We start from the raw sequence: 72,089 nt of genomic DNA, 5'->3' as shown, positions 1-72,089 counted from the left end.
CTCAATACCATAACCAAAAAAAAAAAAAAGGAATGTTTATGTATATCTTATTTATTTAATATTTTCTAGTTAATTTTAATCTTAGACCTTCGAGTCTATGGAACTAATGAGATGTTTTCAGATATACTGTTAGCTCCTGTCCCCAGGATGATTAAAACATTATTTGGACATTCTGGGAATGGTGACACCCACACAATATCAATTATTCAGAGGCTGAGGAAGGAGGGTTTTAACTTGGAGGCCAGTCTGGACAATTTAACAAGAACCTGACACCAAATTTTAAAAAGAGAGTGTAGCTCACTGGTAGAGCACTCCTGGGTTAAATTCCCAGTACAAAAATATTATTCCAAGGTATAACTCTAAATACTAGTCACCTACTTATTTCTTTCACTTAGCAAAATACCTTAAAATTGAGATTATTCAAGACCCCTGCTAATGAGCAAATTAGTTTCCAAGTCATTTGAAATTATAAAGAGTGGAAGGCAGTTTGGCACATGCCTATAATCCTGTGACTTGGAAGGTTGATGCAGGGCAATCACAAGTTCACAGACTAATGGGTATTTTGGAAGAACTGCCTTATATAAGACAATGTCTTTAATTAAAAAAATAAATTAAAAAAGCTAAGGATATACCTACTGGTACAGCACCCCTAAGTTCACTTCCCAGTAGAGCAAAATCAATTAATTAAATTATATATATAAAGAAGAACATATTATATTGATGAAGAGAAAAAAAAAGTATTAAGGGGCTTACAATTTAGTTAGTGATACCACACTAAAACATAAGAAGGAATGGAGGGGGACAACTGGTAAGCTAAAAGTTTCAAGGGTTCAAAATCAGAAGATATTAATAAGGAATACAATAGCCAGACAGGATAAACTTCTGATACAAAGGTATTAACAAATTACAAAGTAGTGACATTTGCAATTTTCAAAGGTTTGAATAACACTGTAAATTGGTAGCAAAGAACTTGGTAGAGATATCTGAGTCCCAAGTAAAGTTGGAAGAGTTAATATTTCAGTGTAATCAGGTTAACCAGTGAAATTATTAACATGAAAATGTATAGACAGATACAGAAACACAGAGAAGGTGGAAAGAGACTCAACAAATTCTCTTCTGAATTATTCATACAGTGTTGAACCACAGTAAATTTCAGAGAATACCAAATATTTTAAACATTTTTTATGTACTGTAAATATAAAGAATATAAAAATACTGGTAAAATGCCCAAGAGATTTTAAAAATGTGTTCAGAGTATCAACCTGAAAATAACTGAGGAGTGTACACTAATCTTGTCCAAATCATTTCCTTGTTCTATAAAACTCAGCTGGCATTAGATTACATGAACTATTTTTTATTCTGAATTCTTGTTGTTATATTATGGTGGCAACAGCAACAAAATGAAAGCTAGTCAAAAACATCACACTATATTACTGACACTTGAACCCCATCATAAAACTTTGAAACCATCTTCATCCATAAATTTTCCTGTGACTATAAACACAAATTACAGCACTTTAATATATGTGTAAAGGAAGTGAAGAAAAAAATTACAAAGAAGAAAACCCTAAAATTACCTAGTTTCTGTTTTCATTGGACAGAACTACTCACTGAAGGACATACTGACAGAATTCATGGCTGTAGCATCCTGGCTGATTTTAAACACATCATAAAATAAAAGCTATGAAAAGGGATTATTTTAGTATGCTGTTTATAAAACAAGAACAAAAACCTTATGGTAAAATAAGCCAAAGGAACTGTGTAATACTTCCTAAGGCTAATAAAAAAGAGCCATTAATCTTATCACTCTATTTACAAGAAAAAAAATACCCAAAAATTTGGTCCAGGACTAGGACTCCCTTTGTACATTTAAAACTGTGAGAGGGTACAGAGCAGGGAAATGACCATGATCAGCTAAATGGGAACAACAAAGGCAGGAGTGGATTCTAAGATCAAAGGAGTCTACCAATACTTCACTTCCAAGAAGTTGTTTCTGGATGGCAGAGGGTGCAAAAGCTATGAACATGTACTTCAGGAAAAGCCTAGAACAGCAATTTGCTGCCATGTTTATACCATGAATAGGTACAAAGAAAAAGCTATTCTAGTTTCTGTACCAATGTCAACTGATGGATAATGTTCAGCAGATTTCACCAGAGACACTGCAAGAGAGAAGAGTTCTACTTCTGTCTAGGCCACTGCTTGGCAGGTGTCTACAGCACCAGGGTCCTGCTCTGCACCACAGCCCACAGTTTTCTCTGCACCCTCCCTCCTGAGTCTAAAAGTCTGTAGAACAAGGTGCTGCTGAAATACCTCCTATAAACATGTGTCTCTGGTGCCAGTGAGTGTAATGTTCTAACAAATTTTATCAACACACTTTCTCTGCTGTCCAGTGAGTCATAGACAAGCCCTCTCTGATGAGGCTTGCATCTCAAACCCTGTGTGGGCTCTTTGCGTGGTTACTCAATCATAGCCCTACAAGCATAGGTTGCTCTGGCATCATTTATGATGATTTTTTATAGCTCTCTTTACTTCTTTCTAGGCAACAGCCTGTGATACTAATTCTTTACCTTAAACATTCTCTGTTCTCATTACTGTGTGACTTCCTTTTCCTCACTGGACCCAGGGTAGCAGAATCCTGAACACCACCAGAAAGACAGTGGTTGACAATAAAATGATCTGAAAATATAACATGATCCTTTCTAAGCCAAAGCTTCTATGTTCCCCTGAATTTGACTTTAAGTGCTACATTACACAAATACTCCCTTTATTTTGGAGAGAAAAATGGAGTTTATCTTAGTTTCTTGGAAAAATTTTAAGCAATTATCAGCAAGTATCCTCTGTTAGAAATTTATCCATTCTGATCTCAAAGAAGTCACATGCCAACAGTGATTAAGACTACTGAGGGCAACAACTAATAAATCTGTTCTGACTTGCCTTTCTTCATATATTTTCTTTTTCCCTTCTGCTATGGCAATTTCTCACAACTCAATTTCTACTGAATTAATGTTAAATACAGTTTTTTTTTACTCTTTTGTTGTGCTGGGGATTGAATCCAGGGCCTTTTACATGGGAGACATGCACTGTACCAACTGAGCTATATCTGCAGCCACTATTCCTGTTTTAATAAGGCTACTAATATGTACTTTATTAGTAAAATGTACCAGTGATATGAGAATAGTTGAACTTCAAATAATTAAGCTAGCAACTCTTTTCTTCCTGGGGTTAACATACCTCAGTGGGCCACCGACCTTCACCTTCAGACCATTTCTGGTTGTGTCTCCATTTAACACTTTTAGCATATCATTAAGTCCTTGTGTATGTGTATTGCTACTGTTTGTAACCCCTAAAGAGTGGGTGCATTCCAAATGTGTCCCCTCTTCCTCCCTAAGGTCTGGTAGAGGGTTTGCTACAATATTTTACACACATTGTTTGCTTCAATATTAATACCCATTTTTAAATGGTAATTTAAATTATTTCATCTTCTAGAATTAGAGATCTAGTTAGACTCTGGTATAGATGGCCCATGGATAATGTATTTCTAGAGTTCTTCATCCATTTTTGGAGCAAGTCTGGTCCTAGCCAGAGAGGTAACACTTGCTTTAACTCTTCATACTGGGTGACTTCAATTTTATTATTAAGCATAAAATACTCCAAGTGTGGTATAGTGATTTGGCACTCTGTTGAGAGTACAGTGTAAGGAGAAGTCTTGTTATATCAGAAAGACTGTGTTATTTAAATGCATAAGGCATTCAGCCAATGTTTAATAAACTTACTGTGTTCAATGTACAAACTACTGTCATCATCCTTGGAGTTCACACCTTCTGCAGGCATGACATTAGTATTGCCATGTTTTCTTTACCATAATACACCTAGTACTTTCCTGAAAACTTTTGTTGTTGTTGTTATTATTATTATTATTATTATTATTATTATTATTACTGAGCTGGGGATTGAACCCAGGGCCTTGTGCTTACAAGGCAAGCACTCTACAAACTAAGCTATATCCCCAACTTATTTTCTTTTTTTAATATTTAATAATTTCCTACCACCTGTGCTATGTAATAGGTTTCAATCATGGTTTGCCTGACATAAGGGCAGGAGGATCCCCTGAGGTGAAAATGTCAGAGCCAGTATCTTTCCTGGTGTTGGGCTGTTGTTGGGAGAACAGGTGGAGCAAAACAGCTTGGAGCTTCACAAATTCTTCAGCCACATAACCTGTTCCTTGTGTTTCCTGATCTTAGAACACACAGGGCATTTGAAGTGAGGGGGTTAGGACTGGAAGGAGCCTGAACCTGCTCCTACAGGCTTCTTATCCTAATCCATGACCATGTCACCTTTTTGCTTAAGCAGCCAAGATTGGCTTCTCTCATATCCAGGTGACACTCTGACATCACAGTTGGCAGGAAGGAAGTGACTGGAACCCATGTTTCTCAATCCTCAGTCTGAGAAGGAGGCAGTTACTGTAGTTGACATCTCCATGTCTCACTGTGCAGGTCACATTCCCTGTGCCTCATGAGGTTGCCTGGACCTCTGCTGCCCAATTCCTGCATCACCTGAAGCTTCATACTGACACCTGCTCAAATTTTCAACCAGCTTTCACAAGTGGAAATGTCATGAGGGGAAACATTACAGAAGCTGTTACAGAATTGATACATTTCCAGTCTCTTTCTTTAAATATGTAAACAGATTTCTATAAGCCATTAACCACCAGGATGTATGAACCTAACCTAAACAGCAGCACTATTTCTTCAAAATGACTCCACTGTACTATTGATATCTAGTGACCATGTGCTCATCATTTCACCCAGTTTAATGGAAATGTGACCACAGCAATCCTTTGGGTCAAGAACTAATGACCAGAGAATCTCAAAGCTGAGTGTATAGAAACAGAAGATTTTAAGGGGCTCAGTATGCACAATATACTTCTTGTTTCTGAAGAGCTAATATTCTTTTTGTTGTAGAACCAGATCCTCACAGGGTTAGTGCTTCTGAGCCTTCACAATGCCCAGCAGGACAAGGAATCAACTTCACAGGACTGAGTACCAAAGTAGCTTGATTCCTGCTAGTTTCACCTCCTTTGGAAAAATTTTAATTTTGTTCTAATTAGTTGTACATGATAGTCTCCTTTTAGTGCAGCTGAGTCTGCATACATGATGACATCATGTTCAAGTTCACTCAGATTTGTTATTTTTCTATAAGTCAGTTGCTTGGTCCAATGGTGTATTATATAAGAACTTTCTAGCACATATTAAAGCTTTCCAAAAATTTTCACATATTCCTGGCAGACACAAGAATGAATGCAAAGGCACACACAAGAATCCCTCACAGCCTTCCCTCAGGGCCACTGTGGCCACGTGAAAGCCAGGTGTCATTCTGGTCCCATGGTGTGGACATAATAATAGAGATTAACAGTGGTCTTCCTTCTTTGTGAGTTGAATGGTCACAAGTGCCAGTGGTCACATGAACTGGGTAGGATGAAGTTTTTACTATTGAAATCCAAGCAGGATTTCAGATCATTAGTTTATGAGCCTAAATAGAATAGTAGAAGATGACTATCTACAATCTGTGCATTTGTTCATGCTGATTATTGATAGTCCCTGCTCCATAATGACATTAAAATGGGAAATTCATTTGGAAAGTACTTATTTTAAATTCTTTCTCATTTTTCAATGTCTGGGCATAGCCCCTCCAAAAGGACATTGTCCCTTTATTTCCCACTGTGCTTTTTGCAAGACCTGATAATCTGACAAAACCATTTACATCTCAGTCCAAAAAGCCAGAAGCCTCAGAAGGAGAGAGACCATAACACATTCCCAATTTATTGTGTACATGTCAAAGACTGCAGAGAGGGCAGCAAGTACACATACAGGTGAAAAGGGCAAAAGACTTGGGGTTGATGTCCATGCATGGTGAGATCATAAAGGCATCCTCTTAGGGAGGAACAGCATGTGGGAACACAAAAGATGAGTGTCCTCTGTTTCTCCTACAGTCCACCTAACCCAGTCACCTACACTCAAAGAGGGACTTCCTCACTCAGTCCCCTGAACATCACACCAACTTTCCTGAACATGCTTTACTAACACTCTACCACTCCAAGCTTCTCTCCATCCACCCAAGCTGACACCACACAGTGTCCATAACACCATAATGACACAATGACACACAGACAACAAGTTCTGTCTTGAATTAGACCAGGAGGAGTCTTGTCCTCTCTCTGCTTCTGGGACTGAGGAGGAGCAAGGGGACCCCTGATCAAAGGACAATTCCTCTCCCCTTGTAGAAAATCCTCCCAGTGACCTCAGAGTCCTGCTGCTCCTGAAAAGTGCTCTCAGCAGGTGGAAGCAGCAGAAGGAGCAGCTAAAGCGGCCTAGACTCAGACTTCTGCTTCTCTTGAAGGTTTGTGTCATGGCTTGAATCACTGTGGGATGGTAACTCCAATTTTATTGACAGTAATAATTGACAACTTTTTCAGCATCCAGGCTTTTATGGTGGGGCTGAAGTCCATGTCAAATTCACTGCCAATGAATCTCAGTGGGATCACATTTTGCAAACTGTTTGCAGCCTAAATGAGAGGCTAAGGAGATTTCCCTTGTTTCTTCTGATACTGCTGTAAAAAATATATAATGCTCTGAGTGGCCCTACAGGATATGGTGACTCTGTCACCTCAAGATGCTGACAGTATAAAGGGGACTGGGTCATCTGGATATCACATCTCACACCTAACATCAGAAGTAACAATTACATATAGTAAACTCCCAGAACCTTGGGAACAATCTCCTACCTCAATCCCCACTATACTTTTATCAAAATGGCCATACTACCAAAAGTGCTATACAAATTCAATTCAATTCCAATTAAAATTCCAATGATGGACCTCATAGAAACAGAGCAAGCAATCATGATATTCATTTGGAAGAATAAGATACCCAGAATAGCTAAAGCAATCCTTAGCAGGAAGAGTGAAGCAGGGGGTCTCACAATACCAGAATTTCAACTATATTACGAAGCAATATTAACCAAAACAGCATGGTATTGGCACCAAAACAGATAGGTATATCAATGGTACAGAATAGAGGACACAAAGACAACCCACCTAAATACAGTTTTCTCATACTAGACAAAGTGCTAAAAAACCTACAATGGAGAACTGATAGTCTCTTCAACAAATGGTGCTGGAAAAACTGCAAATCCATATGCACAAAATAAAACTAAAACCCTATCTCTCACCCTGCACAAAACTCAACTTAAATGGATCAAGGACCTTGGAATCAGACCAGAGACCCTGCACCTTATAGAAGAAAAAATAGGTCCAAATCTTCATCATGTTGGCTTAGGACCAGACTTTCTAAATATGACTCCCAAAGCACAAGAAATAAAAGCAGAAATCATTAATTGGGATAGATTCAAACTAAAAGCTCAGCAAAGGAAACTATCAGCAATGCGAAGAAAGAGCCTACAGAGTGGGAGAAAGTCTTTGTCACATGCACATCAGATAGAGCACTAATCTCCAGAATCTATAAATAACACAAAAACTTTACACCACAAATTCAAATAATCCAATCAATAAATGGGCTAAAGAATTGAGCCGACACTTCACAGAAGATCTACAAGCAATCAACTGATATATGAAAAAATGTTCAACATCTCTTAATGAGAGAAATGCAAATCAAAACTACCCTAAAATTCCATCTCATCCCAATTAGAATGGCAATTATCAAGAATACAAACAACAATATTTGTTGGTGAGGATGTGGGGGCAAAGGCACACTCATACATTGCTGATGGGGTTGCAATTTAGTGCAATCACTCTGGATAGCAGTGTGGAAATTCCTTAGAAATCTTGGAATGGAAAAACCCTTTGACCCAGCTATCCCAATCCTTGGCCTATACCCAAAAACTTAAAATCAGCATACTACACTGATGCAGCCACATCAATATTCATAACTGATCAATTCACAACAGCTAGATCATGGAACAAAACTAGATGCCTTTCAATTGATGAATGGATAAGGAAACTGTGGTATATATACACAAAGGAATATTACTCAGTCATAAAAAAGAATAAAATTATAACATTTGCAGGTAAATGATTGGAGTTGGAGAATATCATACTAAGTGAGATAAGCCAATCACAAAAAACCAAAGAACAAATGATCTCTGTGATAAATGAATGATGATATATAATGGGGGATTAGAAGGAGGCAAGAATGGAGGAAAGATGGATTGTATACTGGAAAAACATGCAGGTTTTGTAGTCTGGAATCCCAAAGTCTTGACCATGGATCTTTTCTCCCCCATTCATGAAGCTCTTCCTCTTCCTTCATCACTTGAAGAGATTATATAAGAAACTCAAGTGATCCCTCTCCTAAGAAATTGTCCAACTGCTTAGAGGACAAAGAATTTACAATCATCAGGAATTCAAAACACATACTTGTCTCAGGGCAATTGACATCTAGGCTGTGTGACCCATATGAATTGACAAAGATGTGGTTTTGGCAAACAGAGAATGGACCTACTGTCCTTGAAGGGCACAGGCATAAGGTAGGGGCAGGCTAGTCGTCCTCATCAAGATTTTCCAACCCTGCTCCATGCTTCCCACTTCAAACCTTCCCAGAGCCCCTGGGAGACCCTCAGCAGCTCCCAAGGAGTATCAGGTCCAGGGCCACACTCAGCAGTTGGGGTTCAGCCAAGTCCCACAGAGTGCATCAGGAGAAGCCCCAATGGGGTTGAATCTCCAGTAATCATTGGATCCTGTGCCTCTTTCCAAAGCCTCTCCAGGGTGCTAAGGAAGGGAGTGTCAGGGGCCTATCCTGGGCCCCTGAGTGCCCCTGCTTAGACCTCCATCTTCCCTTTAGAGTCCAAAGTCTTCAAGTTCATGCGTGACTAGTGTGTTACCTGCCCATGAGGGATCTTCTTAGTTTTTTTTTAAGTTGAAAGCAAGTTTCTTAGATTATGTTTTAATTAAAAAATAGACCAACTTGGAGGTGGACCAGGAGGATGGGAACTATGTGACATCACAGGTGAGGCTGTGCCAGGAGCTTGGCCCCTGGCTCAGGTCTGGAGTCTGCCATGGCAGCAGATGTTCAACACATCGCAGTTGTGACTCATCCTGGCCTCTAAAACAGAGACTGAAGACAAGAAAAGAGAAAGAGGAAGGGAAGGTGTCCAAGGCTCACCAGCACAGGAACCTTCTCCAGACATCAGATACTGTGCAGGTCAAGTTGAGGAAGAGAACATTTTATTTTCTGTCCTGAGGTTGTCCCACACCTACACATCTCAAGAGGAGCAGAGACCTATATATTGTAGATTTATAACAATTATTATAGATTTATAGCACAATGAATTATTTTTATGTATGATTGTCTATAGTCTTGAAAGATCCAAGTGAATAAAACTTTAGGATATATGTTAAGGTGTTCTATAGCATTCCCAGTGAGAAGTTTTACTCCTGGGATCAGGACCTGTTAACTAACTGGTTCTATAGTCACAACATGAGAAAGTCATATGCTCTTAACTTCCTGAATCATACATTCATGTTATCTTTGTCATAATGATAAAGATGAATCACATCTTGAAGGAGATTCCTATAGCCTGCAGGAGGTCCACCCAAGTAGGTTTTTAGTGATGCTGTGGTTGGAGGACTAGTGGAATCCATGATCATGCACTTACTGTTCCTTGTCCTGCACCTCACAGTAGATCCTAGTGTGAAAATTCCTGCCTCAGTCAACCCTACTCTCTCTAGCACCTGGACACTGATGCTCCTCAGAGTGCTATGGGCAGGAAAGACAAACACCCACAGCACAGGCATAATCCAGTAGGAATGCACCACAGCCATCCAGGGTACAACAATATAAAACTGCAATTTCCACAGGTGGCTGGTGATATTTGGTTCTGCTGCTGAATAATCAGATATACAGAAATGGCAATAGTTTCAGCAGCACCAGAGGTGGTATTGGTGAAATGTGAATCCTGTCATGATCCCCATCCCTGCTTCCAACACTATCAAGGACCTATTATGCAAATATGGTGGTAGTAAGAGAAATACAAAGACCAGGCAATCTGCCCAGAGATGGAAGAATCTTCTAGCATGCTTGGTCACTTAGGTCTTATTGTGGCTTAGATGTGAGGTGTCCCCTAAAAGCAAATGTGTGAGACAATGTAATAAGGTTCAGAGAAGAAATGATTGGGCTTTTGAGAGTCTTAATCTAATCAGTGAATTAATTTCTGATGGGATTGATTGAAGTGGTAGGGTTTGACTGGTGGATATTGGAATTGGGCCGTGACATTGGGGTATATATTTTGTATCTGGAGAGTGAAGACTTCCTCCTGATGCAAGCTCCATCACTACTGCCAGAATGTACAAATCAGATTCACTTTGAGGTTCTTTTGTAAAAAATATGCTTTTATATATTGCTTGAAAACATTTTAAAAGACAATATACTACTGTTGTGGGGTAGGAGATGTCTCTGGACAAGGGTCCCAGGGGTTTACATAGGAGAGGGGGAACTTGCCTCAGGACTAGCCGGTGTGTTGGTATTCATGATGGAAAATAATTTCAGCCTGAGCTAGACAAAGGCATGAATGGAGGATTATTGAGGAAGGAGAGGCACATTCAAGAGAGAATGAGGGCTGTCTTTAAAGTGAGCAACCCTGCATTGACTGGGGCACCAGTATTTATAACAGGGCTCTATCAGGGGCCTGCCTGGAGATGGAGCTAAGGTGGTTTTCCCTGTGCTTGCCTGGCATTTCCCTGATTTCATAAAGGCATGGACAAAGCATGTACCCCAAGATTTACAACTGTTTTGTGCATCTCAATGGCTTGTGGACACTTCCCTTCGGATTCAAAATTTCTCTGATTCAGTGTTTCCTACCATCTACACACAGTCTAAAATTTTAAACCTCAAGGAAAATTAAGAAATTTTCATTTCAGTTTTGAATATCCAGTGGTATTTTGAAAAGGTCTATATTTCAAATCTTCCAACTCATGCATTTTTTTAAAAAGCCCAACATTTGATATTTCAAGAACTCCTTTTTTTTGTATCAGGTACAGGTAACTGACAAAGAGTTTTAGCACTAAAATTTTATATACAATATTAATTCAGAAAATCCGATTCATTAGAAAAACACCAAGACTTTCTCTAGTTGGTCCTGGCCAGCTCCTCCTGAGGAAATTTATGGTGGGAAGCTCCCTTTACTGTCTAGGAAGTAAGAATGGTAAATAGGGGAAAAAGACAGTGGAATCACTCTGTGGGTATGTAAGAAAAATAAAACTATAAATGTGCCATTTAAAAAGTAGCTGGCATTAAGGGCAACAGCAACAACTGTTGGAACTTCAGTTGATCAAGTCAGTAAAAAAAGAATAACTAGTTTGTGTTCACAAAGTTGAAGTATAATGGGATAATTAAAGAGAAAAGTGAAATGGATAGATAAGAAAACAGGATTGAAGGCCAAAATGAAAAATTAAACATTTTCTGACAAAATAATCTAGATTCATTAAAAATAAGCAATAAGAAAAATATAATTTAATGTAAAAATTCTCTATAAATTCTCTATATAAAATAAAATTTATCTATTTAGTAAATATATGTGAACACAAACTTATTGGTGTCAGACTTCTAGGCAAATATATATATGAAGTGAATAAACAAATGATTTTTAAATGCTCAAGTAGTAAGAACAAACAAAAGTCCAAATGGTCTGAGTGTTTTCAAAGAAATAAAAATCAAAATTGCTTCAACATTGAAGTCTGCAAACCAAACTCCCAGAACAAAGTGTAGGAATGTCTAAATAATGATGAAAATTGATTTTGCGCATGCATGTGAAGTTAGGAAATGACCAAGTCAGAACACATGCAGTCCAGAAGGCACAGTGCAATGCAAAGTTCTTGAACATACTTAAAATAGAGAATGTACCCCAGTTCATTGATTCCAGTTGATTTGTAGTTGAAAGAGAACAGAGTACTTAACAAGAGCTGTGGTGTGTGGTGTTAAAGGCTGCAGGGAGAGAGAGTCTCAGGTTTGGTGAGCACAGGGCTGAACTGGGGAAGGAGCCTAGAGGGGCTGATGCTTTGCTCCTCCACCTACCTCCCCCATATCTCAAGTTCCTTCCTTTAAGACCCACCAGTTACCAGTGACCATAACTGTAGACAAACACACACACACACACTCGCACAGGCACACACACCAGCCCCCCAAAATTTAGTAAGTTCTTCCTAGAGTAGAAATCATCAAATTTAGTATCTAAATAAACTCAATAAAATTCATTTATAAAATGCATTCATCACAAAGGAATAAGTCCTCAAATATAATTCAAAGTACATTCATTTGATAAATTCCTTCTACAGTATAATAATTACTATCCAGCAACTCATAACAGTTTATGCCCAAAAAGTAGCTATTAGTTTTCTTTATCCAACATAGTCTAGTTAACTCAACAACTTCAATAGTAGACGTACTGTTATACTAAAAAGTAAAAACAAAACTCATTTGAATTTTAAAGACACCTTACACATTTACTCCAAAATTGTGATTACTACTATTAGCTCATTTTCAGAGATAAGGAAAAAAAAATCTTAGTATCATAAGATATCTAGCACTAACCACAAATCTAAACAATATTTTTTTAAAAAACTCTAATTAAATTTGTTAAAAACTGTGAATATTCAAACTATTTTACTGGCTTACCTGGGGAAGTCAGAGATTTTCTCTTATACTTAGCCTGATCAAAATTTAAAAAGTCATTCTGAAAAGAAAAAAAGAATAAAGACAAACTTAATTTGTATACTAATAATCAATTTATTGTCTTAAAATATTTCAAGCCTAGAGCAGTGACATACACCAGTTACTAAGGAGATGCAAGAGGATCACAAATTCAAGGCCAGCCTTAGCCATAAGCAACTTAGTGAGACCCTGTCTCAAAATAAGAAATAAAGAGAGCTAGGGTGTGGTTCAGTGGTAAAGCATCCCAAGGTTCAATTCCTAGTTCAAAAGAAAAGAATAGAAAAATTATTTCCCCACAAATTATTTGTTAATTATAAAAGTAATGTTTGGCTTGGTGTTCTGTTATCCCTGTGGCTGGGGAGGCTAAGGCAGGAGGATTCCAAGTTCAAAGCCAGTCTCAGCAAAAGCAGAAACTAAGCAACTTGGTGAGATCCTGCTTCTAAATGAAATATAATAGGTCTCGGGATGTGGCTCAGTGGCTAAGTGCCCCCAAGTTCAATCCCTGGTACACTCCCCCACATGTGTGTATGTGTGTGTGTGTGTGTGTGTGTGTGTGTACATATATATATACACACACACACACACACATATATATATATATACATACATAAAAATTATAAAGGTTAAAGTGGAGAAATCTAATAGACACCACCCTAACTAAATGATCCAAGTTACTATCACCACAGGACAAACCAACATAATTTACCTCTTGATATATCAGAGCAGCCCACACATCAGTCATGTCCAATTCTTCCAAGACATGTATAATGGGAAGCTAATCAGGAGGTATACAGCAGACATATCCAAAATGGATGGACATTCTAATAAACAATGGTCTTAAATTTTTCAAAAGCATCAATTTTATGTAAAGCAAAAACTGGGAACCTGTTCCCTGTGAAGGGCAATAACCACCAATAAATGCCATGTTCATTCTTAGGTTGACTCTGCACCAAGGGAAAAATTCTTGTGCAAAAGACAGAATAAATAAATAAATAAACTGGATAGTGAATTTTGAGTATGAACTACAGATTATGCACTATTATTGTAGCAATGCTAAATTTTCTGAAAATACTACTATGAGTTATAAAAAAAAGAATTTCTTTGGGGTTTAGGTTGTAACTCTGTGGTAAATCACTTGCCTAGCATGTGTGAGGCTCTGGATTCAATCCTCAGCACGACAAAAAATTTAAAAAGTCAAATAAAGGTATTGTGTCCATCCACAACTGAAAGAAAAAAAATAAAAGAAAAAAGAATGCCTTCATGCACAGGAAAAAACAAACTATATTTAGGGGCAAAGGAACATGATACCAGAAAATTACCCTCAAATAGCTCCTGGGGGAAAATGTGTATATGAGGAGGCACAGAGGAGAAGAGAGGAGAGGAGAGATAATGGTAAAGCAAATGTGGCAAAATGTTAATGCGTTAATTCAAATGAAGGCCACAAGAATTATTTGCACCACTCTTGCAAATAATTAAATTTGAAAATACTTCAAAATAAGAAGTCTTCAAAAAAATTGTGTATCCTGTTTCACTCACATCACTGCAAACAAATGTTCGACAATGCTTTCAATGAGCTTTGTAGTACATAAATCTTACAAAAGCTATGGTGACTTTTTTTTTGTTAAGGAAAACCTTCTCTTTATGGTGTGTGACTGGCCCCAGACCTAGTCTGGCTGACTATGATCAAGTCTACCCTCCTCAGGGTATGAGAAGGTCTGGCACAGAGCACCTTGGTACCCCCAGACTTTCCCATGCAGAGGCCCGGGCTCCAGCAAATCACAGGTGGTTCTGGGCTGCGGCTTCACAGAAGCCCACCCGCGGACAGAGGGAAGGTGCCCTTACCTGACTGGAGCAACTGTCTCCAAGTACTTTTCAGCTTTTGAGACACTCTACTATAAAATCCTGCCCTGGTGCTCCATGGTGCGCTGAGGCCTGAGCAGTCTTGTGTAAATGCACTCAAACCTGTAGCCCACCATGGGGGCGGAGCTTGAGCACTGCACGTGTGTCCTGATGCACAAGCCCCACCCCCGGGGCATGCTGGTTGGCCAGGTGGGGTGCTTACACAGGGTTGGAGGGTGAAGGCTGTGTTGCACTGGTGTCTTAAAGCATCTTCGTCCTGCAAGAGGCCACACCCCACCAAGTTGTTCTTGCGTTACAAATGTGTAATTTTCTGAGGTTAAGTTTATAGTAGTTAAGTAGTGTTGTATCAGCCCTTGTGATTTGTCCTGGTTAAGAGGGCAAATTGCTCCCCCTAGCCACAAGGGACCCTCTAGGCACCATGCTGTGGCCCTGGTGCTGGAGACTTGAAACACAATTGCAGAGGTCTCTAGTTCCTAAGTACACTTGGTGTGTATTTGCACTTACAAATACACTTGCCTCTTCATCAAAAGTGATGTTTGCTGTCAAACAAAAGAAAATCAGGAATACAGGGGATAGGTAGGCATAGAAACCTCTTTGTTTCCCTGCTTGTGTTCCGCATATGGGAAAACAGTATATCCAAATGTTTTAAATGGAAACTCCAGGAAAACATGTACTACTAAAAACACAAAACCAAACCAGCTTCCCCTGGTACCTACAACAATGCATAGCATTTCACAGGTGCTTAATGATATGTCAACCTAAAAACTTTGTTAAACATAGACTGATTGAGGGGAATGGTTGCTTGAACACTTCTTTCATAATCCCTTTTCTAAACTGATTGTCAAGTACATATCTGCACTAATAACTAAATACTCTGGATTAGATTTCTCAATTGCCAAAATTTTATAACAGCAATACTTTAGCAAAGCAATTCCTATCTAAATAAACTAAACCAATACTCAATTTTGCATAAAGTATAACTTAAATGCATAAATACTGGAATTACATTATCTTTAAACAGATTTTAATGAGATGATATAAAATCTAACAAATTAAAAAAAATAGATTGGATTTAATACCTTATTAGCATTTAAGTAACAGAAACCACGAAGTTCTTTCCTGAAATGTGACTCAAAGACAGTTCTTGTAAACGCCTCAAGCCACTTTTAAGTGTCTGTGGAATGGCAATACTGGAAAAATCAGCTTACATATCATTTGTCAAATTTTTTGGTCAAAATCTTTGAAGCTTTTAATTTTAATGCCTTAGGACCACACAAAAATCTATTTAAAAATTCTTTAAAAGCACTTGCATTTACTTAGAATTTATTCTAAAATCATGACAACATTAACTGTCTCAGCTAAAAAATACAACACATTTTTAAATCAATTTAAATAGGTTTCCAAAGGAGTCAATTCTAAATATTAAATGTACATATATGTAGTCTACAATTTCCTTGAAGGTTCATGTATTTCAATTGATAAATTTGGAGTAGGTGTATTTTAAGTATCTGACTTTGTGACCAAGTAGATTTAGTAATGGAAATGATGGTGTCCCATTACTCATTACACAAATAACACATCACATCCCTGCTGTCATCTCTGACAAACAGTTTCACAGGTATTCACTATAGGATACCTTATTTCTACATTGCCATACAACAGGGAAGAAACCTGTCTTTCCTCACTAAAAATGAGGTATGTTCACTGAGAAGAACACAGAATAAGGGAGAAAATATTCACATTGCAATATATAAAATTTTGTGCTCTAATAAAATTCTTTGTAGTTCTACATTGAGTAAGTCAAAAAATATCTTTCTTTAGTAGTTTGGTTACACTTCCTTTGACACAAACCATTTCTGTTGCATATCATACTGGTGAAAATTATGTGGCAGTTTATAGTACAGACATTCTTTACTTGTCCTCCTTACATCTAGTACTAAAATAAACAGACAAGTAGATGCACAAGTAATGAATGTTTAAAATGTCATGGTTATTAACAATTATCACTTTATTTCTGCTACAAAATTCAATAGAAAAGTGTACTGCAACAATCTAGTGTAAAACAAATCTTTTACCAAATAACATGGTATAGGCCTTTTGAAAATATTCATGCTTTATCACAACAGTGACAAGGAAAAATTCAATTCTATCATCAGGACCAAGATGAAGTTTTTGAGGTAGTAGAGACAGATGACAGAAAATTTTAAAATAAAAAAAAACCTAAGGAAATATAATCAACTTGTTTCAAACATAAAAATCAATACCTTTTGAAAAAGGCACAGGAAGCTACATATTTTAAAAAAAGAAGGTGCTCTAACATTTAATTTGTGACTATACAGGAGGTGTAAATATTATAGAAGAGCACTTTGGTTAATTATTTTCTGTGGCTGTATCCATTCATAAATGAGTCTCTATGCATAAAAAAGCTCACTGAGAGTTTAGGATTACCAAATATATTTCAGATCTAAAATAAAATTATCCAAGTTGTGGTCCTTTTATTCAAATGGTAAATACATCCATGCAGTAAGTTCAAATATCTTTAAAGGGACTAAAATAAGATTGCATATATCATATTCCTTCAATAGTCTGTGAAGATATATTGCTTATAACAAGATTAGTTATTATTCCACTTTAATACAGATATGTCAGGAGTAGATAAACACAAGTAGAGTACACCTGAAATACACCAGTGCTTAAACTTTTATTTCACACCATGCAAGGCCAATTACAGCATATTAAAGTGTGACAAGAACTATAAGCTGCAATTTTACATTTATACATTGGAATCATTCATTTTCAAAAGCTGAACATAATTACCATATTGTCTGTAACAATTAAGCTTCAATTCAACTGCTTATACAGATAAAATTTACTATGAAAAACAATGCTTTTGTATCTGGCCACATTCTATCATGCTAATTATTCAACTAACTGATCCTTTGGGAGAACCAAATGATTCAATCTTTTTCACAGTATCTATGCCATCCCTAACAAGCGCAAATACTGCATGCTTAAAGTCCAAATGTTCTGCTTTGTTCAATGTTATAAAAAATTGAGAATTATTAGTATTTGGGCCTCAATTGGCCATAGAGAATAAGCCAGGACCAGTATGTTTCATATCAAAGTCCTTATCTTCAAATTTATCTCCATAAATGGATTGTCCTCCTGTTCCATCACATTTTGTGATATCTCCTTGCTGAAAGAAAGATTTCAATTAATAGGAATCCCGAGTAAAACAACAAATATACATAGAAGTTGTCACTGTAGGGTAAATCCTGACCACCCAGTTTAAGAATGCAGTTTGAAGTTAAATACTTATTTTTGAATGAAGACAAAATATTAAAAGGTCTTTTCTCCACCCTTAAGTTCCAGCATGGTTCAGGTGTTAAAGAAATTTAGACCCTTTTAAGTTTGAAAGTTCTGGGAAGAATTAGGGAACCAGTGGTGGTGACAACTCTTATTTGGGAAAGCTAAAGAAATCTTAAGAAAACTACATGATGAGGTCAAGAAGAAAGTCACAAATTCCCCAAGTTACTGTGGTGTACAGTCTTTTTGACTTCAATTATGAAAGGTAGTTAGTACTTACATGGTAAAAGAAATCTAGAATTACTCTGTGAAAAATGGAGTTCTTAAAACCAAAGCCCTTCTCTCCAGTGCAAAGTGCTCTGAAGTTCTCAGCAGTTCGAGGAACAACATTTGGAAATAATTCAAATGTTCACCCTCTGCACAAACATCAAAACATACCACAGGATTTGTCTCCTTTGATAACTCTGCTGCCAGAGATACCTCTCCTTTATGGAGTTTCCATAAATTTTGTTGACATTCTTTGATTTTTTTTTTAAATACTCAGCCATTTCTTTTGTTTTAAATCTCACTGAAGTTGTTCCACTTTTGCTTCTCTATCTATTGGAAAAAGTGACCAGAATATTAAGATAACTTATAAATTGTTTTATGTTTCTTTCCAAAAAGGAAAGAAAATTAGCATTTAAAGTTAGCAACTTACCAGCATAATCTGAAGCAGTCCAAACTAAAGTATTATTTGTAATATTTAGGGGTTTTAATCCCATTGTTTTGGTAACAAGGTTTGCACACACATTAAACACCTGGTCTCTTCTCATTAGAATCTGAGAGCAATTCTTCATTGTATGCCAAAGAATCTTTATATCTCTAACACCTCGCTCCTTCCACTGACTGACATCTCTATCCCCCCTATAAAGTTTGGCTCTCTTTAAACAAAATTTCTTTATCTTCTTCTCCAGATTTTACTTCTACCTATGAAAAAGGTGAACTCATCTGTAAGCTGATGCTTATAATTCCAAAACAAATTTCAAAAATCCAAATTTTTAAACAGATTTTCCCTGTAAGGACTTTAATAGATTTTACTTTATAGGTTAATAGGCTTCAAAAAGTGCTGGTTCTTGAAAAGAAATAACTACTGACTAAGTTTGAAAAATGACAAAATAATTTATCTAAACAACATTCTTGTCCAAAAACTGTAAAAGGTTACTTTTTACTGAAATGACTTTGACAACTACAGAAATTACTTTATCCCCAGAATTACAGTATGAAACAAATATGATATTCTTAAAACATAAGAAAAAATTATTTCTTCCCAACAATTACATATACTAATTACAAACAGAATAGAGGACATGGACACAAACCCAAATAAATACTATTTTCTCATACTAGACAAAGGGGTCAAAATATGCAATGAAGAAAAGATAGCCTCTTCAACAAATGGTGCTGGGAGAATTGGAAATCCATATGCAACAGAATGAAACTAAATCCATATCTCTCACCATGCATGAAAATAAACTCAAAATGGATTAAGGACCTCGGAATCAGACCAGAGACCATGCATCTTATAGAAGAAAAAGTAGGTCCAGGACTTCAACATGTCGGCTTAGGACCAGACTTCCTCAACAGGACTCCCATAGCACAAGAATAAAAGCAAGAACCAATAACTGGGATAGATTCAAACTAAAAAACTTTCTCTCAGCAAAGGAAACTATCAGCAATGCAAAGAAAGAGCCTACAGAGTGGGAGAAAATCTTTGCCCATCATACTTCAGATAGAGCACTCATCTCCAGAATCTATAAAGAACTCAAAAAACTACACCAAGATTGCAAATAATTCAATCGACAAATGGGCTAAGGAAATTAATAGACACTTCACAGAAGACCTACAAGCAATCAACAAACATATGGAAAAATGTTCAACATCTCTAGTATAAGAGAAATGCAAATCAAAATGACCCTACGGATCCATCTCACCCCAATTAGAATGGTGATTATCAAGAATACAAGCAACAACAGGTGTTGGCGAGGATGTGGGAGAAAGGTACACTCATACATTGCTGGTGGGGCTGCAAATTAGTGCAGCCACTCTGGAAAGCAGTGTGGAGATTCCTTAGAAAACTTGGAATGGAACCACCATTTGACCCAGCTATCCCACTCCTTGGCCTATACCCAAAGGACTTAAAATCAGCATATTACAGATATACAGCCACATCAATGTTCATAGCTGCTCAGTTCTCAATAGCCAGATTGTGGAACCAAACTAGATGTCCTTCAATTGATGAATGGACAAAGAAACTGTGCTATATATATATACAATGGAATATTATCCAGCCATAAAGAATGAAAAAATGAGGGCTCAGGTATAGATCTGTAATAGAGCACTTGCATAGCATGTCTGAGGTCCTTGGGTTCAATCCCTAGCACCACTAAAACAAAAATCAAGGGAAAAAAACTGAAGTATACTTAAAAGCAGAATGCCTAAGCCAGGCACAGTGGTACATGCTTGTAATCCCAGCAACTATGGAGATATATGCAGGAGGATTTCAAGTTCAAGGCCAGCCTCAGCAATTTAGTGAGAACCTAAGCAACTTAGCAAGAAGGGTCTCAAAATAAAAAAAATAAAAAACTAGGGATATAACATAGTGGCAAAGTACTTCTGGGTTAAACCCCCAGTACCAAAAACAAAAAACAAAAATAAAAAAACCAAAGACACTGGTTTCTAACAAAGAGAGCTACTACTTCAGATTATAAGTGTTCTGAAAGAAGCAACCATAGTCCTAACAAATCAATCCAGGGTAAGTTTTCAGCTTAAAATAAAAATTAAGTAATTAGTAAAAAGTATAGAATTTTATTTTTTTGGGGTGCTGGGGATCGAACCCAGGGCCTTGTGCTTACAAGGCAAGCACTCTACTGACTGAGCTATCTCCCCAGCTCCACAGAATTTTATTTTTAAAAACCCAAAACAAATAATGGTGCCAGACTAAGCAGGCAGTAGAAAACTTCCTTCTATTTGAGGTCTTGTTGAAACTTAAGAATCTTGTGGTGGGGGCTATACCATGCAAATCCACATTTAGTTACTTACTCAGAGTAGCTTCCAAATAGTTCAACTTTAATTGTATCCAGGTTTAGCAGCTTTCTTGATCCCTGCTTGGAGGAGTGCACAGGAAATTCTCATTGCATGTGCTGGCAACCCCCATTCTACAGAGCCTGACCATGACTGCCCTATTGTTTAAGCAGCCATGTTGCCCACCCTGTGGGTTCAGATTGGACTAGAGGGGAAGGTAAAATTCTTTTCCTTCTTTTCATTTCAGTTTGGGGAGTTCCTTTTGACAGTTTTCAAACTCACTGATCCTTTCCACAGCTGTATCCAGTCTGCTGATGATCGCATCAAAGAAAGTTTCATTTTTGTCAGTCTTTAATTCTATCATTTCCTTTTGATTCCTCATTACTATGCCCACTCTCCACTTGTATTGCCCATATCTTCTTTCATGTTGTCCCCATAAAATTTCTTCACATATTAATTATTCCCAACCTGGTGGTTTTAGCATCTTTATCATATCTGTATCTGGATCAGATACTTGCTTTGACTCTATAGATGGTTTTTCTTACTTTTTGCATGCCTATGATTTTTGGCTGAAAGTCAGACATTATATATCAGGTAATAGGAACTGAGGCAAACAGACTTTTTAAAAAAAATTGCAGTTGTTGATGGACAGCATGTCTTTATTTTATTTATTTATTTTTATGTGCTTTGAGAGATCAAACCCAGTGCCTCACTCATGCTAGGCAAGCACTCTGCCATGGAGCTACACCTACAGCCCCAGGAATAGGCTTTTTAATGAGAGGTTTTATGTTTATCTGTCTGGGAGTTAGGCTGAGTTTAATTTATCCTGGAGCTATAGGTATCAGAAGACTCAATATCCTCTCATGTTCTTGTTTCATTATTGTTGTTGTTGTTTCTCACCCATTGTCTTTGAGTTTCCCTGGAAATTTTCTCTTGAAAAGTCTATGTCTTTCAGTTCTCCCAGTTGTAATCCACTGCTACTATAACGGACACTGTTGTTATGGTGGCAAGATGCTGAAAGGGGACATGGTCTATAATCTAATGATTAATCTGAGGATTTTGTTTTCTTTAGCAGGCCTGAATCCCTACACTCTGACTGTCAGAACACTTTTTCAACTTGTTATTTTTCCCCTTCCCTTATGTGAGAAATGGATTTTATTGGCTATTTAATGGCCCTCAATCAGAGATTTTGGAAGTTTTTCTTGGGAGCAGAACTTTGTTCTGAACACAGAATTCTCTGGGTGTATTTCAAAATGGTGAACTTTTAATTTTCTCCTACCTGAAGCATGAGGAAATTTCCCCCTGAATGTTCATGGAAAGAACCTGGTGAGTCTCCTGGGAGTAAAAAATCACAAAAGTGTGGAGGATCTAAAGGTTGGGTCCCAGGAGTGTTCAACTCTTTAGGTAGTCCATATACCACCTCCAGTGGTCAATTACATTTTAATTGGTTCTAATTGTTCCTGGGTCCAGTTACTTCTGCTCTCCATAGACTGATTCTTTGAATTCACCTAAGTGTCCAAATTTCAAGTCACTCTTCTGTTAAGGATCTGTGATGGATCTAAGAAGTGTTCTTGCTTTTCTATTTGGTTAGATTTTTTTCTTGATGTGAACATGAGAGTGAAAACTTCTAAGCTCCTCTTCTTTTACCTTTATTTTATTTATTTATATTTTTAATGTGGTGCTGAGAATTGAATCCAGTTCCTCACACGTGTCAGGTGAACACTATGCCACTGAGTCAAACCACAGCCCCCAAGTTCCTGATTTTAATTCTTGTTTCCTTTTTCTTGCTTTCTCATGATTATTTGACCCTTTATTTTCCAATTCCATTCACGGTGCTTTTGAATATATTTTTAGAGTTTACTGTTTTTGTTCAGGGTATTTTATTTTATGTACCTAATATTTCACAGTCTACTAGTAATATTTCACAGTCTACTAGTGAAATGTAGAAAACTTACTTCTCTTTATGTTCCTTTATCTTTCCCCATTTATGATATAATACTCTCTGCATACACTGAGAATCACAACCAACAGGGTTACAGTATTTGCTTCATCTACCATGTTTACAAGTTGCAAGAGTCTCTTGTGTTCTTGTTTCTGGCCTGATATTCTAAGATATCTTCTTGTCATTTTCTTTTTGTTCAGAGAACTTCTATTAACCATTCTTTTAGCATGGTCTTCTGGTGATGTTCGTCTCTTGATTTAAAAATGTCTTAAGAACTGGTGCATATGTATGGTCACAGTTACTATAGCAGGCTGAGGCAAGAGGATCATGTGAGCCCAGGAGTTTTGTTTTATTTGTTTTGTTTTGTTTTTTTGGTTTTTGGTTCCAGGTATTGAACCCAGGAGCACTCAACCACTGAGCCACATCCCAACCCTTTTTATTTTCTTTTTTTTGAGGCAGTGTCTCACTAAATTTCTGAGACTGGCTTTGAATTTGAGATCCTCATTTCTCAGCCCCCATAGCAGCTGGGATTAGAGGTGTGCACAACCATGCCCTGCCAAGCCCAAGACTTCTAGACCAGATCAGGCAATACAACATCTTAAAATAAAAACATCCATCTCTGAAAATATAAAAAGTATCCTCAATATTCAAAAATAAATATCTGGATTACTTCATCATTTATGAAGGGCATTTTTCCTGGATTGATAGTTCTTTTACTTACATGCTTGAAGTCTTGTGCCACCATCTTCCCCAGTTTCTAATGAGAAATCTGATGCTATGTGAGTTGGGTCTTGCCTGTGAGAGTTCATTTCTCTCTCACTGCATTTGAGAGTTTTCTTTTCCTTTTAAATTTAACTGCTATCATAAACCTGACTATGATGTGGATTTATTCTGGATTATTCTGATAAGAGTTTACTCATGTTTTTCAGTTTATGAATTTATGTCTTTTGTCAAATTTGGGATCTTTTCAGTCACTCCTCCTTGGAAAATTTTTAATCCCACTCATTCTCTCCTGTCCTGAACTCAAAAGATGTGAATGTTAGATCTTCTGCTACAGTGCCAGTTCTTGAAATACTGCTATATTTTTTTCTTTTGTGTTTCAGTGTATTTCTGTTGTTTAGATTGGGTAATTTCTATTGCTCAATCTTCAGGTTCACTTATCTTCAGTTCATGCCATTCTGCTAAACCCATCCATTGAGATTTTACTTTGGTTGTATTCTTCTGCAGTAAATCATCTGTCTATGACTGTAAGTTTCTATTTCCAGGATTTTTTTTAAAGTGTTTCTTAATTCTTTATCATTGCCTGCCTACATTTTGTTTATTTCCTTGATGTTGTTCAATGGGTGTTGTTTCCTCATATATGTCTAAAAGAAAGAGAATGGATAAGTTTGCTGAGGACCTCACCAATAGATATAATATTTTTATACAGATAGGTGCATCTTTTTTCTTAGAAAATTGTGGGGGTAAATTCCTTTGTCAATTTATAGAAGTTAGGGAGGGCCAAGATGGCAGAGTAGAGGGCGGCTGCATTTCACGTTGCTCCAGGATGCAGGATTCAAAAGAGGAGATAGTGAGAGACTTGGGACCAACTCAAAGCTGCCGGGTGAGTCTCTCCTGTTGGGGAGGCATCCCGGATGGGGCAGTGGCCCCGGAACACAGGGAATTGGTGAAGTGGAGTTGCTCGGCGAGATGCCCCTCCCCCCACTGGAGCGGTAGGCGCGGACAACTGGGATCATCGTGGAGGAGGGGGCTCAGCACATCGCTTGGACTTGAGCAGCCACTGGGGCTCCAGGCGGCTGCCTGGGGAGGAGCTGCGTGGCGAGCTGTTTAGACCCAGAACGACCGCTTCTGAACACTGGGGGGTTGCCCGGAGGAAGAGGAGAAGCTCGGCAGGGTCACTTGGTCTAGGAGTGACTGCATCAGAGCCACAGGCAGTTGCCAGAGGAGCAGCTGGGTGGTGAGCTGTTTGAACTCAGAGCGAGTGCTCCTGAACACTGGTGGCCTGCCTGGAGGAGGAGAGCAGTGGGATGCTTGGTCTAGGAGTGACTGCATCAGAGCCACAGGTGGTTGCCAGAGGAGGAGGTGAGTGGTGAGTTGATTGGACTAAAAGTGACCACTCCTGAACACCGGTGGCCTGCCTGGAGGAGGAGCATGGTGAGTCACTTGGTCTCAGAGCCACCGCACCTGAACACCTGGGGGGCTACCCCAAGGAGGAGGAGGAGGAACAGGGCGGGTCACTTGGACTTGGAGTGACTGCCTAGGGCTACGGGTGGTTGGCGGGAGGAGGAGACCTGAAGTGAGTTGTTTGGACTCCTAGTGACTGTGTCGGAGGCCGGGTGGCTGTTCGGAGGAGGAGGTGTGTGGCGGGTCCTGGGTCTCGGAGCTATTGTGCAGGGCTCTGGGTGGTGGCTCGGGGGAGGGGCTGCATAGTCAGGCAATTGGTGCGGAGCAGGGTCCCAGGAGCTAGGTGGCTTCTTGCTGGAAGAGCCACACAGAGACACGCTTAGGGGCGGAGCGAAGTTTCCAGGGCGGCGGGCAGATTCTTTGGGAGAGGCAGCCTAAGGAGACTCGCTTGCGAGGGGTGAGGCTCCCAGGCCCAGGACGTAGGTCCGGGCCCCTGGGATTGTTGCAGAGGAAGACAGCCCAGCCCAGGTAGTAGTTGTAGATTGAGGGGAACCTCTAGGAGGGCAACTGACCAGCGAGACATCCCACCAAGTGAGTCTTCCCGGCTGAGGAAAGTTTTCCCACAGGGACGGTAAAACCAAAGACACAGGCACAAACAGGCCTTGCCTCAGCCCACAGTCTAGTTCCCCATTGGATGACCATTGGTCAACAAGTGGAGGCACCTCTGCCCACTAGCGGGGAATATACACCACCTGAGGGTCACCACCCCTCGAGTGGCAGCTTCTTCATGGAGCTCTGCATTATCGACCTCCTCCAAGACTTCAGGCTACTGAAGGATAAGAGGGGATATACTAGCAATCTTCAGGGATATTATAAGTTGATAGAGGAAATCTGCAATATATTAATGACCCACTGACTCCTGAACAATATGAGAAAACAAGGGAAGAAAATGCCCCAAACAAATCTAGAGGTTACATCAATAAAATCCAACGACAGCATGGCAGAAGAAATGACAGAAAGGGAGTTCAGAATGTACATAATTAAAATGATTAGGGAAGCAAACGATGAGATGAAAGAGCAAATGCAGGCATTGAACGATCGCACCAATTGACAGTTAACAGAGCAAATTCAGGAAGCAAAAGATCATTTCAATAAAGAGTTAGAGATATTGAAAAAAAACAAACAGAAATCCTTGAAATGAAGGAAACAATAAACCAAATTAAGAACTCCATAGAAAGCATAACCAATAGGATAGAACAGCTGGAAGACAGAACTTCAGATATTGAAGACAAAATATTTAACCTCGAAAACAAAGTTGAACAAACAGAGAAGATGGTGAGAAATCATGAACAGAACCTCCAAGAACTATGGGATATCATGAAAAGGCCAAATTTGAGAATTATTGGGATTGAGGAAGGCTTAGAGAAACAAACCAAAGGAATGAACAATCTATTTGAAGAAATAATATCAGAAAATTTCCCAAATCTGAAGAATGAAATGGAAAATCAAGTCCAAGAGGCTTATAGGACTCCAAATACACAAAATTACAACAGACCCACACCAAGGCACATTATAATTAAAATACCTAACATACAAAATAAAGACAGAATTTTAAAGGCCGTGAGAGAAAAGAACCAAATTACATTCAGGGGGAAACCAATACGGATATCAGCAGATTTTTCAATCCAGACCCTAAAAGCTAGAAGGGCCTGGACCAACATTTTTCAAGCTCTGAAAGAAAATGGATGCCAACCAAGAATCTTATACCCAGCAAATCTTACCTTCAAATTTGACGATGAAATAAAATCATTCCATGATAAACAAAAACTAAAAGAATTTACAAAAAGAAAGCCAGCATTACAGAACATTCTCAGCAAAGTATTTCATGAAAAAGAGATAAAAAACAAAGAAGCAAATCAGCAAAGGGAGGAATTATCCTAAAGGAACTGTCAAATAAAGGAGGAACCAAGATGTGTCAAAAATTTTAAATATGAACCAAATGACCGGGAATACAAATCATATCTCAATAATAACCCTGAATGTTAATGGCCTGAAATCATCAATCAAAAGACATAGACTGGAAGATTGGATTAAAAAGAAAGATCCAACAATGTGTTGCCTGCAAGAGACTCACCTCATAGAAAGAGATACCCATAGACTAAAGGTGAAAGGGTGGGGAAAAACATACCATGCACATGGACTCAGCAAAAAAGCTGGAGTATCCATCCTCATTTCAGATAATGTGGACTTCAAGCCAATGTTAGTCTGAAGGGATAAAGAAGGACATTTCATACTGCTTAAGGGAAGCATAAATCAGCAAGATATAACAATCATAAACATCTATGCCCCAGTGGCTCATCCATGTATGTTAAACAAATCCTTCTCAATTTTAGAAACCAAATAGACCATAACACAATAATACTAGGTGATTTTAACACACCTCTTTCACCACTGGACAGATCTTCCAAACAAAAATTGAACAAAGAAACCATAGATCTCAATAACACAATCAATAATTTAGACTTAACAGACATTTATAGAATATACCATCCAACCAAGAGCGAATACACTTTCTTCTCAGCAGCACATGGATCCTTCTCTAAAATAGACCATATATTATGCCACAAAGCTAATGTCAGCAAATACAAGAAGATAGAGACACTACCTTGTATTCTATCAGATCATAATGGATTGAAGTTACAAATTAATGAAAGAGTAAAAAACAGAAACTACTCCAACACCTGGAGATTAAACAATATGCTACTATATGATGAATGGATAACAGAAGATATTAGGAAGGAAATTAAAAAATTCTTAGAGGTAAATGAGAACAAAGAAACATCATATCAAAATCTCTGGGACACTGTGAAAGCAGTACTTAGAGGGAGATTTATTTCATGGAGCGCATTTAATAAAAGAAGTAAAACTCAAAAAATAAATGACCTAATACTACAGCTCAAACCCTAGAAAAAGAAGAACAGACCAACACCAAAAGTAGTAGAAGACAGGAAATAGTTAAACTGAGAGCTGAAATCAACGAAATTGAAACGAAAGAAACAATACAAAAAATTGACAAAATAAATAGTTGGTTCTTCGAAAAAATAACAAAATTGATAAACCTTTAGCCACACTAACAAAGAGAAGACGAGAGAAAACCCAAATCACTAAAATTCGGAATGAACAAGGAAATATCACAACAGACACGACTGAAATACAAAACATAATTAGAAGCTATTTTGAAAATCTATACTCCAACAAAATAGAAAATTTCGAAGACATCAACAGGTTTCTAGAGACATATGAACTGCCTAAACTGAACGAGGAGGACATACACAATTTAAATAGACCAATTTCAAGTAATGAAATAGAAGAAGTCATCAAAAGCCTTCCAACAAAGAAAAGTCCAGGACCAGATGGGTTCTCAGCCGAGTTCTACAAAACTTTTAAAGAAGAGCTCATTCCAATATTTCTCAAAGTATTCCAGAAAAAAGAAGAGGAGGGAACTCTCCCAAACTCATTCTATGAAGCCAATACTACCCTGATTCCTAAACTAGACAGAGACACATCAAGGAAAGAAAATTTCAGACCAATATCCTTAATGAACATCAACGCAAAAATTCTCAACAAAATTTTAGCAAATCGCATACAAAAACATATTAAAAAGATAGTGCACCATGATCAAGTGGGTTTCATCCCAGGGATGCAAGGTTGGTTCAACATCAGGAAATCAATAAATGTCATTCACCATATCAATAGACTTAAAGTCAAGAATCACATGATTATTTCGATAGATGCAGAAAAAGCATTTGATAAAATATAGCACCCCTTCATGCTCAAAACACTAGAAAAAATAGGGATAGAGGGAACATTCCTTAACATTGTAAAGGCCATCTACGCTAAACCCATGGCTAATATCATTCTAAATGGTGAAAAACTGAAAGAATTCCCTCTAAAAATTGGAACAAGGCAGGGATGCCCTCTTTCACCACTTCTATTCAATATCGTCCTTGAAACTCTAGCCAGAGCAATTAGACAAACCAAAGAAATTAAAGGGATACGAATAGGAAAAAGAAGAACTCAAACTATCCCTATTTGCTGATGATATGATGGTATACTTAGAGGAACCAGGAAATTCCACCAGAAAACTTTTAGATCTCATAAGTGAATTCAGTAAAGAAGCGGGATATAAGATCAATGCACATAAATCTAAGGCATTTTTATACATAAGCGATGAATCTTCAGAAAGAGAAATTAGGAAAACTACACCATTCACAATAGCTTCAAAAAAAATAAAGTATTTGGAGTCAATCTCACAAAAGAGGTGAAAGACCTCTACAATGAGAACTACAGAACACTAAAGAAAGAAATTAAAGAAAACCTTAGAAGATGGAAAGATCTCCCATGTTCTTGGATAGGCAAAATTAATATTGTCAAAATGGCCATACTACCAAAAGTGCTATACAGATTCAATGCAATTCCAATTAAAATCCCATTGATGTACCTTACAGAAAGAGAGCAAGCAATTATGAAATTCATCTGGAAGAATAAAAAACCCAGAATAGCTAAAGCAATCCTTGGCAGAAAGAGTGAAGCAGGGGGTATTGCAATACCAGATCTTCAACTCTACTACAAAGCAATAGTAACAAAAATGGCATGGTATTGGTACCAAAATAGAAAGGTGGATCAATGGTACAGAATAGAGGACACTGGACACAAACCCAAATAAATACAATTTTCTCATACTAGACAAAGGGGCCAAAAATATGCAATGGAGAAAAGAGAGCCTCTTCAACAATGGTGCTGGGAGAATTGGAAATCCATATGCAACAAAATGAAACTAAACCCATATCTCTCACCATGCACGAAACTAAACTCAAAATGGATCAAGGACCTCAGAATCTGACCAGAGACCTTGCATCTTATAGAAGAGAAAGTAGGTCCAGAGCTTCAACATGTCGGCTTAGGACCAGACTTCCTCAACAGGACTCCCATAGCACAAGAAATAAAAGTAAGAATCAATAACTGGGATAGATTCAAACTAAAAAGCTTTCTCTCAGCAAAGGAAACTATCAGCAATGCGAAGAAAGAGCCTACATAGTGGGAGAAAATCTTTGCCAATCATACTTCAGATAGAGCGCTAATCTCCAGAATCTAAAAAGAACTCAAAAAACTCTACACCAAGAATGTAAATAATCCAATTGACAAATGGGCTAAAGAAATGAATAGACACTTCACAGAAGAAGATATACAAGCAATCAACAAACATATGGAAAAATGTTCAACATCTCTAGTAATAAGAGAAATGCAAATCAAAACCACCCTAAGATTCCATCTCACCCCAATTAGAATGGCGATTATCAAGAATACAAGCAACAACAGGTGTTGGCGAGGATGTGGGGAGAAAGGTACACTCTTACATTGCTGGTGGGGCTGCAAATTAGTGCAGCCACTCTGGAAAGCAGTATGGAGATTCCTTAGAAAACTTGGAATGGAACCACCATTTGACCCAGCTATCCCACTCCTTGGCCTATACCCAAAGGACTTAAAATCAGCATATTACAGAGATACAGCCACATCAATGTTCATTGCTGCTCAATGCACAATAGCCAGATTGTGGAACCAACCTAGATGTCCTTCAATTGATGAATGGATAAAGAAAATGTGGTGTATATATACAATGGAATATTACTCAGCCATAAAGAATGATAAAATCATGGCATTTGCAGGCAAATGGATGAAACTGGAGAATATCATGCTGAGATAAGCCAATCTCAAAAAACCAAAGGAAGAATGATATCGCTAATAAGTGGATGATGACACATAATGGGGGTTGGGAAGGGTTAGTGTTGGGGTTGGAGTTGGGTTTAGGGAAGGGGGCAGGAATGGAGGAAGGAAGGACTGTATAGATGGAGGGGAGGGGTGGGAGGGGTGGGAGGCAAGTGAAAAAATGGCAGAATGAATCAAACAACATTACCCTATGTAAATTTATGATTACACAAATGGTATGCCTTTACGCCATGTACAGACAGAGAAACAACATGTATCCCATTTGTTTACAATAAAAAAAAATTTATAGAAGTTACACTTAGAAAAAACTGACAAAGGATAAGAATATGCTTTTTTGTTGAAAACAAATTGTTTTGGTTATGTGTGCTTTGTTAATTTGGATTTCCTAACACCTAAAGCTCTGTATTTTTTAAGCATGACTTTTTAACTGCATCTCATTAATTTTAATATTATATTTTCATTATCAGTTCAAAATATTTTAAAATTTTAATTCTGATGTAGATCTGTGGGTTTTTTAAATGCTATTTCTTAATTTATAAATATGCAAGGATTTATCTTTTTATTAAAATTTTGTAAACGCCTAGTCTGTGCTCAGCATTCAAAAGCATGTCATGTTTGCTTGGAAAGAGTATAAAATTTATACCTATCAGTTGCATTGTTCTGTATATGAAAAGAGGGTTATGTTTATAAATGACTTTGTCTGTGTATTTAATTATTTACTGGAAGGGTTGGATCAGAATTGCCTACCATTTTGTGAATTTGTCTATTTAGTTATATACTGTCAGTTTTTGGTATTTGTTTTGAGACTATATAATAAGGTTTAGAATTGTTAAAAAAAGTAAGGAGGTGACATTAAGTCTCCAAACATCATTGGACTTCCTGGACTGACATATAATTAGTACATAACTATAGTACTTTGTAAAATCACAAAGGCATTAAGAAGTTGTGATATTTCCTATCTTAAGGACATTTTTTTTTCAGTACAAACTTGGGTCTGTAATCCCTGGAGCAAAGCAGGGTTTCTGCTACATGTTTATCCTGATTCTTCTTATCATTCACTCCAGGTGATCAGCCAAAACACATTTGGACAAAAACAGCAACTTTGCCCATCCCCAATCTACTTCTTTTCTGTCCCCCATCATCATTTCAACTTGGTCATAATTGTACCATTCTTATAACAACATCCATATAACTGAATCTTTGCAGAGGGCTTATAAGAGGGTGGTTGTACAAAACCACTGACAATGCTGAGCACAGCCTGCAAGTCAGCATTTCACAAAAGAGACAGATATCAAGGGGAATGATTCTTGGCAGCTCCAAATCAAACTTCCAGTTGATTACCACTTCTGCATTCCTGAACTCTGGCACAGCAGCCTGTATTTCTCCTACATTCTTTCTATGTTCTTTCTATGCTCAATCCTAAGTCTTAGGATTGTCATTCTCTCCTGGCCTGCCTGGGATAGTAAAAAGAAAACTGAGGCTGAAAGGGAAAACCGACTTATAAAAGTACATCCAATCTGTAATGATACACTGTTCTTCTGTTGTCTTAATGCAATATTGTTTTTGAAATTATTTGCTATTTTTAATGCCCTTCTCATGACTTTCTAAAGCACATTTTGACTGTATTATCCTTTTAAATGAAACAGATAGCCAAGTAAGTTAATATTGGGCATGTGCTTTTTACCCAAATGCTGAACTTGCTCTGTGGTTAGAAGGTGGTCTGACCACCTAGTAACATAAGCACTTGTAGTCAGATGGCTATTTGAATCCTAGCTGGACCTTTAACTCACTGTATTACCAAGGGCTAATCCCCGTTACCTCTATAAGCCTTATTAGTAAAACAAGGACTGTAACACCTTCCTTGCTGGGCACTTATGAAGATTAAGTGAGATACTAAATGGCAAAATCTGTCATTTGCCTTAGAGACAGTAAGTACTCATTTGGTACTATTGTTAGTATTATTTCATTGACCTTTTGGTGACTTTCCTCCATAATTTCTTGACTCAGTCATTGTTCACTAGCACAGTAGGGTCCTCATCTGCTTATTGTAGAAAACAGCCAGGCACCCTATCACTTGTACCCTTCATACCACCTTAACCAACTGTCAAATGGGGCCTTACCAATAGTGGGACACCTGGATGAGAGTGTCCCACACCTCACCCCTGTGATGTGCCAAGGAGTCCACATATCTGTATTCTTGCCAAAGTGTTTAGCTGGAGTCTATTTGTGAGGAAACCATCAGCAATTCAGAAAAAAGGGCATTCTGTGAGACAAATGAACCCAGACTCAGAAAACAACCAAGTTCTTAAAAACAAAGCAGAAAAAAGAGGAGGCTCCATTCTGTCCCAAGACAAATACAACAGGCAAGCCTTCAGTGGATCTTGATACACATCAAAGCATGCTGGACCAAAAAAGGGAATTAATTAATAGTAATTAATTAATTAATTAATTAATGGTAATTATTAAGGCATGTCATTGGTACAATAGCTATTATCAGTAAAACATGAACAATAACACTACTGTAAAAATGTCCTTAGCTTTAGGGTAGTTATGATGAAATAATTAGGAAAGAGATGGATGGTCAGCAAGAGAGAGAGGAGGGAGGGAGAAAGTGTCATGATGGCAGAGGTTAATATTAGGGTGAGACAGGAATTGAAAATAAAGAGAAAAAGATACAGAATCTCGAAGGAAACACACTTGAGCCATTGAGATGCAGAACACTCTCAGGGACATGCCCTTGGCCTGTGCCTTTGTGAAGGGAGGGAAATTATCAAGTGCAGGGAAAGCTGGTGTGGAATTATGCAGCTCCACCTTGGTTCTACCTCCAGTCTAGTCTAACTACAGCCCAACCACAAAGATTGGAGTCCTAAACCAAGGCAGGGCTTTTCATTCTCAAGATAGTTAGCATTCTCCTTTTAATGTGTATCTGCTTCCTAAATAAGCCTCTGTCTATGCCTTACCTAGCTCATGCAGAAATACTTTTCCAAGAATCCCAGTCATACTGAGTTGAATTCCCCTCCCCTAAGTGATTACTTCTCACATGAAAGGAGAAAGGTCTATATGTGCTCATTGTACTGTTCTTTCAACTTCTCTATAAATATGAATTATAAAAAAATTAGTCACTGCCATTTGGCCTTGATTTTCTACTCAATGAGATATTTGGCCTACCCATGCCTATGTAGTGGGTAATAAATGTTTTCCATCAATACCAAGACACATTTGATCACTTTGGTAATACAGTTAATGTTTCTATCTATCATATCATGCTGTGGCTGGCAGTGTGAGTGATGATTTTTAGCAAAGCCTTTTTATATCTTGACATGAAATTTCCACTCCTGGGATTCCCTAACCCTTTCTTCCATTGGGTGCCTCTGTATGCCCCACTGCTATTTATGTCATCCCTTTTCAGGAAGGCTTCTGCCATCCATTCACCTGCCCCTCTTCTTTTTGTATTATATGACCTAGAAGTCTGTCTCATCAATTGCTCCCTTGCTACCAGGTCTCTGAGATGCCAGTTCTGTTTAGATCTCCATCTGAGTCATCTTGTTATTCAAGCTCCTGGGTTAGGATATGTAATTGAACTTTGCTTATCTGTCTGCTCTCTGCCCAACCAATTCCTCACTGGATGGGTCATATGATGTCTTTCCCATTTACTTGCATAAGGAGGTTACAGGGTTGTCTCCCTTCTAACAGAAACTTCATTAGCCTGTATTAAATATTTTCTGGTTTTCTCCTATTTTCAGTTTACAAAATCGGCTGTAATAAATATTTTTGGGTAGGGCACTAGGGATTTAACTCAGGGGCACTTGACCACTGAACCACATCCTCAACCCTATTTTGTATTTTATTTAGAGATAGGGTCTCACTGAGTTGCTTATCACCTCACTTTTGCTGAGGCTGGCTTTCAAATTGAAATCCTCTACCTCAGCCTTCTGAGCTGGTAGGATTATGGGCATGTACCTCTGTGCCTGGCAAATGGTGGGTCTTTTTAAACTCTTGTGATATAATCTTAATTGGGCTTGGATAGCAGAAAAATAACTTGTATTACAATTTATTGTTTCGCTGTGTGCATTTGCCTCTAAGCTGTAAGCTCTTTGAGGACAGGTGTTTATTCTGGTATTTTTCTCTGACCATTAAACTAAGTGACACATGGTAGAAATGCAGGAAGTGTTTGCTTTGTACCACAGATAAATTGATGAAAGACAACTGATTGCTTTTAAGGAACTCCCAGCCTTTTCTGGAAGGATAACCAAAGTGCACCAGTGCCAATCATGCAAAGTGAAATGAGAAGAGTTGGATATGTCACTCAAAATTTTGTTTCTGAACTGATCTCAAACACACTTGGGTAAAGAAATATGCAAAATAAAAAGAACAGTATTTGTTCAAAAGTTTTAGCAAGGTGTAGAACAAAATATAGTTCTCATTCCACAGAGCCTGAAGCTAAGACTCATGGATGGAAAGTGACCTGGTACAGATTTGAGGGTTGGTGGTGGCTCAGTGGGGTTCCCACTCTATGCCTCCCCACTAGGGACTATCTTTGGGGAGGGTAGAGTTGTGAGGTGTGGATCTCAGCACTGCCTGAGTGTTAGACTCTCCTTCTCCCCCTTATCCTGACCTGGTTGGCCAAGGATTACTCTGAGACTCAAGTGACCTGTTGTGGCACTAATAAATACCACCATGCATTAATTATATCTTTTTATTCTGTATCATAGATACTTTGACATCTTTAGGTCTTACTGATCCATTAGTAACTTTCCTCCACCCCCAGACTTAGCTAAATCCTATAATTTAGCTAAGTAATTCGAACCTGAGTAGGTTTTTCAAATGTGAGCTAACCAAGGCAGAGCCCATGCCCTCAACAGCCTCCTTTACTGAGATCACACTCCCTGGGCCATTATCCACCTGCCCTAATCCACCTTGAATCAGATGGCAGATTATAAGGATCAGCACCATGTACCAGAGCCTACTAAAATTATTTAAGTCAGCCAACCCTAATCCAATATACACCACCTTACCTCTTCCTTCTCATGGAAAGCACACTAAGGCTCTTGCTCACATTTTCCTCTCCTTTCCACTGTCTCTGACTGACCCCAGTTCTCCATCCCCCATGTGGCACTCATGCCATATGGTGCCCCCTTTAACTGGGAGGAGAACATAACAAGCTACCTCTTCAGTGGCAGCTTCCTCTAAACTTTTGGACTTGCCACTCCTAAGCAATAATGAAGACTGCTTTAAAACACACATATTTTATGGACTTGGAGATTTGACACTGGACTTTGCAGATATTCTGGAGTATGGGATCCGCCGATGATAGGCTGCCTCTTCCTCTCTCCTTTAAATAGATTGACTTGTCTATTTTCTTGTTTACATGGCATATTTTTTGTACTAGGGATTAAACCAGGGGTGCTCAACCACTGAGAAACATCCACAACACTTTTTTTGTTGTTGTTGTTGTTTTGTTTTGATACAAGGCCTCACTAAGTTGCTGAGGCTGGCTGTGAAATTGAGACCTTCCTGCTTTAGCTTCCCAAACTGCTGGAATTACAGGCATATGCTATTGTTCCTGACTACATGGTAGACCTTGTAAAACATCACATGGATCAAGGCAGTCACCTGCTTAAGATACTACCATGACACTCAAGAGACCAAGGTTCTTATAGTCTGGAAGTTCTTCCACCCTGCAGAATTGTAGACTACCCTGTTCTACCAATCTTTGGTGTTCCTGGACCCTTCCAGGCCTCATCTATTGATAGACCTATTCCTGCTATCTGAAACACTTTCCCCCACTAATCCCCAAACATAAACACTCACCTCTCTCACATCTTTGCTCAAATGCCACCTTCTCAGTGGGAATATTCCATCTTCCTTGGTCTACTCTCCTTGGTGCCATCACACTTATCACCCTTGAATATACAATATAATTCATTATGATTATTGCTCTTTCTCTCTTCTTCCTCTTTCTACCTCCCTGAAATTACTTGTCAATTTGACAGACTGCACATTTTTGTCCCTTGATAGATTCCAAGGACCTAGAAAAGGAAATGGCACAGAGTAGACCTAAAATAAGCATTATTGAATAAATAAATGTCCTCATAACACTTTGTGGAACAAAATAGTTTCTCTGTTAAAAGAGAGTTTGAAAAAAAAAAACAAAAAAACCTTGCCTATGGCACCTTGACCCTCCTCATATTGTCTGAAGGTAAAACGCATTAGTAAAAATAAGTTTTGGGGGAAGTTGTCCAGCAAGGACCCTGTGAATATCACTTGTGTTCTGGGCAAGAGGGAGACTTGGAATAAGAAATATAATCATTCAACCACCATGAAAATGAAATCAGGGAGAAAATGCCATTGTCTGGGTGGGAAAATCAGGCCTGGTTGCTGGATCTTGTAGGAAGTAAGCCAGTCTATTTTCAAGAGGGAAGAAACAATGGAAGTAACATGATAGATGTTCAAAGAGCACTTCACCCTTAGTTCTTTATGAAAAATGTTTTGAAATCCATAAATACCGTAGTATGGGGTGGGCAGTGTGGGTTGTTCAAATGAAAAAGAAGATTCTGTAGGGGCAGGGAGGAGACAGAGGCAACTCTGACAATAGTATCAGCTGCCAGGTTCAGTGAGTAGCACTGGTGATGTTTATATAAGTGATCTGGAGGAAAATATGCCCAGTAGTCAGCAATGCAGCATGTGACCTTAGAACTTCCCAAGTAGTGGTGTGTCAGGACAATGGAGGGAGATGTCAGATGTCTTTAGGGTTGAGCATGTGGGCAGAGAGGTGGTAAATGAGTCATACTGGGGCAGACCATGGAAATTCATCAAAGGAAAAATAAAGTGGAGAGGTCAGTTCTTATCCAAGGAAAGGACAGAGGAGGCACTCTGCACTGGTGCTGGATCACATGAGCCATTACAAGGAAGGAAATCCAGTCATCAGAAGACATAGGTCATTATTCCTTGGATTCCTGAAATGCCTCCTCTTTCCTCTTCTCGCTCCTTAGCCTGCCCCCTTGGACCAGAGATTCCTCTTAATTTTCCCTGTCCCCTATTATAACTCTGTACTTTTGAAAGTCATCATGCCCTCCACTGCTAGTACTACCATGTCATGAATTCTCTAAACCCATTAATTTCCAATCAGAAAACTCCTTTTCTAGAAGTCTTCCCCAAACATGCACCTGGCCATGGCTTCTCAGCAATAATGCCAGCTCTCTACTTAGACCACCAAAATTCTCATGTTGACATAATCTGTTTAATGTTCATATCATGCACCATGATCTTGCAAAAGCAAGTGATGCTTCTAACACTATATATGCTCAATGGTTACTGTATTTATGAAATGCATGCATGGGGAGAAGATCAACTCCCAACCACAAGACAGACCCAAAGAACAACAAATAAATTAATTCTCCACAGATGCACAAACACATTCTCACACACTACCTCTCAACTCTAATCCCAATACTCTGTGCATTTTCTTATCTGCAGCTTGTGAGCTAGTACTGTTTTGTACATGTATGTTCCACTTTTATTGATTTCATAATGCTTGAAATATAAAGGACAGAACCCTAATTGGTGGGGAAGTTTTAATTTTGTCTTTGTATATCTGATTATTTTTATTCTTATCCCTTTTTTCCCCATTCCTTTCTTCTTTCTTCCCCTGTTTCTTCAGCCTTCTGTATCTCTGTCAAAGTTCATGGCAAGAAATCAGAATGGGTCACTCTGGAAAGTGGATAATTTCTAGTTGAAAGCAATTGAGAAGGAGAGATGATAAAGTCTTATCCCTCCCCAGTTACTAAAAACATCGCAAGTGTCCCTGGAAGGTGTTCCTCCAACTCTAACTTCCTTTGTGGAGAATTCCACAAGCTTGCTTACTGGGGACAGGATGGCACTGGATAAACCAAACCCCTTGGACTGAGTCTCAGCAAACATTAGCTTCTCTGCACAGCTGCCTTCACACAGCTTCCTACTGTAGAAATTCAGTGTCCTTCTTGTGTCTTGTCATCTCTTCTTAAAAGCTCATCCTTTTCCCAAGTGGTATAAAAACTTTCCAAGCATAGCTATTTCTTTTGGGGTTTTCTTCCTATGAACTTTCCCTTCATAAATGCATTATTTCTATTTATATTAATAAAGCCATACATTTGGCTTGCATTCTGACTCTTTTGTTATATGATGACTTACCACAGAATTAACTACTCCCACCGTATTCTACAAATGTTGATTCTATACATAAATGACAACTCTTGCTATCCTTGTTATTAGAATCCCAAGGCCTTAAACTTATATCTAGGGTGTTTGGCATCATTATGTGCATATGAGAGATGATATATAAAAACAATTGAGAAAATATATATATTTTTTAAATTTTCCCCTTGGACCAACTAATGTGAAGAGAAAACATGGGTTGTTCTTTATGCTGCAATGTTGTACAAGAGTGGTTTCAACCACCTTTTTTCTTTCTACAATCAGACTTACAGTTTTCAGGTAATGTTCTGATTTCTGGTTCCCTTGTGTCAGTGTTTGCTTCTATAATAATAAAAGCAAAGTAGAGAGTATATGAAAAAGATCCATAATTTCAAATCAATGAGCAGCTCAGCAATAGGTATTCTTCTAATAGTTTACCCTCTTTCCTTGGTGCATTAAAAGTTTGATGTGATTCTCCTTCTTCTTCGAGGACATTCTAAGAAGGAAAAATATTTAGGTGTAAATGTACCAAATATGAAAAATTATCATAATAATTTCCTTTACTGCAGGATACAAGAGAAAGAGAACACATTTCTGAGCCACTCCAATATAAAATCAAACTTTATTTCTTCAACTTACTAAATTATGTCTTCTCATGGGGGTGAGAGTAATTAGAGATAAGAGAGAGATCTGAAGTGTTACTTGTCTTACCTCCATGATATTTGCACAAATACTGACATTCATAAAAAATGATTTTATTAATCCAAATTACCTAGGATAAATTATAGCCATCTATAGTTTAGAGTGCTTTGAAAAAATTAGAAATTTAAATGTAATATTTTGAATGAGCATTTGTGACTTATATTGGCACAAATTATCTCATGAGGTGAAAGCATGAGACCTGAGCTTTAAGAGTGCCTTAAAAATAAAATTGGTTGAAATCACAAAGAGTATAAACTCTGTCCATCCTGTGTGTCAGATAGCTAATAATAAATGTAAATATAAATGTTGATCCTTCCAAGAAAGAGAAGAAGAATGCCACAATCTTGTCGGGACAGTGAATGAAAACCACACACAACTACTAAAAGAAAAGATTTACTAAATAACCAAAGAAAGGTGAGAGAGACGGTTTAAAGAACAGACATTGGAGAGATGTATTCTGCAAGTAAATATTGAGTCTTGAAGTAAATCATTTAAAAAATAAGCAAATCTTCATCTTATGTCCAAATATATTCTTCATGATTAGAGGACGCTTGAAGGATATTATGGTTCCTACTTTCATATTTATGACATTTACCTAACTTGTTTGCTTCTTTTTATGGCACCAATTTCAAGATAACTCACCTGAATTTATATATCCTAGACATCAAAAGTGAATACAAACTTGAAGCATAATTTTTAGAATTCAGTAGAATTAACTGATAGTCATTTCATGCATGTATTTTAGAACACTTCATTAGATAACAATTTTTTCTACAAATTTATTCATGTTCAAAAAATTATGAAGTTTTTTACTTATGAAACCTTATTGTAGCTGTACCAGAAAATATGCAATTATATTTATTAACTTTGAAAAGCTCATTAAATTTCAAAAGCTATAAAGTGAATAGTACATAACTAAGCAAATAACTTTTAAAATTTGGGATCACAGAATGACATAAGGAATTGGATAGTTTTAGACACTATAATACAAAAAATTATGAAGCTAACATTATATGGTTATTGAGACTCTCTGCTTCTAGATCTGGTTGATCTGGTTATTATTTTTCACAAGACATCTGTCTTTAATTAAATGAAGAGTGTTAAATATACTCAGTGGAAAGAACCAGAAAGCATGGTGAAATCCCTTTTAAATGCAAATATTTTATAATTTGATTGTATTTTCATACCTTTATTTATTTACTTAGTTTTATGTGATGGTGAAGATTGAACCCAGTGGCTCACACAGACTAGGCAAATCCATAAATTAATATACATATTCTACATTTTCATAATTTCTAACATAATTTTAGTGTAAATATGGAGCCAAGAATAGAAATAATGAAAAAGTTTTCCTAGAAATGTATGGTAGTGAAATATAAAGTGTCCAATAAAAAAAAAAAACTACAAGCAATGTACTTTACTTATTTTAAATTAAAGACATGTGGGAAATTCCATGATTCTACAAAAAGTAATGATCAAAAATGTAAAAATCACGTAAGTGTGATTTAAATTTCACGCTAATGTAAACCTAACAAAAAATCCTTGACCAAAATTTCTTTTCCATCTGCAATGAGAAATTTATTCCTAATATAGTTTTACTGTCATGTATATTTTCCAGCCCAATGTCCAACCCCCACACTAAACTACTCAATGGAACACTGGCATTTATACATGTTAAAAAAAATCAATGTAATTCTCTTAAGACTTTTTTGTCCTGAGCGAATTTCCAAAAAATATATTAGGGAAACCATTGCTAAGTTTCAAGTACTAACACCTCAAAACTCATTATTAAAAGCAAGAAAATTAATTGCACAAAAGATCACTTTACCTTAAATGAGATTGATAGTAGAGCTCATCCAATTTAAGACAGGGTACCATCAGGATCAGTTTCAGTGGGATGACTTTAGAACAAAAATGTGTAATAATGTAGTCAGATAAACTCAGGTGATGAAATGCTATTTCTTGACTGATATAATTAAAATGTAAGCTGTTTTATAAAACTCTTCCTCAACTTTTTCAAACTATGAAATAGTCAATGAACATACCCATTTTGTTGGTGGATCTTTAATTAATTAATTAATTAATCTATGTGTGGTGCTGGGATTCTAAATCAGTGCCTCACATGTCAGGCAACTGCTCTACACTGAGCCACAACACAACCCCTCAATGAGCACACACTCTTAATTCCATTTCAGACTAACAGCCTCTATACTGACAGAATTGAGAACAGCTTATTCTCAGAAACTGTCTGTCTTGAAGGCTGAAATTGAAATAAAATTAATAGCTGTCATAATATTTTATTTTTACCTGAAGTAGAACAGACCTTTGATAACCCAAGACAAGGTAGCAAAAAAATATAATTGCTTGATCCTAGTAATGTGATTACAGTCAAATTTTTGTTTTAAAGGAAGAGCTGCCAGTGAGGACTATATTTATCTTATAGTTAAATGCAACTACATAACTTCCATTTAGAAATTATAAAATAATATAAAAGGCATTAAAATAATTTATGTTTAAGATGGATGGTACAATCCAAATGGGATATCCAAATATGGGCAAGTGAGTCTGCATGTTAGATTTGAGTTCCAATACTTTCTAGTGGCACCGCTACTACCTATACATGCTGTTACCTCCTAAAACATATATCTGACAGAATCAGTCATTTGGCTAAAGTAATTTAACAAAACAATATTTTTTGTTACAGTACCAACAAGTTGACTGCAGGCTTTTCCATGATGCTACTGAATTAGAATCTAATTCTAAACCTGACTTGATACTTCACACACAAAAAAATATAATCACTAAGATACTAGGAGTTTTATCAACTCAGCAAATACCCCAACTCAGCAAATACAGTATTTCTAGGGAAAAAATAGTTCAATATGTAGCTTGTTCAAATTGAACAGGTACCTTCAACTCATTGTAAACAGGAGCCCATTTTTGTATTTGGTATTCACAAAATTTCATATCACAAATGTTTAAAAATATTTATTAGGATATAATATTTCCAATATTGGAAAATATTAAAGAAATATTTAATTTTTTAAATTAAAAAAATTAAAGATTTAATTGAAAGATTAATATTTAAACCTTGGAAGAATTCAAGTAGTATTTTTCCAGGAATGTTTTTACTGAATATCTTTTATATTCTGCCTTTAGGATAACTAACAATATGCTCAAGTACAGTGCATGGTAATGGTATAAATGACATATTGTGATGACAAGGGATTCCACCATGCTGGTCTTGGTTACCTTAGAAAATCTACATCTACTCTAGAAACTGCAAGGTGTTTCAAGCAGCTCAGATTTAGTTTAATGTGAATATAAAATATCAAATTTCTTTGGAATGAATTTTTATAACATTAAATGTAATTGGGTTTAAAAGGTCCTCTTTGCCAGGCATGGTGGCACATGTTTCTAATCCCAGACTCAGAAGGTTAAGGCAGGAGGATCACAAATTCAAGCCCAGCCTCAGCAACTTAGCAAGACCCTGTCTCAAAATGAAAATAAAAAGGACTGAGGATATGACTCAATGGTTAAGCATTTGGGTTCAACCCCCAGTACCAAATTAAAAAAAAAAAAAGAAAGGTCCTCCTTTCTGATCAAATTTATTCTTCATACATTTATTGTACTTAATAATTCCAAACAAAAACTAGAAATGATAAATTTAACAATGTTCATAAATAGTTGAAGAATGTTTTCAAATGAGTCTAGATAGTAAAGAAGGAACATTTTAAAACTCACTATTAAAGTTAAATAATTCAAACCAAGCATGAACAGGATTCCCCTTCCATGGGTTCAAAGAACTTATGAAGAATGGACACTGGACAGCTTACAGAGGTCATCACACTCAGCCCAACACTTTCCAGGTGGGGAAGCGAGAGGAGGGTGCACTTGCTGAATACCACACACAGTGGGGAAGAGCACAAGTGGAAGGCCACCTCCTGAGTAACACTGCAGGACTATTTCTACCTCTGCTCTGCCTAAGTAATTTACATTCTGTTTCAAGCTTTTTCTATACACATAGACCTGTGAAGAGTATTTCCTTAGGAATTAAAATATAGCTTTCACTTTCACTAAGAACACTGCCTGATCTTCAACTCGCTTCTTTCCTGTGACACTAAGCTAAAGGGCAGTGAAAGTTATCTCATCTTATATAGGCAAAACTAATATGCCTCCAACTTTCAGTAATATCTTCATGTGATCATTATCCCTTAGCACTCTAGCTCCACAATATATCCAATCATACTGATGATTGACAGATGCTATCTGGAGGCAACTGTCAACCACAAATATAGGCTCACAGAACTTAAAATTGCTTGGAAAAACAAATATGCTGTGATTCATTTAAACAAAATGTTAAATCAAAAATTACCACAATCCAGTCCTTTGAAGTAGTGAACTTACCAAAGTTAATTATATGGACAAAATGATCATGAAATCTCATTTAAATACATTCATGAAAGTAGAATTGGTCAGGACTGTTGCCTTTCCACCAGTCATTCAGGGCACATCTATTCAAAATATTAACCTATTTTTGATCATACTGAAAATAAGTTAAGGCTTAAAAATAAATATAATGCAAAGTCCCTCACAACACAATTTTATGATCATCCCCAAAATGATGTATCATGAAGAGTCATAAGAGTCAACAGATGAAAAAAGGCTCTGTACTTTAGACAATGTTTTCCAAAACTCTTCAGGGTCCAATGGAAATGAGAAGGGCTTATGTAAGTATTCATCATGTTTGATGTTTTTGCTGCAGGTAATAGTGGAAGAACTTTGTCAAGAAAATATACCAAGGGATGGAGAGGTAACCTGCCTTTGATCTCCAGAACCACACAAAGAAGAGTTCTCCAGAGAGTCAGAGAGACAGAGGCACAGACAGACCAATATCCTCACCATAATCCCTTGGAACACTAAGATAAAGGAGGTTTTCTACTAAAAATTTGCTGAGCAACATTACAAAACTGGGACTGAGAGTAAAATAAACATCAGTTTCCTTCTCCTGCTTTGGCCTCTAGAAGTTCCTCCAGGTCACTTGTTCCTGGTTATGGTGCTGGCTCATGGTACAGACTTATGCTTTTACAAATTATTCTCATTAGACTTCTAATTTCTTAGATTCTGATAAACAAAACTGAAAAGACTTAACACATAATCTACAGTTAAAACCCCAATATGCTAATAAGGTATGTAATATTTTTAAATCTTTGAAGAATGTAAACTTATCCTTTAAGTTGATTATAGTTGATATAACCATAAAACAAAATCAACCTATTATTTGAGAATAAAATAATTTACCTTGAAAACTTTGTTATACACTAAAAAATGTCACTACTTAAATCATAATGACTTTTACTTTGTAATACATATTCTGATGGTAATTAATAGTGGACTTAATATACAATAAGTTTCCATTAAAAGTCACTAAAACACACATTATGAACACATATTTAAAGAAAAAATTACCAGAATTATGCACTGTCCTTAATATGCTATGGGCCTGGAGGAGAGGTGTAAGGGAAGCAGGAAGAGCTGAAGGAGCTGGGGGTTGGGGTAATCAGTGTATACCTGCACTTTCATCTCCACACTCTCACACTAACCTGGTCCATGTCCCATTATGTTTTTACCGTAACAGCCACCTCACCACTCAAATTTTTCAGGTCTGTTTTCTATAATTTTGCTTCTCTCTGCACAGAGTTAATTTCAACCTTAGTCCTAGCACACAACATTTTCATGACTGCTAGTGTTCAGATATGGTGAGAATGTGTCCCCAAAAGTTCATGTGCTAGAAACTTGGCCCCCAGTTTGACAATATTTGAGAGATGGCAAAATCTTAAGAGGTAGAATCTGGTAGGAGATAATTAGAAACCACCCTCAGAAAGAAATACTGCTGGGGCTGGGGATGTAACTCAGTTGGCAGAGTGCTTGCCTTTCAAGCATAAGGCCCTGGGTTCAATCCCTCGCACCCAAAAATATTTTAAAAAAGAAAGGAATCCTGCCCATCTGATTGGGCTTGTCTAGCTTTCAGAGGACTAGACTTGTGTTAAGAAGTAGGGCCACCTCACTGCTTGGACTCTTCCAGATACACTGCTCACCTCTCTCATGTAAGTTCCCTCCATCTGCCATGCTACACTGCAGCATGACACCCCACCAGATGTTGCTGCATGAATTTGGATTTTCAGCCTCCAAAATCCTGACCAAACATAAACCTCTTTCTTTACCAAGTAGCCACACTCAGGTATTCTGATACAACAACACAAAATAGATTAATAACATCCATGATTCTACATCAAACTGACACTTTGGACTCATTCCCTAGCACTCCCCATCTGGCATATAACATTCTGCAGCCAGATTGAATTACTTGCTTCTATTTTTTTTATTATTATTTTTTATTATTATTGTATACAAATGGGATACATGTTGTTTCTCTATTTGTACGGAAAACTTTATATAAAGTGTTTTGAAACCATGTATCTATGTATTTGCCGTGATTTCCTTTCTTTAATAAATACTTGCTATCCCTTGAGATACAGGTCAAATATCAGCTTCACAATGAGATTTAATTTTTAAAAAATATAAACTTTCTTAGAATTGGGATTATATTTGATTTCTCTTTTATGCAAAACTATATAGCATAATCTCTGACTGCTTAAAATATGGCCAAAATATGTTTTCTTTCTTTTAAGTATTAAGACATTATAAATCACATGGTTTAATCTTTTTATCAAATTCATGGTAAGGATTCTTTTCTTTTAAAAGTTATTTTTAGTAAGTTCTGTCTAAAATATTCATAATTATAAAATTTATTTTAAATATTTTAATTTTGTAATATGTTACATCAGACGATTTTCAGGATGAATGAGAATTCAGGATGCAGGCAATTTAAGCAACTAAAATTTTTAAGTTATTAAGTTTTTAACATCAAGTCTTTTAAATCAACCCAAAAGTATGGATTTTATAATAGTTTTCAGGCAACAAAGAAGTCATCATACCAGTTTTGCATGCTATAGTATGCACGTACTGAAGGCCACAGGGCAGTTCTTTTTCAGTTTTGGATGGTGTACAATAAATATCATATTAATAGTAAAGGACTCAGGGAAGTTATTATATTATTTTTAGTGCTATATATGGATATTATATAATATTAAAAGTCACAAGACTACTGTTCTATACATTTTTGATGCTTTGTTATGATATCATATTGCATTAAAGACCACAGGGAAACTACAATATCAGTAGAGGCTGCAGCATGAATATCATATTAAAATCAAAGGTCATAGTGGGAATAATAGTGAAGAATGAAGAAACATTGGATTGTTCAGAGGGGAGTGATGAGAGGGGTAGGGTGTTGGGAAGGGAAGGAGGGTAGAAAGAGACAGTTATTATTACCCTATATACATTATTACCTGATATGCATTACCATATATACATGTATGATTATACTACTGGTATGACTCAGCACCAAGTACAGTCAGAGAAATGAGAAGTTATGCTCCACTTGTGTACAATGTATCAAAAAGCATTCTACTGTTATGTATAACTGATTAGAACAAATTTAAAAAAAATCAAAGACCAATTGGCAGCCATTAACTTACTTTTAGATGCTATAATTTGGATATCATAATAGTATTAAAGGACACAGGGCAGCTATTTCATTAGTTTTTCATCTATATTATGGTGATCATATTAATATTAAAGTCCACACAGTAACTATTCATAGTATATATACTATATACATTATCTATACTAATGTAATAATATTATTATAATAATATAGTATCAAACTTAACTAGTATAGTATCTAAAACTAATATACAGATATTACATTAGTAGCAAAGGGTACAAAGAACATATTTTATTAGTTTAAGATGCTAGAATATGCATTTATACTGGTTTTTAAGGGCAGGTAATATTACTTTAAGATGATATAGTATGGATATAACATTAATAATAAATGCATAGTGGAGAGAGTGTATTACTTTTAGATGCTATGACATAGAAATCACATTAACTTTGTAGACCACAGAAAACTTACTATTATTAGTTATAGGCCATGGTATGGATCTTATGTTAATATGAAAGACCAAGTGGGACTTACCTACTTCCTTTTCTTCCACCATGAGAGATCCACTGTGTATTTTACCAAAGACTTCCTGCTAGTCAAATGGACACAGTCATCTACAAGAACATGACAGTGCCCAAGCAAATCATCCAGCAAGGAAATCACTGCAGCTAAGCAGCACAAGGGCATTTTGGACTCTGTGGATCATATCCCCAGGGAACAGGGAGTCCTGTCTTTCTGGCATGGTAGTCTGGCCAATGTCATCAGATACTTCCCCACCCAGGCTCTCAAATTTCCTTCAATGATAAACACAAGCAGATCTTCCTGGGTGGTATGGAAAAGAGGACCCAGTATGGCAATACTTTGCAGGGAACTTGGCATCAGGTGGTGCTGCAGGAGCCACATCCTTGTGTTTTGTGTATCCTGTTGATTTTGCCAAAACCTCTCTAGCAGTTGATGTAGAGAAAGTTAGAGCTGAAAGAGAATTCAATGGCCTGGGTGACTGGCTGGTTAACATCTACAAATCTAATAGGATTGAGGGTCTGTACCAAGGCTTTGATGTATCTGTGCAGGGCACTATCATCAACTGAGATGACTACTTTGGTATCTGTGATCCTTCAAAGTGAATGCTGCCAGACCCCAAGAATACTCACATCTTTATCAGCTGGATGACCACAGTCAGTCACTGCCATTGCTCTATGACTTCGTGTCCACTTGATACTGTTCACCACTGCGTGATGATGCAGTTGGAGTATAAAGGAACTGACATCATGTCCAAAGATGAGCTTCACTGCTGGAGGAAGATTGCTTGTGATAAAGGAGTCAAAGCTTCTTCAAGGGCACATAGTCAAATATTCTCAAAGGCACAGTGTTGCTTTTGTACTTGTCTCCTATGATGAAATAAAGAAGTTTACATAAGTTATTTCCTGGACTTTTTTCCCCTGTGAACAGGCATGTTGTATTATATAATGTGTCTTGGGCATTCTGAACATTCTTGGATGCTTATCAATGGCAACTATGTACTTGTTGAAAATGGGAAGAAATATTCATCTGACCAGTTTTCTCTTAAAGCCATAATAATAATGATGATGATGATGTAACTCAATGATATTTTATATGCATATTTTTAGTCACAGGTGGACACAATGTCTTCACTTTATCTTCATTGCTGAGGATTGAACCCAGGGCTGCCCATGTGCTAGGTGAGTGCTCTACCACTGAGCCACAACTCTAACCCAGAATCATATTTTTTTCAGTCACTTCAAATAACAAATTTGGACAAATAAAAGTATCTAAAAACAAACAAACATAAAGATCAGATGGAAGTTATTAAATTAGACTTAGATGTCATAGTATGAATATCAAATTAGCATTAATGGTCATAGGACACCTATTATAAAAGAAGCTATAATAGAATATAATTTTTATTAGAAACCACAGTGCAGCTGTGGCTTTAGATACTATTGTATAGATATTATAATAGTGTGAAATGTCACAGGTTTCTATTTAATAGATTTTAGATCATATAGATTAGATATTAGTATTGCAGCCCACAGTGAAGCTATTGTATTATTTTTACCTGGTATGATATGTATATCATATTAGTATTAAAGGCTACAGGGAAAATAATACATTAGTTTAAGATGCTGTCCAGAAGTGGTCATTGTACTATGAAGGCAAAGGGAAGCTCTTACAATAGTTTTAAATGCTGTAGTACAGATATTATATTAGTACTAAAGGTCTTATGGAAGCTCTCCCTTTAGTCTTAAATGCTGTAGTCTGGATATCATATTAGCAATGATGGTCAAAGGCAGCTATTTTACTAGTTTTAGATGTTATATATGGATACTGTATTAATATTAGATACTACAAATATACCAATATATTACTTTTTTGTGGTACAGGGGACTGAACTAAGGGGCACTCAATCACTGAGTCACATCCCCAGTCCTATCTTGTATTTTATTTAGAGACAAGGTTTCACTGAGTTGCTTAGTGCCTCCTCATTGCTGAGGCTGGCTTTGAACTCACCATTATGCTGACTCAGCCTCCTGAGCCACTGGGATTACAGACGCACACCACCACATCCGGCTCATTACATTGCTTTTAAAAACTATATTATCAATATGATTTAGGCACCGGCCTGCCCTTTATCACTTTTTGATGCTATAATATGAATATCACATCAATATTAAAAACCAAAATTCAGATTTTAATCAGGTTATCATGCTCCATTATGTATATCATATCAATAATAAGGCCACAAGGCATGTATTTTATCAGTTTTTGATACTACAATACATATACCACATTGGTACTAAAGGCCACAAAGCAGCTATTTTAACAGTTTCTGATTCTATACTATAGATATAATATACTAAAGCACACAAGACAGGTAAATTGGTTTATTATTTTAGTCCTAAAGTCAACAATGTAGCTTTTACATTGATTTTGGATATTATAGCATGGATATTATTTTAAGATTAATGGCCACAGGGAAGTTATTATATTAGTTTCTCATAGTGCATATTCATATTAAATTGTACTAAATCCAAAAGAATTTATTATATTAATTTTACATGCTTATATATATATATATACATATATATATATATATCATCTATATTAGAGTCATAGGGCAACCTATTTTATTAGTTTTTACATTCTTTAGTATGACTACTACAATAATATTAAAGTCTTCATAGTTGTATAACATTATATTAAGAAGTCACCATATGGATAAAACATTAATACTAAATGTCCCATTGTGGATATTACATGAGTTTTTCATGCTAGAGTATGGATATTATATTAGCACTAAGGATCACAGGGCAACTTTTATGTTAATTTTAGATGTATATACAGACAACATATGAGTACTAAAGGTCACAGTGCAGGAATTATGAACTTTACTTGTAATAGTGTAGATACTGTATTACTAAGAGACACTACAAGAAAACCATTATGTTAACCATTATGTTATTTTAAACGTCTTGTTATCAATATAATATTATTTATAAAGGCAAAAGGGCAACTCTTTATTACTATCAGATGCTATAGTATGAATACATTGTCATTATTAAAATCCATAGGGCAAATATCTTATCTGTTTTCTATTCTAGAGTTTCAGTATTAAAGGCCAAAGTGTAGCTATTTTATCACTTTCTCATCCGATAATGCAGATCTCATACCAGTACTAAAGGAAACAAGGCAGATATTTATCAGTTTCCAAACTATACAATGGATATTCTACCATAGAGAAGACCACAGAACAGCAATTATATCTCTTTTACATTAGGATATGGACAATTTATTAATATCAAAACCCACAGAAGAGCTGAAATATCATATAGGTTTAAAAGATAATACATGGCGATCCAAGATGGCGGACTAGAGGGGGTCTGCATCCCTAGTCGCTCCAGAACCCAGGAGTTAAGAAGGGGAGGCATTGAGAGACTCGGACCAAAGTAGAGTCACGGGTGAGTCTGCACACTGGGTAAAGCTCGGCCCGGGTGGCAGGCCCAGATAGAGGTGGCTTATCGGAGCAGGGCAGGGCAGCTAGAGTCTTCCACAGGCAGCCCTGCGCACTCCGGCGCTGGGCCCCTCCCACACAAGCCAGCATCTCCAGGTTCTTGGAGCAGGCCCCCTACTGACAGCCTTTCTGATCACAACAAGCTCCATGTCCCAGAGCCAGCGGGGCATACTCGGGCCCGCAAGCGGCTTCAGGGACCAGGACAGGGCAGCCAGTGACCTCCCTCAGCAGCCTGGACCCCTGCAGTGGGAGGTGCCATTCAAGGCTAGCTTCTCGGAACAGACCGCCCAGTGAGAGCTTTTCTACATAGAGACAGCCACAAGTCCCCGAGCCAATGGAGAGCTTCCATCCGCAAGCAGCCTCTGGGATCAGGGCAGGGCAGCCAGAGACTTCTTCAGGCAGCTCTGCCCACTCCAGCCACAGACTCTGTCCATGGGGTGATTCAAGACTGCGGACTAGAGGGTGAGTGCATCTCCAGTCGCTCCAGAACCCAGGACTCAAGAAGGGGAGGCATTGGGAGACATGGACAAAAATAGAGTCGTGGGGTGAGTATCCCCCACTGGGTGAAACTTGGCCTGGGTGGCAGACACAGATAGGGGTGGCTTATCATAGCAGGGTAGGGCAGCTAGAGTCTTCCCAAGGTAGCCTTCCACACTTCGGCGGTGGGCTCCCCCCACACCGCCAGCTGCACGGTGCAGGCCCCCAGTGAGAGCCTTTCAACACAGAGCCAGCTCCAAGCCCTGGAACCAGTAGGAGCTAGGGGCAGCTTTCTTCGGAAGCACTGCATTATCAAGATCCTCCAAGACTTCAGGCTACTGAAGTCTGGGAGTTGATACACTGGAAATCTACCGGGACACTATAAGCCAATAGAGGAAATCTGCAATATCTCAGATTCCCACTGACATCTGACCATTATGAGAAAAAAAGGAAAGAAAATGTCCCAAAAAACCTAGATTCTACATCAATAAAACCCAGTGTCAGCACAGCAGAAGAAATGTCTGAAAGGGAGTTCAGAATGTACATAATTAAAACAATCAGAGAAGCAAACGAGGAGATGAAAAAGCAAATGCAGGCATTGAAGGAGGAGATGAGAGAGCAAATGCGGGCATTAAAGGATCGCACCAATCAACAATTAAAAGACCAAATACGGGAAGCAAGAGATCATTTCAATAAAGAGTTAGAGATACTGAAAAGAAAAAAAAAACAAACTGAAAAACTTGAAATGAAGGAAACAGTAAACCAAGTTAAAAACTCCATAGAAAGCATAATCAATAGGGTAGAACACCTGGAAGACAGAACCTCAGACATTGAAGACAAAATATTTAATCTTGAAAACAAAGTTGGCCAACAGAGAAGATGGTAAGGAACCATGAACAGAATCTACAAGAATTATGGGATATCATGAAAAGGTCAAACTTGAGAATTATTGGGATTGAAGAAGGCTTAGAGAAACAAACCAAAGGAATGGACAATCTATTCAATGAAATAATATCAGAAAATTTTGCAAATCTGAAGATGAAATGGAAAACCAAGTACAAGAGGCTTATAGAACTCCAAACATACAAAATTACAACAGACCCACACCAAGGCACATTATTATGAAAATACCTAACATACAAAATAAAGACAGAATTTTAAAGGCTGCGAGGGAAAAGAATCAAATTACATTCAGAGGGAAACCAATAAGAATATCAGCAGATTTTTCAATCCAGTCCCTAAAAGCTAGAAGGGCCTGGAACAACATTTACCAAGCCCTGAAAGACAATGGATGCGAACCAAGAATCTTATACCCAGCAAAACTTAACTTCAAATTTGATGATGAAATAAGATCCTTCAATGATAAACAAAAGCTAAAGGAATTTACAAAAAGAAAGCCAGCATTACAGAACATTCTCAGCAAAATATTCCATGAGGAAGAGATGAAAAACAACGATGCAAATCAGCAACAGGAGGCGGCTAGCCTAAAGGAATAGCCAAATAAAGGAGAAACCAAATCATGTCAAAAACAAATATGAGTCAAATGAAAGGGAATACAAATCATATCACAATAAAAACCCTGAATGTTAATAGCCTGAACTCATCAATCAAAAGACATAGACTGGCAGATTGGATTAAAAAGAAAATCCAACAATATGCTGCCAGCAAGAGACTCATCTCATAGAAAGAGATACCCATGGACTAAAGGTGAAAGGATGGGGAAAAACATACCATGCACACGGACACAGCAAAAAAGCTGGAGTTTCCATCCTCATTTCAGATAATTTGGACTTCAAGCCAAAACTAGTCAGAAGGGATAAAGAACGACATTACATGCTGCTTAAGGAAAGCATAAATCAGCAAGACATAACAATCATAAATATCTATGCCCCGAACATTGGCTCATCCACGTACGTCAAACAAATCCTTCTCAATTCCAGAAATCAAATAGACCACAACACAATAATACTAGGCGATTTTAACACACCGCTCTCACCACTGGATAGATCGCCCAAAAAAAATTGAATAAAGAAACCATAGATCTCAATAACACAAACAACAATTTAGACTTAACGGACATATATAGAATATACCATCCAAGAAAGAACGAATACACTTTCTTCTCAGCAGCACATGGATCCTTCTCTAAAATAGACCATATTGTATGGCACAAAGCTACTGTTAGCAAATACAAGAAGATAGAGATACTACCTTGTACTCTATCAGATCATAATGGATTGAAATTAGAAATAAATGACAGAATAAAAAACAGAAACTTCTCCAATACCTGGAGATTAAATAATACACTATTATGTGATGAATGGATAACAGAAGACATCAGGAGGAAAATAAAAAAAAATCTTAGAAGTAAACGAGAACAAAGACACATCATATCAAAATCTCTGGGACACTATGAAAGCAATACTTAGAGGAAGAATTATTTCATGGGGTGCATTCAAAAAAAAAGTAGAATCAACAAACAAATGACTTAACACTACAGCTCAAAGCCCTAGAAAAAGAAGAGCAGACCAATACCAAAATAGTAGAAGGCAGGAAATAGTTAAAATCAGAGCAGAAATCAACAAAATTGAAAAAAAAGAAATAATTGGAAAAATTAATAAAATAAACAGTTGGTTCTTTGAAAAAATAAACAAAATTGAGAAACCCTTAGCCACACTAACAAAGAAAAGAGGGAGAAAACTCAAATTACTAAAATTAGGAATGAACAAGGAAACATCACAAAAGACACGACTGAAATACAAAACATAATTAGAAGCTATTTTGAAAATCTATACTCCAACTAAACAGAAAACCACGAAGACATCAACAAATTTCTAGAGACATATGAATTTCCTAAACTGAACGGGGAGGACATACACAACGTAAATAAACCAGTTTCAAGCAATGAAATAGAAGAGGTCATCAAAAGCCCACCAACAAAGAAAAGTCCGGGACCACATGGGTTCTCAGCTGAGTTCTACAAAACCTTTAAAGAAGAGCTCATTCCAATACTCCTCAAACTATTCCATGAAATAGAAAAGGAGGGAACCCTCCCAAACTCGTTCTATGAAGCCAATATCACCCTGATACCTAAACAAGACAGAGACACATCGAGGAAAGAAAATTTCAGACCAATATCCTTAATGAACTTCGACGCAAAAATTCTCAACAAACTTTTAGCAAATCGCATACAAAAACATATTAAAAACATAGTGCACCATGATCAAGTGGGTTTCATCCCAGGGACGCAAGGTTGGTTCAACATTCGGAAATCAATAAATGTCATTCACCATATCAACAGACTTAAGGTTTAGAATCACATGATTATTTCAATAGATGCAGAAAAAGCATTCGATAAAATACAGCACCGCTTCATGCTCAAAACACTAGAAAAAATTGGGGTAGTGGGAACATTCCTTAACATTATAAAGGTAATCTACGCTAAGCCCATGGCCAATATCATTCTAAATGGTGAGAAACTGAAAACGTTCTCCCTGAAAACTGGAACAAGGCAGGGATGCCCTCTTTCACCACTTCTATTCAACATCGTCCTTGAGACTCTAGCCAGAGCAATTAGACAAACCAAAGAAATCAAAGGGATACAAATTGGAAAAGAAGAACTCAAACTATCCCTGTTCACTGACAATATGATTATATATTTAGAGGAACCTGGAAATTTCACCAGAAAACTTTTAGAACTCATAAGTGAATTCAGTAAAGTAGCAGGTTATAAGATCAATGCTCATAAATCCAATGCATTTTTGTACATAAGTGATGAATCCTCAGAAAGAGAAGTTAGAAAAACTATCCCCATTCACAATAGCATCGAAAAAAATAAAATATTTGGGAATCAATCTCACAGAAGAGGTGAAAGACCTCTACAATGAGAACTACAGAAAACTAAAGAAATAAATTAAAGATAACGTTAGAAGATGGAAAGATCTCTCATGTTCCTGGATAGGCAGAATTAATATTGTCAAAATGGCCATACTACCTAAAGTGCTATACAGATTCAATGCAATTCCAATTAAAATCCCAATGATGTTCCTTGCAGAAATAGAGCAAGCAATTATGAAATTCATCTGGAAGAATAAAAAACCTAGAATAGCTAAAGCAATCCTCAGTAGCAAGAATGAAGCAGGGGGTATTGCAATACCAGATCTTCAACTCTACTACAAAGCAATAGTAACAAAACAGCATGGTATTGGTACCAAAATAGACAGGTAGATCAATGGTACAGAATAGAGGACATGGACACAAACCCAAATAAATACAATTTTCTCATACTAGACAAAGGGTCCAAAAATATGCAATGGAGAAAAGATAGCCTCTTCAACAAATGGTGCTGGGAAAACTGGAAAACCATATGCAACAGAATGAAATTAAACCCCTATCTCTCACCCTACACAAAACTCAACTCAAAATGGATCAAGGACCTTGGAATCAGTCCAGAGACCCTGCATCTTATAGAAGAAAAAGTAGGTCCAAATCTTCAACTTGTTGGCTTAGGATCAGACTTCCTTAACAGGACCCCCATAGCACAAGAAATAAAAGCAACAATCAACAACTGGGATAGATTCAAACTAAGAAGCTTTCTCTCAGCAAAGGAAACTATCAGAAATGTGAAGAGAGAGCCTGCAGAGTGGGAGAATATGTTTGCAAACCATAGTTCAGATAGAGCGCTAATTTCCAGAATCTATAAAGAACTCAAAAAACACTACACGAAGAATACAAATAATCCAATCAACAAATGGGCTAAGGAAATGAACAGACACTTCACAGAAGAAGATGTACAAGCAATCAACAGATATATGAAAAATGTTGAACATCCCTAGTAATAAGGGAAATGCAAATCAAAACTACCCTAAGATTTCATCTCACCCCAATTAGAATGGCGATTATCAAGAACACAAGCAACATTATGTGTTGCTGTGGATGTGGTGAAAAAGGAACACTCATACATAGCTGGTGAGGTTGCAAATTAGTGCAACCACTCTGGAGAGCAGTATGGAGATTCCTCAGAAAGCTTGGAATGGAAACACCATTTGACCCAGCTATCCCACTCCTTGGCCTATACCCAAAGGACTTAAAATCAGCATACTACAGAGATACAGCCACATCAATGTTCATTGCTGCTCAATTCACCATAGCTAGATTGTGGAACCAACCTAGATGCCCATCAGTTGATGAATGGATAAAGAACCTGTGGCATATATATACAATGGAATATTACTCCGCAATGAAGAATGATAAAATTATGGCATTTGCAGGCAAATAGATGAAATTGGAGAATATCATACTAAGTGAGATAAGCCAATCTCAAAAAACTAAAGGATGAATGATCTCACTGATAAGTGGATGAGGACAAATATGGGGCGGTGGGAGGGGTTAGCATTAGGTTTAGGGTTAGGTTTAGGGTTAGGGATAAGGAGTGTGGTAAGAATGAAGGAATGAAGGACTGTATAGAGAGAAAAGAGGGGTGGGAGGGGAGGGGGGAAGGGAAAAAAATAATGAATCAAACATCTTTTCCCTATGTAAATGTATGATTACACAAATGGTATGCCTCGACTCCATGTACAAATAGAGAAACAACATGTTTCTCATTTGTATACAATAATAATAAAAAAATAAATAAAATTAAAAAAAGACTGTATGGTTAGCAAAGCTTAAAAAAATAAAATAAAATAAAAGATAATACTTTAGTATTAGTGCAAGAGTACAGTTTTTTATCAGTGTTAATGATATTTGTGGATATTATATTATTATTAAAAGATACAAGGTGCAATCATATTATAAATAAGTAATAGTTTTTAAGTTTATCATATTAGTATTAAAGGCCACAATTTATATAAATTATTTTGTGATGCTGTGCTATGGATAAAATATTAATACTAAAAACCACAGGGCATGTAATATAAATTTTCATTTGTTGCCATATGTCACAAGGCAGGCACATTATCATGTTTAAAAGCTACAATGTGGATACCAGCTCAGCACTGAGGGTCACAAGGCAGCACCTTGCAGTTCCTACGTTCTATTATGATAACTATCACTGTCAAAGACTTGGCGGCAACTGTTCTATCACTTTCCAGGCTCTAATATGCTTGTCATATCACACTAAAGGCTACAAGGCACCTGTTATATGAATTCTTCATGGGTCCATGGGAATATCCTGCCAGTCCTAAAGGATACAGGGAAGCTATTTGAGCAAGTTTTGATACTACAACATGGACAACATACCAATATTAAATGCCCAAGTATATCAATTTTATCACTTTTTCATGCTGTAATTTGAACCTATTTTCAGTTGTAAAGTCCAAAAGGCAGCTATTTTATGAGTTTTAGATGCTATGAAATGGGTATCTGATCAGTACGAAGGCCACAATGCATCTATGATATTAGTTTACATTTAAATTAATAATTTACTAATTTGGAAAGCCCCAGGGAGCTGTAATATCAATTTCAGTTTTCAAATACAGATGTCCTAGTAGCATTAATGCCACAGGGCATTTATTATATGAGAATTGAAGCTCTATGTGAATATTAGATTATTACTAAAGGCCTGCAGGCAATATTTAGTAACAAATGCCACCATATGGTTATCATATTAATATTAAAGGTCACACTACATATGATGTTATATGATCTGCATGAATACAAGTGACATTAATACTAAAGATCACAGAGAATGACACATGGATTTTCTTTTTTCATTCAAAAGGCCACAAGGTTGCCCCATTATCAGTTTTTAAATCTGTAATATGGATACCATGTCAGTATTGAGGGCCACAAGGCAGTTTTTCAATGCTACAGGTTGATTTCAAATGAGTACTGAAGTCTACAGGTAATCTATTTTATCATTTTTACATGGTACAATATGGAAAACATCTTAATACCCATGGCCACCAGGCAGCAATTTTATCAAATTTTGATACTATAATAAGGAAATCATGTTCCCAATAAGGCCACAGGCATGTAAAATGGATTATCATTTTCTACAAAAGCACAAGGCAGCCTTTACATTAGATTTGGATGTTATAGTGTGGATAGCATATTAACATAAAAGGTCACAGGGAAGCAATAACATTAATTTTACATGCTACATTGTGATATCAAAATAGTATTATAAGCAGAATGAGTTATATTAATTTTACTTGCTAAACTATGGATATTTTATTATATTATTTTAAAGGGCATATGGCAGCTGTTATATTAGCATTAGGTGGTTATTATGGGTATCTTATTAGCATTAAAAGTCACAGGTCATGTATTATATTTGTTTCTTACAGTATGGATATGACATTAATAATTTAGCACAGTACACATGAAATATGGATTATCATTTTAGTATGATAGGCTGCCGGGTAGGTATTATATTAGTTTTGGATGAAATGTCATGTATATTATATTAACATTAAAGATGACAGGGAATCTAGCATATTATTTTTACATGCTATACTATGGATGTCTTAATAACAATAAAACCACAGAGCAGTTATTAGTTTTACATGCTATGGTGTGGACATTACATCAATATTAACAGTCACAGGTTAGCTCTTATGTCTCTCTTAGATGCTACAATACAAATAGTTTATTAATAATAAAGTTCACAAGGCAGCTATAGTGTTAGTTTTAGAGTTTATATGATGGATAATACATTAGTATTAAAGACAACAATGCAGTTACTATATTACTTAAGAGTATACACATTACATGAGTATTAAGAGCCAGTAGACTATTATATTATTAGTTGTAAATGCCACAGTTTTTATATCATGTAAGTATTAGAGGTCAAAAAGGCACAATTACATTATTTTACACTGCCTATCATATTCATATGGTCATAGGCAAGCTATTATATTAACTCTAATTGCTATAGAATGGATGTACTATATAGTATAGTATTTAAAGATCATAGGGCAACTACTATTTCATGTTCAGGGGGCAAGTTTTGATATGTTATTAACATTAAAGATCACAGAAAAACTATAATTAGTTTTACAGGTCACATTGTGGAAATAATATTAATATTAAATGCCACAGGATAGCTATTATATTTTAGGCTACCTTATGGATATTGAGTTAGCCATAAAGGCCACAGGACATCTACTTTATGAGATTTAGTTGCTACTCTATGTATATTATGTACATTAAAAGGCCACAAGGCAGTTATTTCTTCAACTTCATGCAAGGAGACTTCCTCCAGAAGACCACAGACAATGTGGACACACAGAGACAGAAACTTCCCAATGAGAAACCTGAAAGTCCCTGCCTCAGCCAGGTGAGCATAGTCAGTACTAATAGCACATTCTCCTTCAGAGCCTGAGATGACAGAAATGCTGTCCACCTCTGTGACCTGCCTCCCCCAGACCCAAAACTCCAGGATAAATATGAAGATAAAAATGAACCCCAATAGAGAATAATGTAAAAAGTACCTGAAAGGTCCTCCTCAACCTTGTTAAGGTCATTGAAACAAGGAAGGTCTAAGAAAGTGTTTACCCCCAAAGAGAAGTTTATAGGGACAGGAACTGAATGTCATTTGGGATCCTGGATGGGGTCCTGGAACAGGAAGAGGCTGAACTGAGAATCCAAAGGAAATGCAACTGTGCTTTGTGATAGTCTAGTGAGCAGAACAGGTTAGAAGGACACCAGAGTCCATCACCTCCACAATGCTCTGCAGGAAGTTGAGAAGCTGGGGAAACATAGTCCATGGATGGTCTTTGATGCTGCTGTGTTTTGGAAAATTACTTTTCCTTTTAGAAATCTCAAATCATTACTGGAGGTCCAAACTTTGAATGGTTCCAAATTGAGTTGAACTTCTAAGTGATTTTATTATCACTCTAGCTGTTCATAAAATTTATGGTAAGTAAAAGATCTAGGTACTGGGGATGCAGCTCAACAGAAGAGCACTTGTCTAGCATGCAGGAGGTCCTGAGTTCAACCTCCAGGACCACAAAAGAAAAAAAAAAAAACTATGTCTTATTTATGTAATCAAGTAAAAAATGAATAATAACTTCTTCTAGCAAAATGTGTTAGACCTGAAAGAGTGGACACTATCATAATAAAAATATTCAAAATTTAAAAAATTAAAAAAAATAAAAATATTCTCCTCAGAGTGGATTGCACAGCTAGACTATTATGAACAGTAATGCCTCATTATAAAGTATGTTCACATTAAGTATACATCAAAACAAAAAAGCTTTTACTGACTGTTGACAAGGGAAAATTGACATGGTCTAGTTTAGGAAAGGACACATTAGAAGCATATAATATATCAAGCATTCCAGGACAAGCTAGGCACTTTAACACCAAGTGCTGTTACCCCAGCACTTGGCAGGCTAAGGAAGGGGGATGACATATTTGGTCAATTATGCAAGACCCTGTCTCAAAATAAAACATTTAAATGACTGGTGATGTATGTAGTTCAGTGCTTGCCTCGGACATGCTACAATGGTCACTTGGTTCAATTTTCACTGCCAAAAAATGGTGCAGACTGTGATGGGCTAATAAATTTGGTACCATGAGAATTTTATAGGCTGGTCTATAATGGAATTGACTAAACAGACTCCATTTTGCTCTGAGACTCCATGTTATGTGGGAAATAAGTTTCTCCCATGGGAACACCTGGGAACACCCCACCTCTGTGCCCGTCATAAGTTACTTGGTGTGACATGTTTAATAATATACAATGGCAACTCCTAAATTGTAAAGAGTTTCTCTCTTGATTCCTTTTGCTCCTAAACAATGTACCATGTGAACAGTGATTGTGTGGATGTTAGTAAACATTCTTTAGTTTGTACCTAGGTAAGTGTCATTTTGACCCACTTCCCCCTATGTCAATGCCTCATGTTAATGATTAATGTGATTTTTAGTATAAGAACCCCTAGAATCCTGTGGTCAGGGCTGTTCTCCCAAAAGCCATTTTTTTGAGCATTGTGTGAGACAGTCAGCCAGCTGGCTTAATAAAGACTCAAATTTGGACTTGTCAGTGGTGATCAGTCTGTTCTTAAGTTGCACTCCATAACACAGGTCAGACATTTGATCACAGAACAGGGTAGAAGTCTTTATGCCAATCTCCCAAAATGATCAAACTAATTTTATGATGCTCAGCTCATAATATAACATGTCAATCCCCTGCTTCTACTAATTCAAATTTGATAACATTTTAAATATAATAAAAATTGTATGTACTTTGTTAATAAATTCAACAAATATGAGAAGGTATACATGACTTTGATCTGAAAGCCATAGGGACATTGGTATTATGATAAAACCTAGTCATGGCACTTCCTGTGACAATAGGCCCATCCTCTTGATGGCAAGGAAAAACAGAAAAATTTCCTGATAAATGTACAACTTTAGGAAGACAAATGGATACCCTTTCTAAATTTGAAAATTAGAAAAGAAAATGATTTTCAAAAGATTGCTTTTATAAATATATCAGAATTACAAAAAGCAACTGCTGCCTTGTCTCTTAAATAATATAATGATTTAAATCCTGAGGAAATTTTATAGAGTGGTTTTAAATATCATGCCATATAATAACTGATATTAAATATATCACCATTCTGCTTCTATCTTCTAAAAAGAATTTGAAATTTTTTTCTTAGAATAAAGTCATCTGAATTAGGAAGATTTATTTTTGTGGTGTGTGTGTATGTATATATGTGTGTGTGTTGCTGAGATCCAAGCCAGGGTTTTTGACATGCTAAGTAAGTGTTCTGCCACACTAATATGCACACAGTTAACCCACCCTAAGCTGACTTCTGGTAATGCCCCAAGATGCTCTGCCCCTACCGGCCCCAATCTCCCAACCCACCTTGCCCTGCCCTGACACTCCTTGCCTTGCCCCACCATTTCTTGACCCGCCCTGCCCTGCTTTCCCCTGCCATGATCAGAGGGTGGCCTGACCTGAGGGCAGCAACCTTACAAAGACAGGGTATGTCACCAATTGGGGTCACTGCCACAGGTTGGGTCAAGTACACGGAGCACCTGTGCCCAGCCCCTGTGGCCTCCCTGTCCTAGATCCCTGACCTCCAGGCCCATACCCCTGGGGTCAGTCTCAGATTGAGCTCCCACTGCTCAAAGACACACCAACCTGAGTCCTTGCCGAGGGTGGAGGCCTTACCTGAGGGCGACTACTGAGGCGGCCTTACCTGAGGGCGGCAGTAGGCAGCATTACTCATGGGCAGCGGCCTTACTGGAGGAAAACTGCCTTTCCCGAGGGCCGTCCTCCCCGAGGAAAGGGTGTCCACCTGAAGCAAGGGGAAGTGGGAGGTCCAGCGAACACAGCGGCACGTGGTGCACACAGCATGTCTCCACCAGCTTTGAAGCAGCCAGACAGACACCAACACCAGACAAGAAGCCAAGGCCTCCAGGACACCAGCACACATGGAGTGGGCGGGTCCAGACCTGTGCTGTGCATACACCTGTCCAGCCCGGGCACCACCTGAGAGCTGGGCATGCGCAAAAAACACCAGTGGCCTGGGCACACCCCCGTGTGGCTCCGCCCAGTGTGGACTCTCCGTATCTGAGTCCCAAACAACTCGAGATATGCTTTGGAGGCTCCTGTGGGGAGGAGATACCATGAGATCAAAGCACTGCTTCTGACCCTTCTGCCCTTTGGGCACTGGCAAGCATGCGACGCAGAGCGGTCAAGTGAGAGTCTCTGCAGAGGTCCTGGGGAAGCAGGCACCTCCACATCCCAGCCGCACCCCAGGGACGGGGCCTCCCACTGCCGGGTGTATTCAGTTTGCTTTCCTGGGTTGGGGAAGATTTCCCACAGAGTGAATTTCTAGAGGCTTTTTTGGAGTATGCTCGCTAAAGGGTCTGAAGTTCTCAGGGCTTTCCCATAATGGGGTGTTTCAAAGTGCCCACTTAGGGGACAAGTGTGGCTCTGCCCGCTAGGCTGGGCCTCCCTACCCTGGCACAGCAGTGAGCTGCCCTTGACTCTTGAATCCTCAACCCTCTCTTCAGGCTGTGCACTACTAGGAACTGCCCGCCAAGCCCCACACCATACCAGACCAGTGAGGGTTCATCTGGAAGCCCCCTTTACCCTGCACAGTGCCTGGTCAGTGGGGGTTTATCTGGGAGCCCCCTCCTCCATGGCCTGCTACTATGTGCTGGGTACTGTGGCTTGGTAGGTCCAACTGCTGGCCAGATGGGTGGAGTTCCTGGGAAATACAGGGGTCATGTAAGAGCAAGAGCTCTGCATTTTGCAGATCTGATTTTAGGGGAAGGTGTGCAGGAAGCGGAAAGCCACACAGAGTGGAGGGGGCTTCAGTCTGAACCATGCTGAATTCCGCCAACAGAAAGCAGATCCACCTGGTGAACTATGTAGAAGATTACCTGACCTCCATCAACTCTCTGCCTTTACACCTGAAGAGAAATGTCTCAGGGATGCAGGAGATCGAAGTGAAATGCCAAGAAATTCTGAAATAACAGCATGAAAATGATGAGAAGTTGAAATGAGAGACAGATGGTGCCCAAAAATTCCGAGTGCTGTGCTGCATCCAGAGAGCCCTGATTTGGAGCCAGAAGCTGTGTTATGAGAAGATTCAGATCCTGAGTCAGATAATGGAGCTGGCAGAGAGCCAGAACAGACAAGTGGACCATCATGTGGAAGTCTTGGAGACACCTCAAGAGAACAAGGACACCACTGGCAACAGCTGCAATGCCGGCCAAGAGAAGGCAAAGAACAAGACCATTGCACAGGCAGAAAAGATGAATTACAAGCATACCCTGTGGCCACTTAACAATGTGAATCAAGTGATGAATATATCTAATAATAATCATGACCATGATGACATCACCTCAGGAACACCCAAGGAAAAGAATGCAAAGACCTCAAAGAACAGGCTTCACAGCCAAGGCACAGAAGAAAGCAAACCCTGAAAACCTTCCCAGTGATGCAAATGAGACCACATACTATCTGTGCAATCAGGTGGCCTACAGAGAAATGATACTTTGCATAAATAACAAGTGCCCCCAATGTATGGTTCTACTTCTCCTACTTGGGACTCAGTTACAAGCCAAAGGACAAGTGGTACTGTACCAAGTGTCAGGGAAGAAATTAGGAAATGATGGGCAAAGTATTGAAAAAGTCAAAAAAAAAAGAAAGCTTTTAAGAGGTAGTTGGTGGACATTCTCTCGTAGAACAGTATCAGCCCATAAGTGTATTGCATTGCTGCCTATGTTGAGGTTTGTGAATTGTCAAATGTATATTTTCAAGAAATGTTAGAAAAGGTGCAGCTCCCTTATTTGGGAAGGCAGTGATTCTCTCAGCCTTTCGTTTTCACTGGTCACATGTGTGAGAAGACAGTGTGTTTTGGATCAACATTTTAGAAACTACGAATTATAGGTTTGAAGTAAACACTTTTAAAAAAGTGTTCACATACCTTCCTGAAGTCCTGCCTCCCATGTCCTTGGTAAGCAGTTACTGACCTGAGCCCGTCACCTCAGTTTCCTGCATATGGACCTTCAACTCCCCGAGACCTTGGCCTGACTGGGGAATGGAGCTTTGAACAGCCAACAAGTGCATCAAACTCAACAAACTGAAGATGTTGTGCACTCTTAGTGTGCTTAAGCATCCTGCAACACATTACTCAAAGGAAAGACTTGAGGAGGAAAGAATGGCATGTTGATCAGGCAGCTAGGAAAGCATTGCCACTACTGATCCTGATTGAAGACTACCCTTACAGATTATCTAAGGTACACTAGAATTAGAACAACCTCGATGTTCAGGTTACTATTTTCCATGGAAAATGATCATGTACACAGTGTTTAGAAAGGACACACTAGCAAGATCAAAGCTTCAACTCATAAAATAACAAGAACCAAATTGCTGGTAAGGCAGCCAACCATTCAGTTCAACATCATTTCAAGTCTAAGGTACGAGTGCATACCCAGGGCTTTGAACTATGCAAATCTCTACTCATTGGCCTTCTGTAGTGTAGTTTTGGGTCACAGATTCATGTAGTCCCATTGGCTCTCTTGTCTTTGCCTAGATCACTCCTAAATGATGGAGTTGCAGAACGATTTTACAGGATTAGTTTTATGTTATTCCAAGCAAAAATTTCAGCACATGAAAATATCTTACCATAAGAAAACTAAGTACAAATACTAATCTAAGTTAGGAAGAAGGCTAAAGTTGTTGAACATCTTTTTTGACTTGCGTTTCTTTCTTCATATATTTTCATTTTCCCTTTTGCTATAGCACTTTTTCACAACTAGATTTCTAATGAATTACCATTAAACACAGTTTTTTTCTCTTTTTTTTTTTTTGTTGTGCTGGGGATTTAACCCAGGGTATTTTACATGGGGGGCTTGCACTCTATCAACTGAGTTATATCTCCAACCACTACTTTATTATTAATAAGACTACTAATATGTACTTTGTTAATAAAAAGTACCAATGTTATGAGAATAGTTGGACTGTAAATAATCAAGCTAGCAGCTCTTTATCTTCCTGGGGTACACACACCTCAGAGGGTTACCCACCCTCACCCTCAGACCATTTCTGATTATGTCTCCATTTAGCATTTTAAGCATATCATTAAATCCTTGTGTAAGTGTATTGCTACTGTTTGTAACCCATAAAGAGTGGGTGCATTCCTAATGTGTTCATTCTTTCTCCCTACAGCCTGGTACAGGGTTTGCTACAATATTAATATTTAACACACATTGTTTTCTACAATATGAATACCTATTGTTGAATGGTAATTTAAATTATTTTATCTTATAGAATTAGAGATCTAATTAGACTTTAATGTAGATGACCCATGGATAATGTATTCCTAGAGTTCTTCATCTATTTTTAGAGCAAGTCTGGTCCTAGCCATAGTGGAAATACTTGCTCTAATTCTTCATACTGGGTGACTACAGTTTTATTATTAAGCAGAAAATACTCCAAGTATGCTATACTTGTTTGTCACTCTGTTGATAGTACTGTGTAAGCAGAAGCCTTGTTATATCAGAAATACTCTGTTAATTAAATGCATAAGTCATTCAGCCAATTTCAATGAGCTTACCATGTTCAACATATAAACTGCTCTCATCATCCTTTGGGGTCATGCCTCCTGCAGGCATGACATTAGCATTGCCATATTTTCTTCAGCCTCAAGGATTAGAGGTCTCCATTTATTGCCAATATTGCCATAAAACACCTAGTACCTTCCTGACACCTTTTTGGTTTGAGGACTTTTTTTCTTGAAGTGCTGGGGATTGAACCCAGGGCCTTGTGCTTGTAAAGCAATAACTCTACCAACTGAGCTATATCACCAGCTTGTTATTTATTTTTAAAAAATATTTAGTAATTTACTATGACCTGTGCTACATAATAGGTTTCAATCATGCTTTGTAGAGCCAAGCCAAGTTTGTTTCATGTCTCTCATTTTTTTCACAGTATCTGGCAAAATCCCCAAGTTAATATCCCACTAAATGTGGAACTGGTTTATTCTGCAGTTTTATTTCTTTGTACTGTTTCAGTTGGGTACATCACCTCTACCCACTCACCAGCCCAAGAAGCAAAAACAATAACAAAACAGTGAAACAAATACTACTTCTTAAAGAATTATCTTCAATGTACTTAATTTTTCTCTATTTGAAAACAAAAAGAGCATCATCAGCATTTCCTTATTAATTAAAAAAAAACACTTAGTTTATCGAGAAGATGATAATTGTATTAGATTGTGAAGGCTTCTACAACAAGATACCCAAAACTGGGGTCCTTATAAATAAATTTATTTCTTATGGCTATGCAAACTAGGAAGCCCAAGATCAAGGGAATTCAGTATCTGGTAGGGTTTGCTCTGGTTCACAGACAGCAGTTTCTTACTGTCCTCACATGGAGGAAAGGGGCAAGACAACTATCCCCTAATGACCACCCAGTGAACACACCTTCTACCATTACAGTGGTAATTAGGTTTCAACATGTGTGTTTTAGGAGAACATACACTTGCAGACCATAGCAGTAACATTTTCTACATTACAGTGAGTTTGAAAATGAAGGACAAATTATAAGACCCCAGATTCCAAAAAATGATAATCCACCAGGCATCACCTGCCATTAAGCCCAGTGAATCAGGAGACTGAGGCAGGAGGATTACAATTATGAGACCAGCCTCAACAACTTAGCTAAAATATAAAAAATGACTGGGAATATAGCTCAGGAATAAAGTGCCCCTGGGTTTTTTCCCTATTACCAAAATAAGCAATAACCCTATGTCTGTATAATTTATAAATTGGGGAAATTAAAAGTGATATTGGGCTAGGTATAGTAGTACATGCTTATAATTCCAGCTACTTGAAATAGAGACAGAAGGATCACAAGTTCAAGGTCATCATGGAAAATTCTAATAAGACCCTATCTCAAAAAAAAAAAAAAGAAAAAAAGAAACTGAGAATATATCTCAGAGGTAGATTGTCCTTGGGTTCAGTCCTCATTGCCACACACACACACACACACACACACACACACACACACAAACACACACAATCTTGGAGTTGACAAAAGCAACTCTATTTTTGAACAGAGGATTTGTTGAATCCTTTGAATATTGGAATTTAATTTCAAATTGTAAATGTCTTTTCGGTACTGTTTCACTGTTTTCATTTGAGTCATTACATATTGAGAAATCCTGCAGTCAAAACTCCAGATCAGGAGCTAACGGGATAAGAGTAGCTTACCCTCTAGAGAAAAATGAAAAAGATAGCTAAGGCTTTAAACCACAGTTCTAAGAAGTGTGATCTGGGACTAGCAACATCAAATTCAAAGGAACTAACTAGTACAAATTCTCAGGGCCAACTTAGCAAACCTTTTGCACAATTCTCGTAACACGTTAAAGAATGAGATCCATTAGTTCAAACCACAAACTATCAAGCATTTTATTTTTATATAAATATGTGATTCACAGGTAAGAGAAAGTAGAAAATAGACTTGCTTTTGCAAAAATGCTCCATTTCAAATATTGCCAAAGTCTGTAATGACTGAGGAAATTGCACTCATTGTTCAAGGACATACTGCAGTATTTCTTGCTCTGTGAACCACACTGGACCACAGCATGCTGTTGCATTGCTGCACATGCTTCCTGGGGACAGGTGCTTTTGTGGATGTGACTGAGAAGACTACAGAAGCAGTCTTTTCCCTACAGTAAGACTGCCCTGAACTGTGTGCATCACAGCTGCTGTACTGGGTCTTGACTGTTAGTAGGTATTTTTTTCTTTTTCCTTCTGAAACAGCTCAACCAAAATGCCAAGTGGAGAGCAGACTTCTGTGGTTTCCAAGTATTTTGTAACTATATTATCTGAAACTCCCTAACACTTTCAGAATAGGTGACAAAATTTATGTAATGTTATTTTACAAATAGTCTTCAGAAATAGCAACTTGTACTCTAAGTGAAAATCACCCTTTCAAGACACATAACAAGTGCAAATATACACACTTTGCTGTAGTGTACCATTTCCTGCACAAAAAGTATTCACTGAAAAATACTTAATTGCAAAAAAGTTTAATCCAAAAGTTGTTTTGAGCTGCTTAAATTCAGTAACTATTGGAATGTAAGGGATTATATTGCAATTGAAAATAAATTATGTCAATATACTTTCCTAAAATCATTTAATCTTAAGTGAATTCTTCAGAAATTCCTGTCATGTTTAATGCTAAAAATAAACATTGGTATGGGTAAATAGCTCAGTTGATAGAGTGCTTGCTTCACAAGCACGAGGCCCTGGGTTCAATCCCCAGCACTGCAGAAAATAAACTAAACCAATAAATAAATAAATAAATAAATAAATAAATAAAACATGCTTGTACAGTTTATATCTATTTGGAAATTAACTCAAATATAAACTCTAATAACTTTAAACCATAGTATATTTGCATATGTGATAAGTGTACATAATGTATGTCCCCCCTTATTACTTCATCAGACAATACATTATCAAAGACATTTATATGGTTGTTTTCAGTCTCGTTTCTGCAGTTTGTGAGAATTCACTTTGAAATACCTTGCCTGATAAAGAATGTTAGCCACTGCTATTGCCTACATCTGTTTTTCGCTCTTCAGCTGGCTAAGTCATTTTAATAAAGAAAATGTACAGGTAATCTCTTTGTTCACTGGAGAAGTCAAAATTTCCTGCTTGTATGTTAATGTGGCATTAAATTAGACAAATCATATTTAAAGTCTACAAAATTCATTCTTTTAAAAATTTATTTTTCAAATAGTCTAAGAGCTGGGACTGACATGAGGAAGAGAAAAAAATTTAAAGCCACTTGACTTTATTTAGTCAAATTCACATAGGCTAAATTAACAAGTTCTTTTTCTTCTTCTTCTCTTTTTTTTTTTAATAGTAATAGAGATAGGACCTAGGGCTTCACCATAGCTAGATGAGAACCCTACCCCTTGAATACATCCCCAGCATATTTTTATATTTGAAACAGGGTCTCACTAAATTGTCTAGCTGACCTCAAACTTGTGACAGCCAGTGTTTCTTATTCTTTGGTATCACCTGCTTGTACTATCTTATTATTGCTACTCTGACAGCTGTGTTCACATTTAATTTGTGTTGACATTTCTGTCCAGATAGTTTGTGAGAAGGTTATCAGGAGCAAAATACCTAGCACAGTCACCTGCTGGTGGTGGCCACTCAGTTGAAAAGTAGTGGGTTGGAATTTCCACAATATGTAAATATTCAGGGAAAGAAGGAAAAGTATAGTTGATTGATTCATTAAACAACTTTGTATTACATTTTAGGGTGTACTGGGCATGAGGAGAAACAGCAGGTAGTAAGTCTGAAAAGGCCCATGTCTTGGAAGCCATGTTTTAATAAGCTATATGCAAGATGCAATTAAGGAATACTAGTAGAAAATTTGAATTCATTTGGTCAGCCCCTTATGTTTTACAGAGAGGTTATTAATTGTAACTTGGAAATTATACAAGATTTAATATTGATATGCTAAGTTTTAAAATAAATAACAAAAATATCAACAAACTAAGCTTTTTATAAAACAATAACCATTTCTAATGTAATGCCTACAATAAACAAAATGATGACTCTGCATACATACACTCTATTAACTGAGTACCCCAAGTATTCTGCATATCTTCAATGAACTAAGAAGACTTTTACACCTGTGTAGCCTTTATGAACTATGTAGCCTCTATGACCCAAATAGCTATTATGACCAGACTATCTTCCATGACATCTGTAGGGTTTATGACCTAAGTATCCATTTATTACCTGTATAAATATCATGGCTTGAGTATCATTTATGCCTGGGTAGCCTCTGTGACCTGAGTAGACTGAGTAGGCTCTGTCACCAGCATATACTCTCTAGGACTTTTGAAAGTCTCTATGGCCTATGTAACTTCTATGTCCTGAGAACCCTCTGTGACCTATCCAGCTTGTACGACCTGAGTAGCCTCTATGACCTAGAAGGCATCCTTGGCCTGAATAGCCCCATGATCTGAGTAACCTTTTGTAACTGAGTAGCCATAACTTCTACGACATGCATAGCATATGTGGCTTCCACAACTTCTCTTTCTGGAATAGTCTGGTGTTAGTAGCCTCTATTTTCTGTATAACATGTATGAACTGAAAGTCTTCCATGATTTTCATATATTCTATGACTTAAGTGGTTTATCTGGTATGAGTAGCTCCTATGAATTATGTAGCATCTATGGACTGAGAAGAATCTTATGCCTGTGTATCCTCTATGTGCTAAGTAGGCCCTATGACCAGTATAACCACTATTATCTCATGCCTCTAAAACTTGTATGGAATGTGTAGCATCTATGACCAGTATAACATCTAGGACCTCTATTTCTTCCATGACCCACTCAGCCTTTATGCCCTGGACAGCTATCATTACCTATATCACCTTTGGATGGAATAGCCTCTATGACTGGCATTGCATTTGTGACTCCTGGTGTTTCTATGGCACAAGTTCAGCAAAGTCCTTATTGCCTACATATTCTCCAAGACCTCCAATTCCAAAATGGACAAAGTAACCTCTTTAACCTGTGTAACATCTATAAACTATGTGTCTTAAATGGCCTGCATAGACATTAAGACCTATACAATGTCAATAATATATGTATCTCTATGCCCTGTTTAGCCTCTTTATTTTGTGTGGTCTCTATGGCCTTAGAGTTAAGGCCATAGCTTCTATTCCATGAATACCTACATGGCCTTGACCTAGAACTACTTAGCCATAGTGGCTAGGTAGCCTCTATGACCAGGGTAACCTTCATGATCTTTGTAACATTCATTACCTTCCTATCTGCAATGACCTGCATAGCCTCTATGATCTGTGTAGCCATTATGACTTTCATAGCATCT

At 37.5% G+C, this 72,089-nt stretch overlaps 2 pseudogenes; both read left to right on the top strand.

Annotated features, from left to right (window-relative positions):
• The first annotated feature begins 45,814 nt into the window (after positions 1-45,814).
• LOC124973270 (ADP/ATP translocase 2-like) lies at positions 45,815-48,658 on the top strand (annotated as a pseudogene).
• A 15,382-nt stretch (positions 48,659-64,040) lies between these two features.
• On the top strand, positions 64,041-64,876 carry LOC124973288 (inhibitor of growth protein 1-like; annotated as a pseudogene).
• Positions 64,877-72,089: the final 7,213 nt, after the last annotated feature.

Source organism: Sciurus carolinensis, assembly GCF_902686445.1.
Source record: "Sciurus carolinensis chromosome 14 unlocalized genomic scaffold, mSciCar1.2 scaffold_115_arrow_ctg1, whole genome shotgun sequence".
NCBI lineage: Eukaryota > Metazoa > Chordata > Mammalia > Rodentia > Sciuridae > Sciurus > Sciurus carolinensis.
Note: the sequence above shows the minus strand (reverse complement) of the source record. Positions and strands in the feature narration are given on the sequence as shown.